Source organism: Malania oleifera, chromosome 5, assembly GCF_029873635.1.
Source record: "Malania oleifera isolate guangnan ecotype guangnan chromosome 5, ASM2987363v1, whole genome shotgun sequence".
Lineage (NCBI taxonomy): Eukaryota > Viridiplantae > Streptophyta > Magnoliopsida > Santalales > Ximeniaceae > Malania > Malania oleifera.
In genome coordinates, this window is record NC_080421.1 from 35,263,019 (window position 1) to 35,335,107 (window position 72,089).

General features: G+C 36.5%; 4 protein-coding genes across 4 annotated transcripts; 2 read left to right on the forward strand and 2 right to left on the reverse strand.

Annotated features, from left to right (window-relative positions):
* Positions 1-33,282: 33,282 nt before the first annotated feature.
* On the reverse strand, positions 33,283-38,162 carry LOC131155188 (diacylglycerol O-acyltransferase 3). The gene is made up of 3 exons (XM_058108140.1): positions 36,924-38,162; positions 34,399-35,159; positions 33,283-34,177 (listed from the first exon to the last, which is right to left on the reverse strand). Exons 2-3 carry the CDS (start codon positions 34,741-34,743, stop codon positions 33,500-33,502), a joined length of 1,023 nt encoding a protein of 340 aa, XP_057964123.1. The 5' UTR covers positions 34,744-35,159; positions 36,924-38,162; the 3' UTR covers positions 33,283-33,499.
* A 577-nt stretch (positions 38,163-38,739) lies between these two features.
* LOC131155921 (trihelix transcription factor ASR3-like) lies at positions 38,740-39,453 on the forward strand. Its single transcript, XM_058109380.1, has 2 exons — positions 38,740-38,916; positions 39,094-39,453. Exons 1-2 carry the CDS (start codon positions 38,740-38,742, stop codon positions 39,451-39,453), a joined length of 537 nt encoding a protein of 178 aa, XP_057965363.1.
* Positions 39,454-39,961: 508 nt separating this feature from the next.
* Positions 39,962-40,690, reverse strand: LOC131155922 (trihelix transcription factor ASR3-like). The gene has a single exon (XM_058109381.1). The coding sequence runs from the start codon at positions 40,688-40,690 to the stop codon at positions 39,962-39,964; it is 729 nt and encodes a 242-aa protein (XP_057965364.1).
* A 7,529-nt stretch (positions 40,691-48,219) lies between these two features.
* On the forward strand, positions 48,220-49,536 carry LOC131155351 (uncharacterized). The gene has a single exon (XM_058108416.1). The coding sequence runs from the start codon at positions 48,351-48,353 to the stop codon at positions 49,344-49,346; it is 996 nt and encodes a 331-aa protein (XP_057964399.1). The 5' UTR covers positions 48,220-48,350; the 3' UTR covers positions 49,347-49,536.
* The last annotated feature ends 22,553 nt before the right edge of the window (positions 49,537-72,089 follow it).

Below are 72,089 nucleotides of genomic sequence, written 5' to 3' on the forward strand. Positions count from 1 at the left end.
AAAACTGTCACTAATAACCTTATTTTTTTGTAGTGAAGCCTAAAGGAGCCTGTACCCTAATTGATCTATATGAAACTATAGAACCTATAGAAGATTATATTACCTTATATTGTCAGTTGTTGACTAATGACCCGATTAGCTGTGAGGAAGCTAACGAAGAAGACAAATGAAGAAAAGCGATGAATGAGGAGATTCAATCCATCGAGAAGAACAAGACTTGGGAGTTGACAAATCTCCCGAAGGGCCGCAACACTATTGGTATGAAATGGGTCTACAAGACTAAGAAGAACATTCAAGGAGAAGTCTAGAGATACAAAGCTGTCGCCAAGGGCTACAAGGGCGCAGAAAGAATGGATTGATTATGGGGAAATCTTTGCTCCAATTACGAGGCTTGAAACTATCAGATTACTAATTTCACTCTTTGCACAAAATGGATGGAAGATTTACCAGCTGGATGTAAAATCAGCATTTTTGAATGGTTTTTTGGAAGAAGGGATCTATATAGATTAGCCACCTGGATATGTGAAGAAAGGAAAAGAAATTAAAGTGTACAAGCTAAAGAAAGCACTATATGGCTTGAAGCGGGCACCTCGTGTGTGGAACATGAGGATTGATGACCCTATAGAAGTTTACATTGACAATCAATCATCGATTGCACTTGCGAAGAATCTAGTATTCCACGAAAGAAACAAACATATTGATACTCGGTATCATTTTGTCAAGGGTCATGTTAAGAAGAAAGATCGCGGAGCTGACATCTTGCAGAACGTATGATCAGATTGTTGATATTTTCACAAAGCTACTCAGGCATGATATTTTTTCAAGACTGAAGAGAATGCTCAGAATGACAAAACCAAGAGAGTTAAATTTAAGGGGTGATGTTGAATATTAAACTTGATGGTGGCAGCAAATTTTGACCGGTGGCAACTCCACCAACCCCTACCCACTGTTGTTGAATTTGCAGTGGAGAGTAGGCAGTCAACCTCACCAACTCCAATGGCCTTCACCAACCAGCCTACTTGTTTGAATTTAATCCCACTTACCATCAGATCCTTTGCTATATATATGAAGTTGTTTGTATGTGTAATATTATGTGGTGTAGAGAGGGACATTAACTAGTGAGAGAAGAAGCAATTTTGTAATTTGTGAGTTCTCTATATTTTTTCTGATTATTGAAATCAATTGAGTGTTTGTGTGTAATTCCTCAATGAGTTCAATTACAACCAGTGATTGAGTAAGTCCTCCCCACCCATCAATATAATGCTTCAAAATCCATTGTTCATGGTCAATCACACACCAACAAATGCAATGGTTGATGATGACCAAAAGTTTAAGTTGCTAGATGCAGGCCATCCATGAAAATTATTCTTTATCTTTGGGAAAAGTCATTACGGTTTAAGAGTACATTCCAATCCAAAGAAATTAGCTAGCCAATCCAAAGGGCTTCTCCCTTCACCCATTTCATCAACTTCTCAGACTCCTTTTGGAGTCTCTTCTCTTCCTTCAAAGCCAACTTTAGCTTCCTCGCATACTCTGTCTCCTCCTTTCTCTTGGCTCTTCTTGTTTTGGCGCTGTTCTGGTTAAGCTCTTTCTGGAACTGCGCCTGTTTCCTCAGGGCGTTCTTCCTCATTTTCCCGAGCTCTTTCTCCCAAGATGCGAAGTCATGATTGGGTTCAAAACTGGACTTCTCTGACGAGCAGCCAAAGCAACAGGCCATTTGGATCCGAAGTGTTGAATTGTCCAAAGAGCGTCCGTGCAATTATTAATATGCATGGAATCATATGGCATTGCAATGCTATATTATATAGTATGTACCTATGTATCTTCAATTCCTTAATTTATGTGAAGTACCATGTTCAGCTAGCATGCATGCAGAAGAGGAATATTGAAAAAATATTTGTCTTTCTTATTTTAAACCGGCTTATGACTCTCTCTCTCTCTCTCTCTCTCTCTCTCTCTCTCTCTCTCTCTCTGTATATATATATATATATATATATATATATATATATGATTCCCTTGTAATTAATTAATTAGGGGTGTATCAAATTAAGGGATTCTTTCAACCTTGACTGCATGCGTTTATGCAAACTGGCTTGGAAGTTTCCTTATTGATCATGATTGATATGAAGAAAGTAAGGAGTTTCCTTTTACAAGAAAGTGGAAATTAAGGATGAGTCTTTGACTCTGGCCTTTAAATTTTAGGAAATTCTCAAAAAATTGTCAAACATAAATTAAGAAAAAGCATATGGAATTGCTCCATTTGGTAGAAAGAGTTGTATATGAAGTAATATGTAAAATTTGATTAATTGTCTAAAATATAAATTGATTAATATTATCTAGTGTAGTCATTCTCTCAAACAGATTATTTTATGTGGATCCCAATAGTATGGCTCTTATGTTGCATTTCGAATCTTAGATTTGGGTGGATTTCAACAAATTTCAATACAGTTCTATACTATATTTTGTTCAAATTCAATACAAATCCAAATCCAAAGTATCTCCAAACATAAGGTTACATCATTTTAATGGACCAAAGATATATATATATATATATATATATATATATATAAAATACAAAATGATAGATGAACGAGAAAATATTGGGCACCTAGCAAGTACCACATCAATGTCCTAGTTGATACCTAGTAAACCAATGATCATTTGATACGTAAGAAATTTTTTCCTCCCTAAAATTTTTGAAGTTGTTTCTTTTCTTTCTAAAATTTTAGTGATGTGTAAAGTTAATTTTTGTTCATTAATGTGGTGTGTGTGTGCACGCACGCACATGTGTGTGTGTGTGTGTGTTTTTTTTTTTTTTTTCATTTTCCTAGATAACCAAACATAGAAAAAAAGATTATTTTGAATTGGCCCCCACGGCCATGGAGCGGTAGAAAGGCATCAGCACGTAAGAAGGAGCATCGAGGGTTCAATTCCGGATAGATACACTCACGGAACCAATGGTGTTTGTGGATTGTGAGAATTTACTCTGTGAGCCAGCGGAGACCGTGAATGGTGAGAATTTGCTCTGTGAGTCAGCGAAGACCGTGGATAGTGAGTGTTTTCTGTGAGCCAGCGGGGATCGTGGATGGTAATGGAGATGTGTCCCGAGGGTCGGGTTAACCGAACGTCTAACTAATGCATAGGAGTCGTGTCCGCATTTTAGACTTTACCTAATCAGCGAGACCTAGGGGGAGGACGTTGATCCGTAAGTTTGGTGTCGCACCAAGGGGTCCAAAGGGCTTGTTGGTGAGTGGAGTTCCTATTTAATAAAAAAAAAAAAAAAGATTATTTTGAGTTTTATTTTTCTTTGTTGCTATTGGATTCTCATGTTTGGCTTCTTAAAGTTTCATAAATTTAACAAAGTTTTAAAAAATTATAAAATATTTGAATTGTAAAATTAATATGATTTTCTAAGATTATCATGAATAAATTCTTATCATTTTGTGTTGCTTCATTTCCACATTAAATTTATGAATATATCATATTCATTGCTACACTTTTTTTATATTTTCAAAAATATTTAAATTTAGTAAATGATTCTTACACTAGCCTATGTAATATTGTAAGACATCCAATATATTATTCATTTTCCTCTATTCCCTAAAAATATTTTTGACAAATGGTCCTTGCACAGTAAAGGCATACAAAAACAATTAATTATATTCGAGCAAACTTTCTTCCTAATTTTCCTATTTACTTTCTTCTCTCATTCCCTTGAACAATTTTTTTTTTTTTTTTTTACAAATATAGAGAATGTAACCTAAAATCCATCAATAACAGTCCTCTAATCAAATCCATTTTTCATGTCACAAAATGACAAACTAGTTCCACAATTTGAAATATAATCTAGTTTGCAATTTTGCATTATCTATTTAAAGTTAATTGATCTAAGGGCAAAAATATAGTTAAAATTCAAGTCTCTCCAATTACTAATTTTTAATTGAAATTAAACTTTAAAGTTGAACAATAATTAAGTTGAATGGGTAAAGAGTAATGGATTGGTTATTTGAATGAATTAGTTGAGTAAAGACCTCGACACCAAGATACTATATTAAAAAATAACTAAAATATAGTGATAATTACCTTACAAACAAATAATGTAATTATTATTAAGAATATATTCTACACAATATTTTATAATATGTAATATTTAAAAATATATATTATAATATAATTAATTTAAATATTGTGTATCAATGGGTCTTCAATTTGAATCTTGTGCATAATAATGTAAATGCCCATTACGAATATATATTGACCATACATAAAATGATATAATAGTATATTCTAGTTGGTTAAATAACCTTTCTAAGTACACGCACATACACATATATGCATTAGATAAATCTATATTATTGAGAGAGAGAGAGAGAGAGAGAGAGAGAGAGAGAGAGAGAGAGAGAGAGAGAGAGAGAGAGAGAGAGAATGGGACAAACTTGAGAGAAGGGGAGGTTATAGTCAGTTGTTGCATTATCTACCACTAAGTTAGGCAGAGTACATGATAGTGACGGAGGCTTCAAAGGAGGCTATGTGATTAAAGGATTCATAACTGAACTTGGCATTGAGCAGCAAACTATTCATTTGTGTTGTGACAGTCATAGTGCTATTTCTTTAGCAATGAACCAAGTTTATCATGCTAGGACAGAGCAATTTGTTGTCAGATATCACAAGAAATAAGAGTTGATCGGTACTAATGAGATTCAGTTGGTTAAGGTGGCTAGACAAGAAAGTGCAACTGACATGTTGATGAAGGTTGTTACTAAGGTGTAGTTCTTGCATTTCTCAAACTTAGTCCATATTACTAGTTGTTGAATTAATGATGTGTAGCTTCAAGTGTAAGTATAGGTCTGAAAGCTCCAAAGGGGTGAATATTTGCTAAGGTGGAGATGGTTGAATTGTGGCTTGCTGTAAATAAGGATCGAATATAGGATGCACAGAGGAATAAAAATGCAACAAGCAAATTAAATTCAACCAGAAAATAAGAAACAACAAGCACAACAACAAGATTTACTGCAATGGCACAAGAATTTCACTAAGGAAATATCAAAGTACACAATACACTTCACAAATGATCACACTCACTGTCAATACACACCCAGAATGGCATATATATAACAATCTCTTAGAGGTTTCCCTCCAATTACCCAACCACCCCAACGCTCAAATTCAAAATTCAAAAAATTGCTCGCGGCCCAGAAACACTCATCGATGAGAACATGGGATTCGTCGACAAGACAAAGAGGACATTCGTCGACTAGTCTGGTCACTCGTCGACGATCCTTTAAATCTGCTATCGGTATCTCCAAAAATCTGAGTTTTTCTTGCTCTCGGGATCAACTCGTCGACGAGGATAGGGCACTCATCGACAAGTCCCTTCTACTGCTCTAGACCAAGAACGCATCCATATGATTATACGTCCCTTAGGAGAACCCGAAAAACATATCTAACTGGTCCACCTTGAACTTAGAATGCTCGGTTGGGTATGTCTCCCTTTTATCACTTGAAGACATGGAGTAAGTCCAAGCAATGCTTGAACTTTTTAGAAGTAATCGATTTTGTCCACATATCCGCTGCATTTTCAAAAGTGTGAACCTTCTCCAATATAAGTTCACCTGAAGTAATCAACTCTCGAACCCTATGGAACCCCACATCAATATGTTTAGTTCTAGTATGGTATACCTAATTCTTCACCAAGTGAATGGCACTTTGACTATCACAATACAACACCACTCCATCTTACTATAATCCCAACTCTTTGACCAAACTGGTAAGTCATAAGACTTCCTTTGCAGCTTTGGCAACTGTCATATATTCTACCTCAATCATGGACAATACTACTAGATATTGAACCATGGATATCCAACATATAGGTCCTCCTACAAGGGTAAATACATAACCTGTTATAGACCTTCTATCATCCATATCTCCTACATAGTCAACATCAACAAACCCAATAACTGAAGGACAACTATGTTACTTGCCGAACATAATATCATATCCCGATGTACCTCGTAAGTATCTGTGTGATGACCTGCTTAATTTCCTCATTTTTTTTTATATAATAAAATCAATATCACAAAACTCAGCAGATCATAATCATCCTGGACCTATAGGTACCAGGGATACATCAAAACATATAATGGAAGCCTAAGCAACAGGAAACATACAATCATATACATCTCCTTATACCATACATCACAATACTAGAGTTACTACAATCACTATATTTATATACACAGTACACAACCCAAAAGATATCTTAGGGCCGTCCCACAAAATACATCTGACCCTATCAAAACACTAACCCTTCTGGAAGGGCAGATCAACCGTACTAGATCAGCAAGGCTTTACCCGCTCTCCTATCAGGGGCTTCTGAAATGTTTATGAAATTCGGGGTGAGACAGTTCTCAGTAAGGGAAATAAACTAACACTAGTGTATGGCAACATGAGTATTTCTGTGGTATACATATAATTATAAACATAACCAATAAAACTGTATATATATCATTTCTAGGAAAAACATGTATAATCAAACATGGCAGAACATAATGGTTTTCATAGCATAATTCATCTCATTTAAATAAAAAAAAAAATTATGATAGGTTAGCTGGTTGTTGTCATGTATTACCCCCACATGACTGGGTTGTATGGCCCGAAGGTAAGACCTGACAATGGTTGGCCGACCACTGCCAAGTCAAGAGTATAGTCTGTAAGTCTAATGGGTCTCCCAGACCTAGTCTATACACCAAGGGCACACACTCACTTCTTAAAAACCACATTGACCATCCAATCTCACACCACTCTATACAGTGGCGTTAATACAAATATCATGATCATGATGACCATGGTCACATAGCAACGGTACTGTGCAAGTGCTAGCCTAGACCAAGCCAACTAGGTTCTGTTATCATATAACATATGCTGAAACTGTGACACATGGATATTTCATATCATTAATTATCAAATCAATCATATCATTTTGCATATATACGTATAACATGATGTTGACCTTATAGGTCACCCTTGGTTTTGATAATGACAAATACTCCTGTATTTAATAAATATCTAGTTCATGTGCAGGTTTATATTAGAAGATCATTAATGACACGTGAAAGCTCAAAGCTTGAAGACAAATTCTTGTTCTCGATTGTAATATTTTTTTTTGTAGTGAAATTTGTCTGTAATAGTAATTAGGGTATTTGGTTTGTAATAAGCACACACATCACATGCATGGTTTATTTTGTAAGTTGAAACCAGATACGAACTGAAAGTGACCATAGAAAGACCTTAGGGTTCACCCTTCGATCAATTGAAGGTCAACCGACACCGGACTTTTTCGGTGTCTTGAAATTGGACCCCAAGTGACCCTAGGTCACACACATTTACACATATATTTATTAGGCACCTAAATAGGGTTTGTATGCTTCAAAACAGGACCAAAATGCACACTTGGTGCACTTTTAGTCGACCAACCAAGTCAGTTCATTTTGACCTGGTCGACCGAAACCTCCCTGGGTCAACTGATTGACCAAGGTCCTAGTTGACCGAACCAGAATAGTTCAAAAAGCCTCGGTCGACCAAAACCCTCTCTGGTCAACATTTTGACCACCTAGTCGACCAAACCAGGTAGTTCAAGAAGCCCTGGTCGACCGAAACCCCCTGGGGTCAAAAGTTTGACCATCTAGTCGACCGAGACAGAAATGAACTCCAACTACCTGGTCGACCGAGGGTCCTTGGGAGAAATCCCAATGGTCTGGTTGACCGAAACTACCAGTTCAAAATGGCCTGGTCGACCGAATCTCAGAAAATTGAGAAATTTCCCTCTCCTAGTCGATCGAACCCTCAGTTCAAAAGTCCCCTGGTCGACCGAGCTTGTTCTGGTCGACCAGACCTCTCGGGTTGCACCTAATTTTTTACCGCAGTTAAAAATTCTAAACAGGGTTAAAATGTTTTAAACATCATTAAACTTTTCTAACAATCCCTAATAGGTCCCCAACGGTCAAAAATTTTGGTATGTCTATATATACTCTTTCATTTGGGAGAATCAAGCATCGATTAGCAAAAGGATTAAAAATTTCTCTCTTAAGAAAAAATACTCTCTTTTGATTCCTATTGCTCATACTTTCTCTACAAACACTCCAGCTGTAACGACCTTAAATTTCTTATCATTTTTCATCATTTTTTTTTTTATATCTATATACAATAAACATTCCTACGTAGCGGAAACACAAATCATAAAACCATTTATACATAAACTGTACAATACCAGATTTTAGAATATACAGACCATACAAAAATGCTACTCCAGTATCATCTATCCCAAAAACATACACAACTCTGCCAAAACAACCCGGGGTGATCTGAGCTACACTCTATTCGCGAGCCTGGTCTGCTCGCCTCACTGGCTCACCTGAAAAATGTTAGAGTAATGGGGTGAGTTGACACTTAGTAAGTGGAAATATGCTATCACTAGTGTGTGGCAATTAAGTTAAGTATGCTTTTAAAATAATAACTGATCTGTAATGCAATAACAATCTGTAAATCATATCTTTCAAACATATCATTCCTTCTCAATTTAAAGTACACTGTATCATCTATATTTTTCTACTTTTTATACTGATAATATATCATATTATACTCATCATATACTGTAAAACTATAAATATATATATATATATATATATATATATATATATATATAACTGTGCTTTTATCCCTGGGACTCTGTACGTTATGATTTGACCCCTCATGATAGGGTTGTGCGGCCCATAGACAGGACTCTATCTGGTCAGCCCTCCAAATAAGTCATCATACTCTACACTACCTCAACCCGGCCAAACTGCATCCTCTCCTAGGCTCGGGATTGGCTACTACCTCGTCAAACCGGCCCCCTCAACCCAGTGTACTAGGGAGCAGCATACTCTCTGAGCACGGCTGACGGTACCCACATACTATCTGAGATATGTGGTTGCACTCTATCTGTATCTAGCAATGGTACCGTGCTCTGTAAACTATATCTGTCTGTGAACCTTTCCTCAAGGATCTGTTACTATTTACATATATGCATATATACTCTTTTACTATTTTCATCATATTTCCAAAATTACCGTAACGCTGTCTTTATGTACTATATATATATATATATACTGTAAAACTGTATACTGCATCTGTAGCATCTTGATGCTACCTCTGTATTTCTGTCTGTATATTACGGTAATAGGAAACATGGCATAACAAATTCTGTATAAAGTTGTGGTATAAATACTGATCTGAATAATACTGTATACATGTATCTGTATATATGTATATATGTGTATATATATATATATATATATATATATATATATATATATCTGTTTCCTAAACTATTCATATAAAAACTGTGTATGCATGTACATTTCTCTGCGAATATAAATCTATCTCTATATAATCTCATATGCTGGAAAACCATATCAAATGTATATACTATCTATATCTTTGTATTTAGTATAGTATGATGTTTCATAACAACTGTATAAATTTATTCTTCACATGAAAGTCTACTTAGGCCACACCAACATTTATGCTCATTTTCTATAAAAACTGTATAATAGACTGACATAAAAATATACTTATAAAATCTCTATTAACTCTATTAAAACTCCTAGCGTGGCATATTTTCCTTACCTCAACTTTGAAAAGACCCTATAAAAATCTGGCTCTATACCTGTAGGATTCCTAGATCAACCTCCTGAAAACACAATATCTCAGAACAAAATATTATTATTTTTCCTCCCACGTCATTTCTTATAACTACCATAAAGCCAAAAACTCAATAAAAGACCTTACCCAGAATTTGGGATGAAATCCAACTTCGTTTTCTCGACGATCCACTCCGGTAAACTTGTAGGGAATTCCACCAGGAGCATCGTGGTAGCCTCGGATCGTCGATCCGGCGACTGGTGGGGCCGGAAATAAAGAGAGAAGGGAGAGAGAGTCGTAAAGAGAGAGAGGAGAGAGAGAGAGAGAGACTTCTTAAATTAAGATATTTCCCAGATTCCGCATATATATAAACTAGGGGATTTCGTCGACGAGACCCTGTATTCGTCGACAAGTCCTTCACAAATTTTGTCGACGAGGCCCTGTATTCGTCGATGAAATTCAGGCTGCCTCAGAACCCCTTTCAATATTTTCTCGTCGACGAAACCTTGTGTTCGTTGACGAAATTCTAAAGACCTTCGTCAACGAGATACTGTGTTCGTTGACGAAGCTTGGCAATTTTTCTAAAATTATATTGTCTCCAAAATGTCATCGATGAATTCTCCTACCTCTTTCTGTTTCTGTATCTATTTTCCTCTCTCTTTATTATTTGAATATCAATATTTTTTTCTAGGTCGTTACACCAGCTTTCCTTCTCAAGTTGAAAATCATTTATAAAAGCTTTGAGTGTATATTCAAAAAGGTTTTGCTCTCATTGTTTGAAGTATTTTGAATCGATTTTTCTAACGAGAGCATAACCTAAGAATTCTTAGGAGGCTTTACTAATAAGTCTACCCTAAGAAGGCTTGTGGTGAACTTCCGAGTATTGCATTCTCATTGCAAGATCTTTGGAAGTTTGTATTTTTTTGGTTTGCAAAAACATTTTCAAACTTACTCAAATATCTTGTGGAATATTTATTGAACTATTTGTGAAAAGATATTTGTGTTTGTTACATTAATCATTGTGGCAATATCCATTCAAGTCTATACCATTTGCTGAAATACAAAGATTATCTATTTTGCAATCCAAGCATATACATATTCATGTGATTGAGATATTCTACTGATTAATATTCTTGAGCTTGCTTGATATTTTGTATGAACACATTTGATTGAAATATTTTGAAATACACAGATTGTTGTTGATACTCTCACGTACTCACTACACTGATAGAAAATATTTTTGAGAGTTGAACTATTTAGACCACACTGAGCTTACATTTTAAATCATCTGTGGTGTTTCTGATTGTGCGCATTTGTGATACAAATTTGCTTTACGTGAAAGCACCCTTATACTGTACCTTTTGATTGTATATCTAAGAGATTCCAGGCGTGGCCTGAGGGGGTAGTAATCCAACCTGGTAAGGATTGGTGTAAAGGTTGAGGTCAGTCCTGTGTTAATTTGACCTGGTTTGTATAGGTACCGCTCTACCCGTTTAAGTGAGCAAGTTATTATGATAATCCTTATGCTGGTTAGCCAAGGCGGGGACATAGGCGGTTGGCTGAACCTCGATAATATATATGTGTGTCACCCTTTTCTTTACTACTTTCTATTGCTTGTGTAATTGATTAAACTGCTTTATTTAACCTCTGATATTACTTGCACTAGATTGACCATAGGGTTGTGAACATACTGATGTTAAGAGGAACACCTAGGGGATAGATTTTAAAAATACCAATTCACCCCCCCCCCTCTTGGGATCAAGGTAAAGCTAACACATGAAAATCATCGGCCTATACGCCGGTATTTCACATTTTACCATAGCTCAGCCCGTACACCGACAAATCATATCCATAGCATAGCCCATACGCTGGCAAATCATTTCCATAATTCGGCCCGTTTGCCGACAAATCATATCCATAGCACAGCCCGTATGCTGGAAAATCATTTCCATAGCTCGGCCTGTACACTGGCAAATCATATACATAGCTCAGCTTGTACGCTGGCAAATCATACACATAGCTCAGCTCGTACGAGCCCATACGCCGATTTTACTTTATAAAAATCCGTATCATTAACACATTCCCAGAAAACAGTTTTTTATTATAATTTCCACTCATGCCACACGAAATAGGTTTTTCATATTTCTAACATACCATCATTTTCAGCAATATTCCAAATATAAATCATATATAAATATATTTATTTCCTTGAAATAAAATGCTATAATATTATACATACTTTTCATAAAATATTAGCTTAGTTTATCCTCTTACTCGAGTCCTGAAAAGCCACTAAGAAAAATACTCCTTCACCCGCAGGGTTCCCCGTTCAACACCCTGAAAACAACATTCCCCAGAACTAAAGTTAAGTATTACTACGCGTACAACACTTTCTACAACTGTAAAATAACCAAATAGTGAGTAAAAAGTCTTACCCTGGATTTGGGATGGTTTCTAACTTAGCCCCACTAACGATCCGTTCTAGCAGATTTACAGAGAACTTTCCCAAGAGCGTCGTGGTGGCTTCAGATCGTCGAACCGGTGGAAATCAGACCCAAAAATTTAAAGAGAAGGAGGAGAAACAGAAGGATGAGAGAGAGAGAGAGAGAGAGAGAGAGAGAGAGAGAGAGAGAGAGAGAGAGAGAGAGATTCTGTGCAGAAAATTTCGGCCAAAAATGGATTTTAGGCCTATTTAAACTGTGCTCTTTATCAACGAGCCACGTCATCTCATCGACAAGGCCAAGAAGAAGACTCGTCGATGAACCTCAACCCTCCTCGATGAATTTCAGACTTCCAATATCCTCTCTCGGTATCTTTTCATCAACGAGACGGAACTTCGTCAATGAGATCCTAAAGAACCCTTGTCGACGAAACCCCTGTGTTCGTCGACGAGGCCTGGAAAATTTCTTGGGATTATCCCGTTCCTGTTTCCATTCCCCTTTCTTTTTATTATTTAAATACCATTATTCTTCCGGTCGTTACAATATGAATATACATTTGACGGCTTCCCAATGCTGTCTCCCTGGATTAGAGAGAAACTTACTCACCACACTCACAGCATGTGCCAAATTTGGCCTTATATACACCATGACATACATTAAACTCCACACTGCACTAGTGTAGGGGACCTTTGAGATGTCTCAGATTTCCTCATTCAAACTTGGGAAATCTACAGTAAATAGCTTAAAATGACTCGCTAAAGGTGTACACACCTATTTTGCATCAGCCATGCTAAACCTCTCCAACACCTTCTATATATAACTACCCTAAGATAACCATAACCTCCTTGGAGTTTTATCCCGGCGAATCTCCATCCCAAGTTTTTTATTAGCTGAACCAAGATCCTTCATGTCAAACTCCTCGTGCAATAGTTCTTTTAACTAATTCACCTCGGTTAAATCTTTTGTAGCTATCAACATGTCATCGATGTACAATAACAAGAAAATGAAAGAACCATCATCAAGTTTGTTCACATAAATGCAGTAGTCATAATCACACCTTTTGCAGCCAATCTTGATCATGTAGGAATCAAATCTTTTATACCATTGCCTTAGATACTGTTTCAACCTGTAGAGAGATTTCTTCAACTTACAAACTAGGTTTTCTTTCCTTGGTTCATTGAATCCCTCCAGCTGTATCATATAAATTTGTTCCTCCAAGTCACCGTGTAGAAACGCCGTCTTCACATCCATTTGTTTCAAATGAAGATCATAATGAACTATCAACCCCAACACAATCCTAATAGAAGTATGTCGAGCCACACGTGAAAAGATCACATCATAGTCTATCCCCTTCTTTTGTGAGTATCCTTTTGCCACCAATATTGCCTTGAATTTTTTACCTTCCTTTTCTAAAATTGCCTTCTTCTTTCTATATACCCATTTCCAACCTATCGGTCTCTTCCCATCTGGAAGCTCCACCAAATCCAAAGTTTGATTTTTATGTAGTGATTCCATCTCCTCAATCATAGCTCCCACCCACCTACCTTTCTCCTAGTCGTGCACTGCCTCTTGAAATATAGTTGGATCATTGCAACTGACAAGAAAAGCATAAGATACTAACTCTTCAAACCCATACCTTGGCGAATGCCTGATAGTGCGTCTGGATCTCCGTATAGGAAGATCGCCAACTAACTGGTTTCCTGAGCTAGAGCTCCCTGCAACCATAGGACCATGATCATTCCTGTTGCCATAAGCTTCCAACTCCTCTTGCACAACATGTTTATCACTATCTCAGTTTTCTGAATCTTGTTTCTGTTCATCACTATCTTGAGTACGCTTCACCTTAGCCTTCTCATCAAAGACTACATCCCTGCTGATCACCACCTTGTATGCCTTTGGGTCCCATTGCTTGTACCCCTTTGCACCTTTCGTGTATCCCAAAAAAAAATGCAACGATGAGACTTCGAGTCAAGCTTAGACCTTTCCTCACTAGACACGTGAACATAGGCTAGACACCCAAATTCTTTCAATCCGGAGTAGTCTACTACATTTCCCATCCATACCTCTTCTGCCACTTTACCCTCTAGTGATACCCTTGGTGATCGATTTATCATAAAACAAGTCATACTAGTTGTCTCAACCCATAAGTTCTTTGGTAGCCCTGCATTAAGCCTGAGACACCGAACTCTCTCAACCAAAGTCTGGTTCATCCTTTCCACCACACCATTTTGCTAAGGTTTCTGGTGAACTGTAAAGTGTCTATTAATGCCCTGCTGCTCACAAAACTCCATAAACCAAGAATCAGCATACTCGGTCCCATTATCCGACCCCAAGCATTTGATTCTCCTCCTTGTCTAGTTTTCCACATCAGCCTTCCAAATTTTTAACTAGGAAAACGTATCAGACTTATGCCGCATGAAGTATACCCAGACTATCCATGACAAATCATCAATAAAACTCACATAATACATATGTCCATCCTTTGATGAAACTCTAACTGGGCCCCAAACTTCGAAATGCACATAATCAAGAATACCTTTCATCTTGTGAATAGCTGACTTGAATTTTTCCTTGTTTTGTTTTCCAAACACACAAATCTTGCAAAAGTCCAGCTGACATGATTTCAAACCTTTCAAAAATTTCCAGTTTTTTAATTCTTTCATACCATGTTCCCCCATTTTCCCAAGACGTATATGCCACAATACGGTCTCATCAGATTCAGCATTTACGGCTGCAGCTCCACCTACAACAATAGTTCCCTGCAATGTGTCGATATTCCCATCAAACTTTTGCCCTTTCATCACTGTCAGATTTCCTTTCCATGCTTTCATAACTCCACCTTCGGACTTGTAATTGAAACCATTATAATCCAAAGTGTCAATGATATCAAACTCTTCCTCAACTCTGGTATATGTCTTACATTGCTCAAGATTCTCACAGCACCATCAAACATTTTTATCGTAACACTTCCTATGCCAATGATTTTATAAGAAACATCATACCCATAAGAACTAAACCTAAATTCACTAACTTGTAAGTGTTGACCACACCTTGTTTGGGGTCATGTGGTTAGAACATGCCGAATCAAGTATCTATGAGTCCGTAAGATTATCTAACCCCGATGAAACTGAAAGAACATCACCATCGTTGCAAACTAAACCTCCTTCTGGAACCACATTCGCTGACTTCGAAATCCCTTTATGCCTTTTAGCATTTCCCTTCTTTCAATCCTGACACTCCGGTCTAACATGCCCCTTTTTTTTGCATTTATGACACCAGATTTCCTTTTTCTTCTTGGATTGATTATGAGATTTCTAACTTGACTCACTTTTAAACTTTCCTTTGCCATCCTTATTATTACCTTTCATCACAAGTCCTTCTCCTTGATCACCTTTTTTTCAGCCTTTGATGAAAATTCAGCAAGGCACTTATTATCTCTTATAAATCAAGAGTCTCTTTTCCCCACATAAGAGTGGTAACCAGATTTTCATAGGTATGAGTCAATGGCAAGGATTTTAGCAACATCGATGCCTTATCATTTTCATCAAACTTAACATCAACACTCATCATGTAATGCCTTGAACTTGCCAAGTGGGGCCCAGTGGTTACATGTTTCATTTGTCTATTTCTAATACCATATACCACAATCTTGCAGTGAAATATATATATATATATAACCTCAATTTAAATAGCAGAGTCTATCTATATATAACCCATAAAAAACTGCCACTATATGTTTATATTACATGCCAGTATTTAAAAACATAACTTAAACTATACATCAGTCGTTTTTATAACCCCAAAATTACCAAAACAATACCCTATCGACGCCGCAAGTTCGATCTCCTAATGGACCTGAAAATATAATCATCCACTAGGGTGAGACACATCTCAATAAGGAAGAACAAATCATAGCAGTGTGTGGCAGAGAGTTTAAATAATACAGAACATATATTCATTTGTATTCACCATCAACAGCATCTGAGAAAATGCATCATTAACATCAACACTGACCTCTGATTTCATACTCACATTCATAATTATTTTTAATGATAATACCCGAGAATAGGGAAGATTACCCGCCTATACAAATAGCTTCCCTCTGCTCTAATACTAATATTAGGGCACAAATCTTACTCAATAAGCCCTTGGGCTATGTATATAGGAAAAGTCTTTAAGAATAGGGAAGATTACCCGCTCATACAAGTAGTTTCCCTCTGCTCTAGTACCAAACTAAAAATACCAGGGTACTCACCTTTCTCAACAAGCTCTTGGCAAAAAGTTCTACCTTGCTATAGATATACATCTTCACAGAATACACGGTCCACACAGGACTAACATCTTCACAGAATACATGGTCCACACAGGACTGGTCCACATATGACTAACATCACATGGAAATACATGGTCCACACAGGACAAATATCTTCACAGAATTATATTGTGGCCCACACAGGCACCACTAACCACCGGTACCAATCCCCATGACCTACCCATAGTATATCAGTAGAACAACCTCCTCAAGTCTTCCAATGCTCTATCCCAATATATAATGACAATATATGAACTCCTCAGGCCTGCCAACATAAATCGTGATTACATTTAAGCAATATAATGAACTCCTCAGGCTTGCGAACGTTATATTGTGATACACACAAATAACCACACAAAAAGACCCATATACACACATCGCATTATTTGTCATGTAACAATCTCAAGCAACCAGTATTCACAAACAATCATTATTCACCAATAAACTGTACTCACATCTAACTAATGTTCACAATCCAACATTATATTTCATCGTTCTGTACTCACATCAACCAATTAAAATTATGAAAGTTGTATTCCTACCACACAATTTCTTTTCCATATATATAAACTATATCAAAGGTCAATGTTTTTCCAAATGTCCACTGTTCAAATAAATCATACCTAAATATATATATTTTTTGTATACCCAAATTAACCGGTTTAAATTTTAATAAAAATATCTTATAATTAATTCCCCTTACCTGTTTTCTTAGATTATACCAGCGGAAACCCCGAAACGTCGCCTGCGACACTCACCCTGCAGACTCTAATTCAAAAACTCGAGTTTATCAACCCAAACTTATATAAAATGCTATTTTTATCATTCCCTAGGCCCTATATACTCCATATTAAGAATAAATATTAAAAATACCCTACTCACCTTGATTTTGGAATGGTGCCCCAAAACCTCAAACTGAAAATTTGCTCCGCGTAGGTTGAAAAGAACCTTCTCAGGAACCCCGTGGTGGTTTCTGATCATTAAAACAGCGAGAATCGAATATGGAAGGGTGGGTGACCATAGGGTTTTGGAGAGGAAAAAGAGAGAATTTGATTTTTCTTTGAAAACTACTCGCAAGACTTTCCTTATAATCACCTCTCTATAGAAAACCGTTGCCAATTTTCTCAAACCTCCAAAAAACCGTCGCTAGTTTCTTATTTAACCAGCCCATTTTTCACCATTTACCCATTACCATTCCACGGTAACACCAAACTATCGCTGATTTTTTGTCTCCTCCAAAAAACCGTCCCTAGTTTTCTCCTTAACTGGCCCATGATCTTCTTTTTCACATTTATTTTATTATTTTATTTTTTCAGATCTTTACACATTAAATCACTTATGATTTGATTAAAGAAATTAATATGCCGATCTAAGTTCGATCCTTCAACCATCTTAAGCTAATAAAGACGTTGCTTAAGAAAAAGTTTATTATTGAGTGATTTGGACATGTATCGGCTTTCTAACTTTTTTCATATAGCCGCTGGAGAATCCTTCTCCATCACAAGATAAAGAACTTCGTCAGCCAAACACAAGCAGATTGTAGAAGTGGCCTTTACTTACAAATCGCCCCATGTTGCCTCATCCATTCCTTCCAATTGAACGTTTAGTAAAGCCTTAACCATTCCTTGTTGCACAAGAATATCCTTGATTCTCCTCTACCACAAACAAAAATTTCCTATTCCATTGAATTTGATAGTGTCAAATCTTGCAGAATATAATCCCAATGCCATAACAACAACCTCGCTCTGATACCAAATTGTTGTAAATAAGGATTGGATATAGGATGCACAGCAGAATAAAAATGCAACAAGCAAATTAAATTCAACCAAAAAAAAAAAACAATAAGCACAACAACAAGATTTCGTGGTTCGACAAAGCCTACATCCACCAAAGCAATGACACTAGAATTGCACTAAGGAAATATCAAAGTAGACAATACACTTCACAAATGATCACACTCACTGTCAATGCACACTCAGAATGACATATATAACAGTCCCTCAGAGGTTTCCTTCCAATTACCTAGCTACCTCAACGTTCAAATTCAAAATTCCAAAAACTGCTCGCAGCCCAGAAACACTCGCAGACGTGAATAGGGGATTCGTTGACGAGACAAAGAAAGAGACTTGTCGACTAACCAGGTCACTCGTCGATGATCCTTTCAATTTGCTCTCAATATCTCAGATACTCTGAGTTTTTCTTGCTCTCGTGATCTACTCATTGACGAGGACAGGGCACTCGTCAACGAGTCCCTTCAACTGCTTTGCACCAAGAACACATCTATATGTTTTTCTTCCCTTTGTTTATAAACCCATAAAGTATAATAGCCACACCATAAACAACATGGCTCATATTCAGAGGGTATACACTTAAAGGCTATTATAAATTGGAGGGCTTCTCCTCCATGCATGAGACCACCATATTTGCTTAAACCAATTAAGTGGGGTTGCGTTTATTGGGTGTCGCATCCCCCCGTGGTACGATATAGTATGTTTGAGTTAGGGTGCAATGTAACTATATATCAAAAGGGGGTATTTTGTGGTTTTCATATGCGGCTATATATATTGTAGCTAAGGGTTGAAACCCTAAGACAGTTTTTCATTGATAGTGGAAATTACGCAGGGACTTTGTAGACGTAGACATATTGTCGAACCACATAAATTCATGCTTTTCTTTGCCATTTGGTTTTTTCTCTAATTTTTCTATTTTCTATGTGTGTGCACACATAATCTTAGGCATAATTTCATAATAACTTTTGTGAGCTTTAGAAGAAATCTCATTGGAGTATATCATGTTTTAACTTAAAATAAATAAATATCATTTTTAATTTTTGAATAATCGATTCATGATCTATCGAATTTTAAAATGGTCTTTTTATTCAAGTGGCATTTAAGTAAAATAATGCTTCATTATTCTAAGAAAGATGAGGATCAAGAATAATTTGTTTTATTGGTTTCATTTAATTGTCTTCTCTCTTTTTTTCCCTCTCCCCTCCCTTCCATTTCTCAGGTTTGGACTTTCTTTCTAGTCATTAGGTAGTATGATTCTATAGGTAGTTACTTCATTAATTACCATCGCATGAAGATTCTAATTAATATTATCATATAATAATTTAAAACATGTGTTTTCCAGAGAGAGCAATTGGACGAGAAATTGGAGAGGGGGGCATGCATTAGTAATAGATAATATCGAATGGGAATTTGTTTTTTTTTTCCTTCAATAATATCGAATGGGAATTTGTCTTTTTTTCCTTCAATCTTAATGTAAATAGCTAGATGTTGATTGTTTTTCTTAAAAGTATTAATTGTATAACTTGAAAGAAATTTTGAAAATTTAAAATATACATGCAGATGTAAATGCATATATAAGGAGCTTGAGAGGGACAGAAATCAGTTAATATTAACAATTAATGAAACACATACACACACACACACACAAAGACATACAGACACTGTAAAAGTGTATGTATATGAAAAGACAGACAGTTGTACATAAAATAAGAAAACAATGTGTTTTAATATATGGCTCATATTAATTTTGAGTGGAACAAATGTACAAAGAAAACATGGTGGAAAAACAGAGAAGTTGATTTGCAAAAGAAACTGTCTACGGTTTTGCTGAGTTGCATCGTCAATTTGGTCTCAAAAAGAAACTTGCAATAGTTTTTCTAAAATTGTCAATAGTTTTATTTGATGGTTGTAGGTTCAGCAAGAAAACGTTGACGATTTGGCAGAGACCATAATCGGTTACATCAACGGTTTATTCTTGAGAATAAACCATCGACCATTTGTCTAAAATAGTCGATGGTTTGACTTTCTTACTCAACACTATTTTTAAAATTTTGAATTGGGAAGTTGAATAGGTTAAGCTTTGGGGAGGAAACCTCTGAGGGGTTGAAGAGGGTTAGCATATATACAATGTTTTATGTTGTAACTCATAGTCTTTTGACACATGGTAGTAAAAATTACAGTCATTTGCTCTCATAGACGTAGGCATTACCAAACCACATAAATCCATTGTGTCATTATTTTATTGCTTTCATATAATTTTTGTGATTGTTTTTCTATTATGTTCATCTTTGATTGCTGCATTGTGTGACTCGGTTTTCTACTGCACATTGATTCGCACAACAAATTGGTATCAGAGCAATTGGTAATTACAATGGTTGGGATTTCTTCTACAAATTTTGATATTGTCAAGTTCGACGGATCTGGAAATTTTGGACTATGGCAGATGAGGGTTAAGGATTTGTAAGTGCAGTAGGGTATGGTGAAGGCATTATACGGAAGTCAACTGGAAGGCATGGATGAAAAATGTTGGAGGGAATTGGAAGTGAAGGCTGTGGCGACTATCAGGCTCTATCTAGCTAATGATGTGTTATATCACATCATGTATAAGGAATATCTAGAGGTAGTTTGGTAGAAACTAGAAAGTCAGTATATGTCAAAGTCTTTAACGAACAGGTTGTATCTTAAGTAGAAATTGTATTGGCTTAAGATGGCATAGGGTTTGGATTTGAACCAACACATCGGTGTATTCAATCAGATTATCAGCGATTTGATGTGGGTTGATGTGAAGTTCGAGGAATAATACAAGGCATTGATGCTACCAAATTCCTTACCTCACCACAAAATATAAGGTTATTAGTGATGGATTAAAACTGTCACTAATAATCAAAAGTCGTCACTAATAAAGTTACGGTTTGATTAGTATTAGTGATAGTTTTAAATCAGTCACCATATCTACGGCGACAAGTACTTATTAGTGACAAATTATACAAGTCATCACTAATAGTCGAGTATTAGTAACGAAAAAAAAAAGTCACTAAAAGTCTAAGACCGCTACTATAAAATCTACATGTGAGAGGCTCAAAATCGTCATTAAAGCCCAAGTAGTAGTGGCATTTTAATAACCATCACTAATGTGACACTAATAGTGATGGTCAATAAACTGTCACTAATGTTATGCTTTTAGTGACGGTTATTAAAATCATCACTAATAATATTCTATTAGTAACGGTTATAAAACCGTTACTAATATTTGGCTTTTAGTGACAAATTTAACCCGAGAAAATATTGATTCTATAATGACGGCGTTAGTCTTTTATTGACGGTTTAAAAACAGTCACTAATACTTCATCCTGTTATTATTAGTAACGGTTTTTCAAACTGTCACTAATACTTTGAAATAATTTTTTTTTTCTTTTTGAAAATTCCTAAAAAAACCTGTAATTACATTTTAGCTTAAATAAAATTAAACCAGAATTACTGAAACATTCATAAATTATTAAAATTGAAAATACAAATTGTTCAAAATTCGAATACATACAAATGCAAATTCAAATTGAAATATACAAATTAATTCTATTCGGATAATAAGAAATACAGGAAAAGTCAAAAGAACCGTAATGTCTGGCATCGTCATAGTGTTCTAACGGTTGCAAACCCCACACAATAATAAATATACAAGAAATTAGCTATTATACAATGTTTTAGCATAATTAAAAATGATTTGATAACAAAATGAACTAAGTTTATTAAGTTTGTTTTTATTCTAACTTTACTTCTAATTGGGTAAAAAAGCTTGCGAGGAGGAGTTTTTAGGCACCGTCAGCTTTGGTATGTCCAAATCAATGTGATGGATGTGTTGGGACTAATCCCATTTAGTTTGGACCTCATATGCCTAAATTGGACACCTGAGTGCTTAAAATGAACAAAGTTTACTATGTTTGTATTCTAACTTTACTTCTAAGTGGAGAAAAAGCTCCTAGGGAGGATTTTTTAGGTACTGTCAACTCTGGCACATCCCGGTCAATGTGATGGATGTGTCAAAACTAACCCCACTTAGTTTGGACCTTGTATGCCCAAATTGAACACTTGGGTGCTTAAAATGAACTAATTTTACTATGTTTGCATTTAATCGCATAATTTTAAATCGGGAAGCAGTTTTTGGGCACCGTCAGCTCCGACACATCCAACTCAATGTGGCAAACATGTCAGGATAGACCCCACTTGGTTTGGACCTTGTATGCCTGAATTGGACACCTGAGTGCTTAAAATGAACTAAGTTTACTATGTTTGCATTCTAACTTTGTTGCTTAGTGAGAAAAAAGCTCCCGGGGAGGAGTTTTGGGTACCTTTAGCTCTAGCACGTCCAGGTCAATGTGACGGATGTGTTGGGACTAACATCATTTAGTTTGGACCTCGTATGTTCGAATAAGATATCTGGGTGCTTAAAATGAACTAAGTTTACTAAGTTCGCCTTTGAGCGCATAATTTTCAATCAGGGAGGAGTTTTTGGGCACCGTCAACTCCAACACGTCTAGCTCAATCAGGACGTGTTGGGATAGGCCCTACCCATTTTGGACCTCGTATCTAATTAGACACCTAAGTGCTTAAAATGAACTAAATTTACAATGTTTGAATTGTACCTTTGCTTCTAAGTCGGGAAAAAGTTCCCAGGGAGGAGTTTTTGGGCAGTGTCAGCTCCAGCACGCCCAAGTAAATGTGATGGACGTGTCAGGACTGAACCTACTCAGTTTGGACCTCGTATGTCTAAATTGGACACTTGGGTGCAAAACCATGAAATAAGGTTACTATGTTTGTATTCTGACTTTGCTTCTAAGTGGGGAAAAAGCTCTCGGGGAGGAGTTTTTGTACACCATCATATGTATAAAAATTTGGTTACAACTTTGATGTGGGGAAAGGAAACCCTAAATTTGGAGGAGGTCACAAGTGCCCTATTAGGTTTTCATCAAATGAAGAAAGCCAGCAGCTAGATTTCACAACATGAATTAGGGCTTGTGGTGAAAGGTAACTAGAAACGTGGGAGAAGCAAGTTCCAGAGCGGATCGGGTAATAATAATTCTCAGTTGCAATCTAGGAAAAAAAAAAAAAGGAAATACAGTGTTTTAAGTGTGAGAAAAAAGGGCTCATAAAACTGGCTTGTCAAAAAAAAGGGAAGTGGAATGCAAAAATCAAGAGGGTTCATCAAAATTAGCGAATGTAGTGGAAGAAGAAGACTCAGAGAGCACTGATGGTGATATACTTTCTGTTTCATTGGGTTCAGATTGCCTCACAAATTCTTATTGGATCCTAGATTTGGCGTGCTTTTATCACATAACACCAAATAAAGATTGGTTCAACACCTACAGACCAATAAATTCTGGTTCTACTCTAATGGGAAATGATGCTTCATGCAAAATTGTTGGAATAGAGAATATCACAATTAAAATGTATGACGGTGTTGTGAGAACATTATGTGATGTTAGGCATATACTGGATCTAAAGAAGAATTTGATTTCGTTGGGGACTTTAGATTGTAACGGGTTAGTTACAAGTCTGAAAGTGGGGTAATGAAGGTAGGTAAAGGCATCTTAATGGTGGTGAAGGGACATAAACTAGCAAGAAATATCTATGCGTCATTGGGTACCACAATTGTAAGTGGAGCTGTAGCTGCATATTTTGAGTCAAATAATACTGTCCTGTGGCATATGCTGTTAGGGCATATGGATGAGCATGGAATGATGAAGCTTTATAAGAGAATTCTTTTGAAGGATGTCAAGACATGCAGGCTGAATTTCTACGAGTATTATGTTCTCAGGAAACTTAATAAGGTGCAGTTCAAAACAACCACACACAAGACGAAGGGGATTCTTGACTATATTCATTGATAAGTTTGGGGGCCAATAAGGGTAGCATCACAAGAGGGACATATGTACTTCGTGAGTTTTATCGATGATTACTCACGAAAGGTCTAAGTGTACTTCATGAGGCATAAGTTAAAGACGTTTGCTAGGTTTAAATTGTGGGAATCAAAGGTGGAAAACTAGATTGAGAAAAAGATTAAATATCTAAGGTTAGACAATGGAACTGACTACACTGATTTGAGGTTTATGGATTTGTGCAATCACTATGACATAAGGAGACACCTTACAGTATGCAAGACACCGTAATAGAATGGTGTGGCAGAAAGGATAAATGAAACTCTAGTTAAAAGGGAAGAGTGTCTCAGGTTAAATGCAGGGCTTGTAAAGAAATTTTGGGTAGAGGCAGTGAATATAGCGTGTTTCTTAGTTAATTGATCACTAAGGGCATCACTAGATGGGAAAGTTGCAGAGGAGCTGTGGACAAGCAGTGCGGTATACTACTCCGATTTGAGTGTTTGGATGTCTAGCCTATGTACACATTTCTAGTGAGAAAGGATCTAAGCTTGATGCAAAGTCTAGATGATGTGTCTTTCTAGGGTATCAAAAAGGTGTGGAAGGGTTCAAGTTATGGGATCCAAAGGCAAACAAGGTGGTGATCAGTAGAGATATGGTTTTTGATGAGAAAACCATATTACAGCGTACTCAAGAATAAGAAGAAGAGAAACAGGTGCCAGAAAATTGTAGAAGCAATAAATATGTGGTGCAGGTGGAGTTAAAGATTCAACACAGAGATGACAATATTCAAAATGCAGGGAGTTATAGCTCAGAAGACCAACAACATCATAGTATAGCTATACAAAGACCCAAGTGCACTATCCGATCACTGCCCAAGTATGGATTTGATAATTTGGTGTCTTATGCACTCATTACTAGTATCAAGGATCCTACTACTTTTCAAGAGATGGTACACAGTCTAGAGAAAATTAGATGGATAGGTGTTATGGTGGAGGAGATGGAATATTTGCATAAGAACTAGACGTGGGAGTTGGTGGTGCTTCCAAAAGAGAAGAAAGTGATAAGATGCAAATGGGTGTATAAGAAGAAATATGTAGTGTCAGAAAAAAGAATAAGGGAATTTCAAGGCTCGGTTAGTAGTAAAGGGTTACTCACAGAGGAAAAGAGTTGATTATGATGAGATCTTCTCCCATGTGGTCAGACAAACTTTCATTAGGTAGTGTTGGGATTGGTGGCGCATTTTGATATGTATTTGGAGCAGATGGATGTAAAGACAACATTTCTCCATGGTGATTTAGAGGAGCGGATTTACATGGTACAACAAGAAGGGTTTAGTCAACCTGAACAAGAGCACTTTTTTTGTAAACTAAGGAAATCACTTTACAGGCTGAAGCCGTCTTTGCAGCAGTGGTACAAATGTTTTGACTCCTATATGATCCAAATTGTCTACAGGAGGTGTGAGTATGATTGTTGCGTTTTTGTGAAGAGTCTTGATGATTGTTCACTTATTTTTCTGTTGCTTTATGTGGATGAAATGTTGATTGCTGCGAAAAGTATGACTTAGGTTAATCAGTTGAAAACTCTATCGAGTAGAGCGTTTGACATGACAGATTTCGGTGTGGCTAAGAAGATTCTTGAGATGGAGATTCGCGGGGATAGAGTTGCAAGGATATTGTGGTTATCTCAGGATAACTATGTTCAGGAGGTGTTTGAGAGGTTTAGCATGGGTAATGCAAAATCGATAAGTACACTGTTGGAGAATCATTTTAGATTGTCTACCGCCTAGTGTCCAAAGACAGATGATGCTTTTCGTGACATGTCAAAGGTCTCATATGTCAATGCAGTAGGGTGCTAAGTGTATTCTATGGTATGTATAATACCAGATCTAGCACAAGTTGTCCGTGTGGTGAGTAAGTTTCTGTCAAATCTGGGTCGACAGCATTAGGATGTAGTCAAGTAGATTTTCAGATACTTGAGGGGTACTACTACAACAGGGTATGTGTTCACCCTTGTGGGAGAGCCTATTTGTTGGAGGTCCACAGAACACTCTCTAGTTGCACTATCTCAATTGAGTCAGAGTATATGGTAGTAGATGAAACTACTAAGGAATGGCTTAAAGGATTGGTCAAGGAGCTAGGTATTCAGTAAGATGGAGTTCAATTGCATTATGAAAGGTAGAATGTCTTTTATTTTACGAAGAACTAGGTGTATCATGCAAGGACCAAGCACAAATATATATATATATATATATATATATATATATATATATATGAGATTTCATGAGATTCAAGAATTGGTTTCTTCTAATGAACTCTTGCTTGTGAAAGTTCACACCTTTGAAAATGCAGCAGACATGTTGACAAAGTCTGTTACCATGGATAAGTTCAAGCATTACTTGGAATTTATCAACATCTCTAGTTGCTAGATGGGAGGCATCCCAACCTATTGTCCCAGGTGGAGTTGTGGGTTATGTTTTTGGTTTTCTCCTAAGAGGTGTATATTCACCAAGGTGAAGATTGTTGTAATATATGGCTCATATTTTGAGTGGAACACATGTATAAATAAAAAATGGTGAAAAAATAGATAAGTTGGTTTACAGAAGAAATTGTCAACAGTTTTGTAGAGTTGCATCGATAGTTTGGTCTCACAAAGAAACTCGTGACTATTTGTCTAAAATTGTTGACGGTTTTGTTCAATGGTTTCAGGTTAAGGAAGAAACCGCCGACGGTTTGGCAGAGACCATCGACTGTCACATTGACTGTTTGATCTTGGGAATAAACCATTGATAGTTTGTCTGAAATAATCGACGATTTGGCTCGGTTACTCGGCGCTACTTTTCGAGTTTTGAATTGGGAAGTTGAATAGGTTGGGTTTCAAGGAAAAAATTTCTAGGGGGCGTAGCATATATACAATGTATTTATTATGTTTGAATTATTCTATACTCTTTTGGAGTATATGACAAGATCGTAGGTGGTGTAGTACCAATTTTATTTTACTTTTTTTTTTTGGGTAAACATATACCTATATACCAACTATATATACAAGGCTTTTGAGACCTTTTGGATACTCAACTAATCCACTAGAATAATGAGTCAATCACTCTGTCCTTTTCCACTTAAATATCAAGTCCATTTAAATATCAAGGTATTATCTCAAATGGAACGTAAGTCTCATGACTCAAACCCTGACCATTTAACCAAGAGAACCTTGAGTTTGTCACCTGAGCCACCCTTTGAGGATAACTTTATATTCTTTCACAATCTACTTATATGCCAATTATATACATTTTCAAGTAAATATATAGTCTCAATTCTAGATTTATTTTACTAGGTAGCTTAATTTATTTTCTTTTCCCTTTCTTCAGGTAAATAAGCTCATGTTCTATCTTGAACTTAATTTTTTTTTTTCTACTTCCTAGTGCTATTTTTCTTTTAAAAATGTATAAATATAAATGGTATAAAAGGGAAAATGATATATTTAATCTCCTAAAAAAGAAATTAAGGAGACAGAGATTTATTTTGGAAAAGAATAATTAATTAGGATTTGCTTATGTGGTCTATTCAGGGAAAAATTTATCACTATTTAATTAGATTAGTTTATAAATGATGTGATAGATCCAATATACTCAATGATTTCTCATTAGTGAGGCATACACAAGTGCAAGTTTGTGAGATCTACAATTTCTAGGCGTGGCAATTTCCAAGAAGTGAAACTAACCATCGAGTTTTGAGTTATTTTTTGTGTTTAATTGTTTTGTCGCTCATTTACTAAAATTGCTTTTGTTGAGGGTATTTTTTATTAAAAATAAATTTGCCTACAATTATCTTGTCTTTTGTAGATGGAAAACCAAATATGGGTAGAATAGTTTTTATAGCCAGTTTAGTCCAATTTAGTTTAATCCAATACATTTTGGTCAACCGTAGTTATCAAAATAAACACACCCTAAATGAAAGTATTTCATACAAATTTTTATTAGTTATACAAAATGGAAGGTAGCCATCTCCCATCTCTAATCACTTTTCATTCTTCCAAAGATTCAAACTTGCCTCCTCATGAATGTCCTAATTTTTAGCCATTAAAATGTCCATTCATCACTCTAATCTTGTCATATTTAGAATCAATTTTATTAATGCACTTTTATTACTTTTGAAAGTATGTTATTTTACTTTTAAAAGATAAAGAGACTTTAATTAATTGATAAAATTAAGTATTCACACTATTCCCCCTATGTAGTATATTAAGAATTTGAATTAAACCTTCCTCGACTATGACCACCATAATGTTTAGCTCTGCTCAAAACAACTAGAAAGAAAAATACTTGAAAGGAAGAATTTCTCCATGTAAAATTTATAACCCACCAATCAAATTATGTTATATTATATTACATTAATTTTTGGCCCACTAAAATACTGTGAGAGGTACACGGTCACGATCCAGGCTAAATAATACCTCTCACATGTATGAGAGAAATTATTAAGTTAGACATTTTAATGAGGTTATAGGGTTATTTAATTATAATATTTTGGAAGTTTCCTAAAATTTGATACACTCCTAAATCAATTAATTACAAGGGAATCGTATATATATATATATATATATATATATATATATATATATAGAGAGAGAGAGAGAGAGAGAGAGTCACAAGCCCGTTTTAAATGGAAAGACGAATATTTGTTCAACGTTCCTCTTCTGCAAGCATGCTAGCTGAATATGGTAGTTGACATAAATTAAGGAATTGTAGATACACACGTACATACTATATAATAAAGCATGGCAATGCTATATGATTCCATGCATATTAATTATTGCTGGGACGCTCTTTCGAAAATTCAAGGCTTTGGATCGAAATGGCCTGTTGCTTTGGCTTCTCGTCAAAGAAGTCCAGTTCTGAGCCCAATCACGACTACGCATCTTGGGAAAAAAAGCAGAAGATCCTCAGTGACCATGCGCAGTTCCAGAAAGAGCTTAAGCAGAAGAGCGCCGACTTCCACCGACAGTTGAAGCAAAGAAGACCCAAGAGAAGGGGGGTGATGGAGCATGAGAGGAAGCTAAATGGGTGGGGAAGAAGCCCTTAGTCTTGCCTAGCTACTTTCTTTTTAGTTTTGCTACTGTTAAGATCCAAACTCACTATTGGAGTGTTCCCCTTGGCCTTTACAGTAATGCCTTTTTCCCTAGTTGTTCTCTTATATCTGTTTCCTACAAGGTCGTGCTCTGTTTGCCGCATAATAAGAGGTTGGAAAAAAATATAATAATTTTTTTATGAAAAGTATGACCTTATCGAGTATGAAATTAAATTTCATTCCCTCAAGTTGTATTCCAAATAACCTATACTAAATAGGTAAAAAAAATATTAGTGGATAATATGTATGGCTGACTCGCATCTAGCAAAGCAACTTAAGCTTTTTGGTCATGGTCTGTTTGTATGTGATTGGCCATAGATGATAGATTTTGAAGCATTATAAAAAAGTAGCATTAGAATCAACGGTTGTGATTTGAGATGTGACAACTAATTTTCTTTGGAATGCTATAATCGATAAAGAGCAAGATCAAGACCAGTTAATAAGCTAGAATATTTATTCTGATTATACGCATTTGAATGAGTTCAAAACAGGTGGGAAGCCATAGAGATTTGTTGCACAAAATACAATTCGATGCATGGAAATTAAGTAATACAGTTTTAGAAATTATTATAGTCATAGTTATTATAACAATTTGGGAAGTCGTAACTTGAAATAATATGTAATATTTTAAATTGCGGAATCTATTACGGGTAAAATATTGGATATCAAGCTGGTTGACACCCAATAAATTAATGATCACATGAATATATATATATATATTTATTGCTTAGGAAAGAGATGACTTCCAAAATTTTAAGGAACTAAGAAGTCCACAATATATGTGTCTGGTGGAATCTATTATGGGAAAAATATTGGGTATAAAGCTTGTTGACACCCAATAAATCAATGATCACGCTACACATATATTGGTCGAACTCCGATAACATATTTGGTATCAATTTATTTTCTACACTTTATTTTCTGCACCTGTATGTTAAATATCTGTTTGGACTTGAAATTGCTTAGACTACCTCTAGATTACGTAATACTGATTATTGGATTAGATAAACCTATGACAAAATTTTAAATCTCCAATTCATCCCCCCTCTTGGGATTGCACTAAGGCTAACACAATGGCACAAGAATTTCACTAAAGAAATCTCAAAGTATACAATACACTTCTCAAAAGGATCACACACACTCAATACATGCCCAGAATGACATATATAACAGTGTTTCGGAGGTTTCTCTCCAATTACCCAACCACCCCAATATTCAAATTCAAAATTCAAAAAACTACTCGCAACCCAAGCACACTCGTCGATGAGTACAGGGGATTCGTCGACGATCCAGAGAAGGGAACCTGTCAACGAGAAAAGGGCATTCGTAGACGAGCCCATTTTTCTGCTCTCGGTATCTCCAAAACTCCGAGATTTTTCTACTCTCAGGATATACTCGTCGACGAGCATAAGGCACTCGTCCACAAGTCCCTGTTGTGTTGCCCCTTTATGTTTTTCTTCCTTCTTTGTTTATGAAATCCAAAGTATAAGAGTCACACCATAAACAACATGTGTATAATATATTCTTAATTAATAGTAACTATATTATCTGTTCGAAAGGTGATTATGATTTTATTATGGTCATTTTTTTATATAATATATTGGTGTCCAAGATCTTTCAAGTACTCAATTAATTCATTTAAGTAATTAGTTCATTACTCTCCACTGTTCAACTTAATTAATTATTAATTATTAAAGTTTAGTTTTAACATAAAATTTTTAATTGGAGGGATTTGAATCTTAACTATATTTTTATTCTTAGATCGACCAACTTTAAATAAATCGTGTAGAATGCAAACGGGATTATAATTCAGACTATGAAACTAGTTTATTTTTGAAAATTTCTTTTTGATTGTAAGATGAAAAATAAATATGATGATAACCATATTGTTGATGAATTTTAGGGTGCATTCTCCTTCTTCGTAAAAAATAATAATAATAATAATAATAATAATAATAATAATAATAATTATTATTATTATTATTATTATTATTATTATTATTATGTTTAAGGGTATGGGAGAAGAGCCCTGTCCCCCACTCAATTTCTCTTTGTCACTCTCTTTGACTTTGTCCATATGAGACATCTAACCCTCCCCATTCTGATCAATCAATTTCTAACCAATTGAAAGTGATTGGCAATTGAGAATAACTGGCATGATTGATTTTTTTCTTAATTTCATCCATTAACACATTATTCCACCACTAACTGACCCTCTCCTTTGAGACTGATCTACTGGAATCGCTAGGGCTTTAAGCTTTTTTTTTTTTTATAATTTTTTTTTTTATTAATTGTACTAATGAAAACATATTGTAAAACAATTTACTATGTACATGAACCGGGTGATGAGAATGAGCGAAATGAAAGACCCGCATCTAGGGGAAGACCCTAGAGAATATTAAAATTAAAACAAAAATAATTTTAAAAAAAATCTAAAATTTTTCTATATAAAGTCTAGGATAAAATGCAGTATCTACGGGATTCAATGACTTTTCCATCACGCTTTTTTTTTTTCTCTCTCTCTCTCTTCTTGTTTGACGTCTTTTTTATTTTTTCTCCTTCTTTACTTTTTTTTTTCTAAAGTTTAATTTCAATATCATAATTTTTTTTTTTTTACCCTTTAAAGGATTTATAAATTTTGTATGTCTCCTAGTCAAATTACATGTCCCGAAATTAACTATTTTGATTTGAAATTGAATGCATAAATTTTAATTTTTTTTTTAATTCACTTCACAATGACAACATATCTTTTTAATACTTTTAAGCTTTTAAATCCTGTATGACAATTTTATAGGTTAGGAATAAATATTTTGTGAATAAATGTAATTGAAAAAATATTATTATTCTTTTTCTCTAAATACTGAGTGCTTGGAGTCCAGTAATTAAGGCATAGAAAAAAAGCTAAATGTAAATTGGCTATAAATATCTTAATATCTATATGAGACGTCATTGCATGATTTCATGCATATTGATTATCACTCGAACAGGTTCAGGCGATCGAAGTCAAAGTTTGGGCAACCGAAAGGCTATTGCCTATTTGAAATTCATATCTTGTACTTAGTTTGGGCGACCAAAGTTTGCAATTTAAGTTGCGAACATCGCAATTTCTTTCCATTTAAAGAAAATATTTTCTAAACTTTGGGCAAACGGTAAAATTTCAAACCCATCTATTTAAGGGTAACCCTAATCATGTTAGGGCAATCCAATCGCACAAAATTCTCATTGATTTCAACCTTCATACACTGTTGTGCGCCATTCTTCGAAGCTGAAATTTTTTTCTAGTTTTTTACTCTTGATTTCTCATCTTTTAATCTACAAAAAGTAGAAAACTTGTTGAGCTTCATAACAACTCATCTTTGAGAGTATATTAGTGATTTTAATCTGTACAAATCCGCTCTTTTGAGAAAGTTTCTTATTGTACGAAAAATCGGCTGCTGTTTGAGTTGTAAAGTGACAATTCGAGTGTGAATCGTTGCCTAATAAAAGGGGCGTTCTTTCTAGAGAAGTGCTCCACCTACTGAAAGGAGAGAGGTACTCCACCTATTGAATGGAGATCCTGACAATTAGTTGCTTGAGGTAAGGACGTGGGCACATCATCGAGTCTTGTAAAAAAATCAAGATATTCAATCTTCAATCTTATAAAAAATCACGATGTTCTTCTTTCCGCCTATCTTTTTCTTTTTAATTCATTTGATATTCATATGCTGTTAATAATATATTGTGAGTAGAATGGTATGAATGCTTAGTATGATTTGTGAATGTTTTGAATGATTTAAATATGCTTTGTAAACAAATGCGGTTGTAAGTTGAAAATTCAAATTTGGTTTAATTTGGTGGGTCACTTGATTTTGATTGATTAATTGTTTAAATACAAAATTAATATTTGTATGGTTAAATATTTTGTCACTTGTATTAATCTGCTGGAAATATAGTAAGTCATATTTTGCTGATTAGATTTTCGTCATGATTGAAATGGTTAGAACACATGATAAATAAATTTTAAAATTAATCAAACTTCCGGCCTAAATACCCATTCACCCCGTCTTTATATTACAATATCACTTTCAAAAACACAATAAAAATTGCAACTCATATTCACAATAGCAAATATAAAACAAATAGAACATGAGAAGTGAGAACAATGAAATCTAAAGCGTAAATTATTTACATTTTGATCAACACATAAATTCTGATGAAGTGGGATTTTTTTTTTATTTTTCTTTTAATCATCAATCTCCCCCGTCCATGAATATTATGACTTCACTTCCTAGCCCTGTGATTAAATCGGCGGGCACGCAAGCACGGCTGGACTCCGTTCATCACCAAATAAATTGGAGACGATGACACCCACATCCTCCAATCCAACCCCTATGCACAGAGGATTAATGGCTGCTGTTGTTGATGAACTACTTGAAACCCTGACATTAGGACCAACCCTGCACTTGCCCATGCATTTGCACCCGACCACAGCCCCTTCTTCCCCAACAGCCCTCTCGAATTCCGCCATCAACGCCGCCGCTCCTGATTTCCTGCACTTCCCCCCCATGCATACCTCTATCCTCTTCTCTTCCTTCTTCTTCGACCCACCAATTTCACAGCAACCACTGCAATCCTTTTCAAGAAAATCAATTAGTGAGGCTTGAGCATCAACAAAACCATTCTTCCTCTGCTGAATTGAGCCCCCTGCTGCTTCCGGATCACGGAGCACTACAGCCGGCGGTTGCGCCGGGGCTGCTTCGCTTCTCAGGCGGCTCAAGACGACCTCCTCCCCGCGTTCCTCGTCGCTTGATTCGGAGCAGGAAGAGCCAGAGGAATCTTCAAAATTATCGACTACGGGTGTATTGTGATGTTTCGGATTGAGATTGGCGACCTTCGCTTGTAGCTTTCTCCTCCTCTTGGATTCCTTCTCCGCTGCCCTTACCTGTTCCAATTGTATCCGCAGAACCTCCGCCGCTTCCTGCAAATTTGCGGCACCCGTTAAGATGTACAATTTAACTACGAAATTTGGAGAAGAGCTAAAAAAAAAAAATATTGTGTTAAGATGATTTTTCTTTTTGGGGGTGGAGAGGGGTTACCCTGTTCTGGGTTCTCACAAGAATCCATCAAATAATACAGAAGAGTAGATTAAAATCATGGGCATAATTTCACAATAGAATGGATGAAAATAAAACTAATTACCGAAATCATCTTGGCCTTGACTTCGTCCACCAAGCCATTGCCAGGATCTAAGCCAAAACCCATATCGGAAAATGCGGACAAGTCCCTCCTCAATCCCTTCACCAATTTCATCTTCTTCTTAGATGTGAGCGCACCCGATCTCTTCCCCTGTTCCCTCTGATTCCCCCCGCCGCCACAGCGGGGCGGCGCGTAATGATTTTGTGAATGGCCCTGATCGGAAAACCCACAACAACCGGAACTACACCCACACAACAGCTTCCGGCTAGCCTCCAGAGAAAAAATTTCAGATTGCCGCCGATAACCACACGAAACGGATGGCCGGAGAACGGCGCCGGAAGCTTCCATTATTGATCGCTCCAGGAATGTCCCACCAACCGAAATCTGGGAATTAGGTGAATTAGAAGCGAAGCAATTACGGAGACACAGAACTGATTCGATTTGGGAAAGAATTTATAATGCCAAAGTACCAACTGGGATTAGGATTCCTGCCTTCGGGGAAACGGGTCCACGGTGGCCTCTTGATTGTACTGGGTGGACACGTGTCTCGTTTTGATGAGGGTCTATCCGACGTGTCAGGTGGCGCCTGGTGTCTTGCGATCGGTTTCAGCTGGGCACACGCTTCCCGGAGATGGGCATGCGCAATTAGCGCGTCTCTGCCGTCGGATATATGTGGAGATACTGCGCGGTTCAGATTTGGCCATGTGGTGCCATGTAGGCTGCCAACTGGGCTGATTTCACCTTTGGCCGATTCATTGATAAGCCTAATGCACGAGTAATTGATAAATTTATTTGAAAATTATCTTTATCTCTACTAAACGATTTTGATTTTTTTATTTAACTATCTTTTTTAAAAATGTTCTTAATTTACAAATAATTTTAATTAATTAAAATCTTTGGTGTATAAATAGTTAATAAATCAAAATTTTATTTAAAATTTTAAAAAAATTTAAAATATGAATCATCTTCTAAATAGGTACATCCACATTTCTAAGAATTTCTTAAGAAATATGGTCAACATATTCTTACCTCTCAATATAAATAAGTTTTAGGAAAATCTTACTTTTTGGATCAATTTTTGGAGTATTTTAAATTTTAGACATTGAAATTTGAAATTAGCATAAAGATTAATTATTTTAATTAGAAGATATATAAGAAATGTTAATTAAAGATATTGCAAATAAATTTTGAATTATTTTTCAAATTAATTTTTAACTAAAAATATTAAAATGACAGTTAAAAATATTTTAATGTAAATATTAATAATTTTCTAATTAGAAATATTCATAAAAAATCAATTTTTAATAAAATAATATTTTAAATATTAATTAAAAGTATTAATATTTATGCTAATTAATATTTTGAGATCTAATCTTATATTATACCTCATTTTTTTTTTCCCCAATTTTGTTTCTGCTTCTCACTGCCCTCTCCTCACATCTGTCTCGAGATAAATCCTAAACTAATAAAATAATCTAATATCAAAATTGTACGAAAACATAAAATAAAAATTACATTTAAATATAAAACAAACAAAACATAAGAACGATGAAATTTAAAGTACCTATGTCTCATTTTTTGTCAAAGTGTGACTGACATGTTAGGTAGCATCACACGCTTCCTAAAGATTTACCTTTGGCAAATTCAATTATAAGCATAAGGGATGAGTAATGAATAAATTTAATTTGAAAACTATTTTATCTATTCTATTCATTTAATAAAGAGACCTAAATAAATTTCAATCATTTTTTATTCAACCATTTTTTTTAAAAAAAAAATATCCTTAGTTTACAAATTATTTTTAATTAAAATATTTAAATTAATAAGTGCATAAATAATTTAATAAATTAAATTTTAATTTAAAATTTTAAAAATCTTTGTAACTTTTATAATTTTTTTGGCTCTTTATGTCCATTGATACTTTCTTCTTCAATCATTTTTTTTTTATAAAACTCATTAAATGTTTCTCAAATTTTATAATTTTTTGTCTAAAGATAAGTGCACAATATTATATTTACCAAATGATTTTAAAAATTCAAATAATCCATCCATAAATTTTCGTGTTTAAAGTTTTATGGTCCTTTGAAATCAAAATTTACCATTAAATTCAAATTTAATCATGAAATAACCAACTCAATTAAAAAAAATTTGAAATTGAAATCTAAATGATGAAAATTTTTCAATAAATTAACATAGTGAAAATCTTCCTAGGAAAAAAAAAATACAAGAGTTATGCTGTTATGGCATTCTGATTACAGACTTGGAAAATTTTAAACATGTAAAATAGATGATTAATACCCGTTTAATAAACGGGTATTAAAGAGGTCCATTTAAAAAATATAATATATTAACTTTAAAAAGTTTTAAACATTTTATAATATATTTTTTAAAAATCAAGACAAGCACGCTCTCCCTGACCCGAGTCAACACGCTCAAAACCTAATCTATGCCCCCAATATGCCCTCCCTGACCCTGTTGAAAAAATAAAAGGAAGATTAGAAATTGGAGGATGAAAATAACCATAGCACCTCTGAACCTTTGTAAATCGCTCGTGGTGGTGTTCTTCAAGGCAACGACAAAGGCCGGCAGTAGCAGAGAACTCAGCGGCGGTGAAGTCAGGGTTAATCGAGTGTAGAATCGAATCTGAGTCGCCTAAAATTGGACTCAGATCCTCCAAAGCTTCGATCTTTGCCTTCTTTTTTACTTTGGATTTGGAGAGGGAGAGTGCATGGATGGTCAATTCATTAGCATATTTACCACATTTCTAGATCTTCACTTGCCCTTGGCTCTTCTGTAGCTCTACGTGCTTCCGCGGCTGCGAGTGGATGATCAGGATTCAAGAAGCCTTCACATTGACCACAAAAAACCACCGAAACAACCACCATCGTGACGGCGTGGGGCGTGCTGGGCAAACAGGCAAGGGCACAAGAGCAAGGCAGTGGAGAGTGTGGAGACTAGAGTGCAGCTATGCAGGAGTGGAATATAAATTAGGGTTTTATGTGTTATGTTTATATAGTAGATTAGTAGTCAAATAAATCGGTCACCTGGACCCAACCCAAATTCGAATTCATCCGTTTATAAACAGGTCCCTAGTATAAAACCTAAACCGATTTAAATGAACAGGTCACGATCACCAGTTTTGACCTTTTGCCACCCCTGTCCACCACCGGCTCTATCCTTTACATCTCAAAACCCCTTTTCCTGTCAATGATTCTTCATGAACCATGTTAGACTGTCGTGCCCACCAACATTGTCAACACCTGCCGCGGGTAGCTCTCTAGGGAGTCCTCCATTAAATACAGTAGCGATAGGTGCTTGGTTTGATTCATGTGGAGTTGACTTCCTCAACACCACGCACAATGGCTCCAAAAGCAACTTCTCTAGCTTCTTCAACGCAACTTCTTGTCCTTTGGCACGAATCTCAGGAGTCACCGCCTCTACATCGTTGATCTTGTCGAATCAGCGTCGTCAGTCTTCCTTATGGTGATGACAATGGACTCAAATAGCAGGAGGTAGACGAATGTGTGAATTTTTCGCCGTCAGGAATTGAGCTCTACCGCTTGGAATTTGGATCATAAACCAAATCCAGCTACTCCCTGCTAGGCTGCTCAGCATCCAATTGTAAATTTTGGGGATGGATCAAGTTAGTTCAAAATGATTGGGTATAATGTATTGTCCCATTCTTGGAAACTTATAATACCACCTATAATTTGGTAATCCAAATTGTGAGCAAATCATATAAAATGGGAATGTTAGATGTTTGGAATATTTCATTTTTGTTGTGAACCAAACATGGGTATGTTTTCATATTAATATTATATTACTCAAACTCACATTCCGGAAACAAAACACCCCCTTAGTGTGTCTACCTTTATCAAAGGGGAGTATCTCCAAGCAAGCAGGCACAGAGCCCACCTCAATCTTGATCCGTGGAGGGACAATAGCAGATTAAGGCTAATGGAGAATTTCAAAAATAGTGGTGGCAGTTGATGGGAGACAACGGTGGGATTCTCTAGCAAAAGAGGATGCCCTAACAACTAGGATCCATGGCTACAACAAGAACCATGTACAAATAGATCCCTATATCTATATCTATAGTGATTCCCCTATTTGTGTCAAAATATTATCTATATCTATATTATTAATATACATGCATGCAGCCCAAGGAATATAAGGCTTGGTCCAACTAACCCTTGGTAAAGAAGAGCGGAGAGAAAGATTAGACTCTGAAGTCTGATCCATGCCTGCCTTTATCATGAAACAGAGGAATTGGTATTGAACCAAGATACTGGTCAGCAACTTCAACCAACTATACTGATCTGGGATACCAAAGCTCCAGTGTGAATGGCGCAAAAGGCGAAGGATGCGCAGGAAAATGCTTATTCCATCTCTGATGGAGTTGAGAGACAGCAAGTGCCCGGTGAAAGCACTGATGATAGAAATAAAGCACTGAGACACCCTCGATGGACTAGACAAGAAATGTTTGTGTTAATACAGGGGAAGAAGGTTATCGAGAATGGGGTTTGAAGGGGGCGTAGATCTGCTTCAGCCTTGGGGTCAAACCAGCTAGAACCCAAGTGGGATTCAGTCTCATCATATTGCAAACAAAATGGAGTCAACAGAGGCCCAGTTCAGTGTAGGAATAGATGAAGTAATCTCATTGGAGGCTTCAATAAGATTAGAACATGGGAATCATAGGTAAAAGGGGAGGCTGAATCATTCTGGCCAATGAGGAACGATTTGAGGAAAGAGAGGAAACTGCTGGGGTTCTTCAATAGGGAAGTCTATGATGCTTTGGATGGAAAGACATTCAATGTGGCAGCAATTCCTCTAACACTAGTTAAAGTAGTTGCGAATGCGAATAATGAGAATGAAATAGAGATTGTAGAAGAGGAGGAGGAGGATGAGACTGAGACAACTTTTGATAGCAGCCGAAATGCTGCTATAGATGACAGTATGTTTTCAAATTTTGAACATGCTGGGCAGGAGGACGTTGGTGGGATCCCTGAGGAGGAAAACATGGGAACAGAAAGTCCCACAAAGACAGACCCCACATAGTTGCCCATTTTAGGTAATTCAAGTCATGTCAAATTTTCTATTCTTGCAATAACCAATTTTCGGAATCTTGGGGCTTTGGATTTGCGCCAGAGATGTTTCCATTGTGCATAGAAACATGTTTTAGCACTGCAAATGGCCAAGAATATGCTCATGATTAACATGTGCTGGCTGGATTTGCTTGAATATTTATTTTCTTCTTTCTAACAGTCCATAATTGATCCTCAACATGAACCATATTCTCCAAGTGACAACGGATCTTGCCCTTGGAAATTCATTTAAGTAATTTCCTTTATTAATCCTAGAAACCAAGGCAAAGTTAGGATTGTTAGAAAGAAGAAAATAAATATTCGAGCAAGCACATGTTAATCATTAGCATATGCTTGGCCATTTGTAGTGCTAAAACATGTCTCTATGCACAATGGAAACATCTTTGGCGCAAATCCAAAGCCCCAAGATTCCAAAAATTGGTTATTGCAAAAATAGGAAATTTGACATGACTTGTATTACCTTAAATGGGCAACTTTGTGGGGACTGTCTTTGTGAGACTTTCCGTCCCCATGTTTTCCTCCTTAGAGATCCCACCAACGTCCTCCTGCCCAACATGTTCAAAATTTGAAAACATACTGTCGTCTACAGCAGCATTTCGGCTGCTATCGAAAGCTATCTCAATCTCCTCCTCCTCTTCCTCTTCTTCTACAGTCTCTGTTTCATTCTCATTCTTCGCATTCGCAACTACCATAACTAGTGTAAGAGGAATTGCTGCAACATTGAATGCCTTTCCATCCAAAGCATCATAAACTTCCTTATCGAAGAATCCCAACAGTTTCCTCTCTTTCCTCAAATCGTTCCTCATTAACCAGAATGATTTAGCCTCCCCTTTTATCTGTGATTCCCATGTTCTAATCTTCTTGAAGCCTCCAATGAGATTACTCCATCTATTCCTGCACTGAACTGGGCCTCTGTTGACTCCATTTTGTTTGCAATATGATGAGACTGAATCCCACTTGGGTTCCAGCTGGTTTGACCCCAAGGCTGAAGCAGATCTATGCCCCCTTCGAACCCTATTCTCAATAACCTTCTTCCCTTGTATTAACACAAACATTTCTTGCCTAGTCCATTGAGGGTGTCTCAGTGCTTTATTTCTATCATCGGTGCTTTCACCGGGCACTTGCTGTCTCTCAACTCCATCAGAGGTGGAATAAGCATTTTCCAGCGCATCCTTCGCCTTTTGCGCCATTCACACTGGAGCTTTGGTATCCCAGATTAGTACAGTTGGTTGAAGTTGTTGACCAGTATCTTGGTTCAATACCAATTCCTCTGTTTCATGACAAAGGCAGGCATGGATCAAACATTAAAGTCTAATCTTTCTCTCTGCTCTTCTTTCCCAAGGGTCAGTTGGGCCAGGCCTTATATTCCTTGGAGTGCATGCATGTATATTAATAATATAGATATAGATAATATTTTGACACAAATAGGGGAATCATTATAGATATAGATATAGGGTGTGGCACCTGATGATCCTAGGACACCTGACATAATAAAAAAAAAAAAAGAATGGTTGTGCACAGTAAGAAAAGAGGGTGAGTTATAAGGCTTTAAGTGTCCTTCCGATAGATAGTCACTGGCAAAAGCAGCGGCAAGAGAGATTATGATCAGCAATAAGGCAAATGGTAGCAAGAGGTCTTGGTAACATAAGCAACAACAATGGTGACGCTGAATATGAAGATGCATAGTGTGTTAGGGTGTGGCTCATACTGGAGTAGGCAGCCGCCAAACACTAACCCACCTCCACCTACCGCCCACCCTATTTGACTCCCATCACCACCTACCCCCCTTCCCACCTACCATTAATGGCTATATAAGTGTGTGTGTGTGTGTGTGTGTGTGTGTGTGAGTAGTGTATTGTGTGGTAAGACAAGCAAGGGTGAAGAGAGTCGTGAAGAGTACAACAAGTGTGGTTGCAAGTGTGAGGCAAATCTTGTGTGAGAGAGGGTGTTTTGGGCTAAGGTTGTGCTAGTCATTGTTGTAATCTAATTTTTATTTGCTATTAGTGGATGAATGAGTGTATGCATTCCATGGATGTAGGCTATTGATGTGTCGAACCACGTTAAATCTTGTTGTCTCATTTGTGATTGCTTTTCCTTTGTTTGGTGCATGTATTGTTTGAACTGGGCCGATCCCCAACAATTGGTATCAAAGCGAGGTTGGTGCTCGGCCTATATTGGTTCAATCGCCATCTATGCCCGGAGCTTGTGCTTCCTGTCATTGTTATCCTGAGCAGGAAGAGATCATGTTGGTGAAAGTTGAAGAAGCACTATTTCAGCTCGCTAAATTGACTCACTAGGGTTGACGGAGTTTGACTGAAGTTTCTATTTATAATTGCAAGCGGTCCCGGGAGTTTCTTGTAATTACAAAAGGGTCCTCGAAATTTGTAATTACATTTTTAGTTCCTATATTTTTCTAGATATTGCAATTTAGTCCCTAGATTTTGGAACTTTGTAATTTCTACCTACGGAGGCCTCAAAAATTAAACCTCAAGTCATTTTTTCAGCATTCCGGAGCCATTGGTGGTTTTTGTTTTGTGAAATTCGAAGCAGAATGGCGGGTGTCAGCATTTTAAAATTTGAGGTGGAGAAGTGTGATGGGTGGAACAATTTCAGCTTGTGGCAGAGCACAGTGAAGAATATTTTAATTTGGTTCAACGAGGCTTGATCAAGCCATTGATCGAGAAGAAGCCGAAGAGTATGGCTGCTGAAGTTTGGACCAAATTGGAGATAAATATAGTTAGCACAAACCAATTGAATTTGGCAAATGAAGTCAAATATTTGGTGTTAGACGAAACTTCACCGATGGAGCTCTGGAAGAAATTAGAGCATAGGTATATGCTGAAGTCCCTTTGTAATGACCCGACCCTTTATACGGACCCAGGTGTCACTCACTCATACAAAATACCTGCACCTATTCAATATACATAGACAACCCGCCCTAAACAGGGACATACAGGTGTAACTCATACATAACAGTAATATAAATGTTGCGAAAAAACATAAACATTCATCGGAATTTCTAATAGACATATACTAGAATTTACTGTTATATCCTCAAATACATTTATACAGACTTGGAACATATCCTAATAATACAGCCCCAAAAGAGATATTCCAACTAAGATCAATATACACATAAACCACTTACATATGCTACAACCCAAAATACAATCTTCCCAGTCCCTTTAGCTACTAGGACCGACGTGCTGATGGACCTGAAAACAAAGGTTGTATAATAGGGTGAGACACCTCTCAGTAAGGAAGAAAGTGTCACAACAATGTGTGACTGCATATATGCACATTTTCATGCAAACTCATACGTTTGAAACATTTGTTTATAATACTGTAACATATAACATTTATCTGCATATCAAGTATCTAAATCATGCATATGATTATTAGAACACCTCCAGCTTGATATGACAATTTGCCTGTTTACCTTGTGGCACAGGTTGCGTACTGATTGCCTCTGATAGTGTCCTATTCGTGCAGACAAAGCCGAGCATCTTTTATAGTCCAACCTCCCCCTGGTTTATTTTTACCAGTAGCTTACTAACTCCTCGCAAGTCGACCATCTAATGTACCTATACTGATTTTTCATGTATGGTTGCACTGTATTGCCAGCATCGGTACTTAGCCCTAGGAGTTTATTTCAACTCTCGAATTGGAGTATCTTTCAACCCCTTTTTCTGAAGTTTCTTTCAACTTCTTTTGGTCACAAGCTGTGGTTCTAGTATCATATATACAATTTATAGCAAAATATAATAACCTGTGCAATTCCAGTATTTTCACAATTTCAGATAATCACATTGAGTTCAAACCGGTGCCTATCCACCCAGTTTATCCGTATTTTCACAATTTCAAATAATCACATTGGGTTCAAACCGGTGCCTATCCACTTAGTTTACCCCTTTTTGTTTACTGATACATTTCAGTGTATCACCGAGCTCTGTTTTCCACATTCTCAGTATAACACATTGGAACTTCGTTCCCATAATCTATATCAATAGTATAGAAAATTCATACATTTCCCTTTCAATATATATCACACGAGTTTAGTCCAAAAATCCGCTAAATGATATAAATCCAGTAAACATCATTTAAAAGGAAAAGTAAAGGATTCAAGCATCTCCTATTACAATATAAATGCAAATAAGTGATTTTCGTAAGATTTGGAGATCATACGCCAAAATCCCTGTTTTTATCAAAAATCGAAAAATCCTAAAACCGGCATTTCTACTCCGTAGAATTAAGCAAATAAGCAGTTAAATCATACATATAAGTATAAACTAGCTTTTTAGCAGTTTAGTTTTCCAAAAATGTTGTTGTAATCAAATTCCCCTTATCTTAAATTCGAAACGAAACTTCATACGAAACTGATCCAAATCGACAACCCGGGATCCTCAAAACCTAAAAACCATAGAATATAATATTACTATATTTTCTACTACTATCCAAATATTCAATCGAAATTGAAATTAGATCCTTACCTCGATTTTTGGGAAAACCCAAAAATCTTCAAAATAACGATCCGATCTGCTAAAGTTGTAGAACTTTTCCTCTGATCCCCGCAGGATCTTCTGTTTTTAGAAACGGGCGTTTGATAGCAAAGAATCCTAGAGAAAGAGAGAGTTTCCGCTGGTTTAGAGAGAGAGAGAGAGAGAGAGAGCTTTGAGAAGAAACTTAGCTTCTAAGCAACCAAATTGGATATTTATATGGTCTTTGACCAAGTCCAACTCGTCGACAAGGTGGTGTCTTCATCGACGAATCTGTCACACAGCTTGTCAACGAGGCCATCCCTTCATTGCCGAGCCCAGTCCGAATATTTTTTACTGACCCACCCGGTATTTCCTCGTCAATGAGGCTCTGAAATTCATCGACGAGACTCTGAATGACTTCATCGACGAACATGACTCCTTCGTTGACGAACCCAACTTATTACGGTTTGGGTCTTTACACCTTTACTAATAAGTTGTTTCTGAAGAAGAAACTTTATCAACTTCGAATGAACAAGAGAAGTAGTCTTTTTTATCACACAAATGATTTCAACAAGATTTTGACCCAGTTATTGAGTCTCATCGTGAAAATTGATGAAGAGGATAAGACGCTTCTACTTTTGTCGTCTCTACCAGCTCCATTTGATGGTTTGGTAACTGCATTGCTTGTGGGGAAGGATCCTTTGAAGTTGGATGATGTGATGACATCACTTCAAGATTCTAAGACGCTAAAAAAGTCGGTTGTGACTTCTCATGAGCAGGCTTTGGTGGCTAATAGTGAGAGACAAGGAAGAAGCAAAGACTGAAAGCTCGGAGGTAAACAATGGCATTCAAAATCAAGAGGACGAGATATGAGCAAGGTTGTATGTTATTGGAGTGATAAAAAGGGTTACTTCAAGAGGGACTGTGAATATCGAAAACAGTATGAAGAAGAAAAGAAGACACTAGATGGTGTCAATGTATTAGAGCATGCCACATGGCATGATAATGATGAGGTCCTTGTAACGACAAGCAACTTACATCGAAAAATCAATCGAAATGATGTGCAGTGTTGATATTGCAAGAAGTATGATCATATGAAGAGGGAGTGCCATAAATTGATCGGAAAGAGTATGAATGCTCGCAGAAGTCCAAACAATGATGGATGGGTTTTGGATTCTTGGAGTTCAATTCATGTTTGTTTTAAAAAAGAATTTTTCCATTTTTTCAAAGAAGTTCGCAATGTGGTATCACTTGGTGATGGGTCTTTATGCGATGTTAGAGAGATTGGATCTGTGAAGTAGAAAACGCATGTTGGAGTGGTCCGTATTTTGGATGGCGTAAACTTCATTCCAAAGATGTGATGAAATTTGATCTCCCTTAATTGGTTGTCTTCTAAGGGTTGCCAAATCTCTATTACAGGTGGAGCTATGGAGGTGACTCGATGTGACTCAATGGTTATTGCTAGGAAGGAGTCTCGTGGGTTGTATCAATTGATGGGAACCACAGTGGTTGATTGTTGACCTCGAATGATGACAGCTACACGTCGTTAGGAATAGAAAGACAAGTTTGGTTTGCTGATGAAGAAGGTGGCGCTCCTTGCATGGTTTAGACGTTTGAACCAAATTATGAAGATTTGCCTCGATCGAACTCGTATTAAAGTGGAGTTATGGACTTGGGAGTTGATACTCGCCAAAGTGGAGATTGTTAGGGTGTGGCTCGTAATGGAGTAGGCAGCCACCATACACCAACTTACCTCCACCTACTGCCCACCCTATTTGATTCCCATCACCACCTACCCCCCTTCCCACCTACCATTGATGGCTATATAAGTGTGTGTGTGTGCGTGCGTGTGTGCGCGCGTGTTCGTTTGTGTGTGTGAGTAGTGTATTGTATGGTAAGACAAGCAAGGGTGAAGAGAGTTGTGTAGAGTGCAAAAAGTGTCGTTGCAAGTGTGAGGCAAATCTTGTGTGAGAGAGGGTGTTTTGAGATAGGGTTGTGCTAGTCATTGTTGTAATCCAATTTGTATTTTCCTTAGTGGATGAGTGTATGCATTCTGTGGGTGTAGGCTATTGACGTGGCAAATCACGTTAAATGTTGTTGTCTCATTTGTGATTGCTCTCCCTTTGTTTGGTGCTTGTGTTGTATGAACCGGGCCAATCCCCAACATTGTGCATCTACAAGGCAACCCCACCCCCACGCTATGGGTATGGCATGCACATTACAATTAAGTGTATTTTTTTTTTAATTATGTTTTGAGTTTTATTTTAATTGATTTAATGGGGGTTTAGATTGATATATAATTATAAAAATACAAAAGAAAACTTTTAAAATATATATAAAACTATTTTATTATTGCCCTTTTAGTGAATTTTTTTAGCCCTATGTTATTATTATAATTATCATCATCGTCATTATTTTTATTAGCCTAAATAATTGGTGATAAAATATAAAAAAATCAAAATAATTTATTGTCTTATTTTAAAACTATTATTATTATTATTATTATTATTATTATTATTATTATTATTATTATTTTGACACTTAAAAATTGAAATGGAAAAATTCCAAAAAAAAATGATTATTCAAATACTATTTTAATAACTAACACTAAGTTGTTGTTGTTTTTGATATAGCTATTATCATCATTATTATTATAATTATTATATTATCCCATTTTAATTCCCTTTTAGTGAATACGAAAGTCCAAAAATATTCAAAAATATAGAAAAGTTAGAGAAGCTTCATAATATGACTATTTATGGATTAGGTTGGGTCAATTTAAGTCTAGATTTCCTACCAGATCGTTTAGGCCGGTTTGAGAAAAAATACAACCTAAGTTGAACCATATGAGATGTAGTTTGGATCATATTGATATTCGAGTGGTTTGAATTAGGTTGGCGGTTTAGTTTTATTTTTTTCAAAAAGCAAATAACATATAAAAAGTATTAATGAAAATTAGAATTTTTTTAAAAATATGCAAGTGATTTAAGTTTCTAATGGCTCAAAACATATAGATTAAATTGAAGAAAATTTCTCTAAAAGCCTTAACCTTAAAGCAACACCCACAATATACAACATTGACCTTCTCTTCTTTTATTGTTTTTTTTTGCCATGGTCAGATGGTTTGCATCTTCAATCTATCATCTGACCCACATGTTTAGTCTGTATGGGATTACAATCTACAACCCAACCCAAATATTGTCCAAAAGAATTCTTTATAGGCAATTTAGATTAGGAAGGGTCAAGTTAGTTGGTTTTATGAACACCCCTACTTTTTAGGTTTCTTTCTAGCACTCTACAGTTTTCTTTTATTTGCTTTCATGGATTAGGGTTTTCCAAATTTATCAAAAATAGTGAAAAAAATAAAAATAAAAATTGAAAAATCATTATGCCTTCTTATACAAAAATAACTCTAGCATGCAAAATATGACTATCGAATCTTTGACCCTAAGTTAGATTAGAGGCAAATTAATTTATAGCAATTAGGTAATCTAACTATACTTAGCTTAGTTGACAATTCCGTAAAACCTAAACATCATTAAAAGTCACAAGAAATACTTTGAGGTCCCTGTCTTGATCGAGACATCTAATTCTTGGTCATGTTGACACCTTTCTTTCGATATTTCTCAAATATTTTTTTGGAAATATGGAAAGGAATTTTACAACAATGATAATATTTGCTTAAACCCTAACATTTAACAAATTAATCAATTGTTCGTTGTCAATTGTACTATATCGAATATTGAAATTTATCGCCTTTCTTAAACTTCTCATTAGTATGACTTTTTTTAAACAAATTTTATTTTATTTTATTCTGCTTTGATATATTTTTTAATTTTGCACAAAAACTTTATAACTATATTAATTTAATTGAAATAATTGACGTCATATATATAAGGAACGTAAAATAATAATGGTGAATAAGTTGTTGCTAATTATGTGAAAAAAAAAATAATATTTGCTACATATAAAATATATATAAATTTTATACTGAAACTAGAGATTCATACTTATACTCTTAACATTGAAAGTATTTATATATTAATAAAATGATTGAAATAGTTTTTTATTAATTTAATTTTTTTTCCATTAATAAATCATAACTTTTATAAAAATCCAAAAAGGTGATTGTGATTGAATGCTTAAATTATTAGTAAGATTTTGAATTTGTTTTTTTTAGACTATGCGAGTGGGTTCCACAAAGGAAACTAGGTTCCCCCAGTTGCGAAAATGGGGACAAAATGCCAAAAGGTTAATTCATGAGCTAGCCGTTACACACGCAGAGCGGAGCGTTGGCCGTCGGCGCGCCACACTCTACAAAGTACAAAGTCCTCTCTCTCTCTCTCTCTCTCTCTCTACGCCTGGGTACTGAATGGACGGCCACTCCTTCCTCTCCGATACCGACGAATCAACCGTTGAAGAGCTCATTAGCCAAGCTACTGATCTTTGCGTTCTCGAGCAAGTCGCTGCTATCAACTGCTCGGGCATCACCGATTCCGATCTCCCCGCGGATCTCGAGAACCGCTTTCGCAAGTTGAAGACTTTCCCACAGAACTCAAAACACAAATTCAAACCCGAATCCTCACCTCCTCGCTCATGTGCCGGCCAATCTGCCTTCGATACAAGGAACAAGTTGAGCGGTTCCGTCCGGGCACGAACAGCGTCGGACTTCCTCTCCGATGGTGAAGAAAGTTTCAAAATTTTCTCGTCTTCCAAACGAAGCCCACATGAGAAAGGGGGTTCCAAACAAAAATCAGGATGTGCGTCTGTTTCTTCGCCGGTCGATTCTCCAAATTCGATGATGGAAAGTGCGGGTTCCTCGCCATCGAAATTAGGAAGCCCAGACGAGAACAGGGGCTCGAAACTGAAATCGAAATCGAAATCGAAATCAAAATCAAAATCAAAGTCTGGGTCTGTTTCTTCCGCTCCGCATTATTCGAAATCACCTGTCGATGATGTGATTTTCTCACATTTGCCCGAAAATCTGGATGGGAAAATGGGGATGAAGCCAAAATCGCGGTCGGTATCGCGATCTTCGCCTTCGGATTCATCGGGGGACTCCTCGCCTCAGCATCAAAAGATGATCGGTTGTTTCTGGTGTTCCCCCAGGAAGCCTTCCAGCAAGAAGAGCAAGGAAAATCGAGCTCCTGAAATTGCACTTGATTGGGACAGAGAAGAAGACATCCTATCGGATTTGGGTACCTTCTCCGTAAAAGAACAGAAGAAGATACTGAAGAAGGCCATGGAAGAGCAAAAAAGGGTTAGTCGAGAGGCAGAGAAAATTGTGAAGTGGGCAAAGCAGGCGTCTGCAAGGATGAACGTTTCTGACATTGAAGACGACCTGAGTGATGACAGCTTCATAAGATGAGACACACCTTACGATTTTTGCTTTATTTGATGCTCAGACAGACAGCATAAGTTTTTTTTGCAGTTGTTCTATCTAATATATAATTTTAGGTTTTGTTTGGATTGAGGTTTTGGAAAGAAAGGAAAAGAAATGAGTCTCTATTTGTAATTTAATAATCAATCAGCATAATGCTATTTTCAGTCTGCTAATATACAAAGATATGTATGGAACTTGGAAGTTCGTGGCAGTGTGGTTGGCTGGTTGCTCCCTGAGTTGGTGCTTGCGGGGAACTCTTCTTCTTCTTCTTTGCTTATTTAGTTAGTGAAAATATGGAATTTAGATGTTAGATTTAGAATTAAGTATATTTAAATAAAATATAATATAAAATTATACAAAATTTTCTATTAAATCTTCACGTTGAAATAGGCTGCACCCTAACAATAGGCTTGAAGTGCTAGCTTATGGTAAGGGAGAATAATATATATGAGGTTATTATGTTAAGTTATGAGTTTTTATATCAGGTTATTTGTTATGAATGGTATGACATGTTCGCGGTAGTGTGGTTGGCTGGTTGCACCCTAAGTTGGTCCTTGCGGGGGGAACTCCTCCTCCTCTTCTTCTTCTTCACTTATTTAGTTAGTGAAAATATGAAATTTTGATGTTAGATTTAGAATTAAGTATATTTAAATAAATTTAATATAAAATTATACAAATTTTCTATTAAATCTTTGCATTGAAATTTGTATAAGAGCCTGTGTCCTAATATCAGGGTTTCTCAGGAGGAGAAAAATGATATTATGATCAGCAGAAGAAACAGAGAACAAGGGTCATTTTTTCATCAAAAGGCTTCAATAAAATCAAATATAAGATTTTATGAGAATTTAATAGATGAAGTTTGGAGAGAGAAATACTTCAAACTAGTTTCTTCTAAAGCCAATTTTGAATCCGATCTTATTGTGATAGATCTAAAAAGAGTTAAGAAAGGTCTAAAATCACAACTAATAGAGATTGAAAGATAGATTAGTCTCTATCAATCTAAAATTAGGCAGTGTGAGTGGCAGTTAGAACAACTGCATAGGACTCTAGGATCAGAATCAGACGCCCAAGATCTCATAAATCTTCAAAGATGAAGGAAAATAAGTCCGTCACAAACAAGATTAAAGAGATAATGAAAAGTTATGAGGACAAAATACAATCTCTCAGTAGGGGAGAAGAACCTCAATCATCTCAAGTCAGAAGCAATATATCAGAAAGATATGTTGCTAAAGACTATGAAGATGCACAGGAACAGGAAGTTCAGAGTGCTCTTCGAGACATTGATGAAACAAAAGTTTTGTCAGACATAAGTGAAGATATCCAGAATGCTCAGGACGAGTGTTGGGGGATAAACCTGGAGCAATAATCACACATGAAGAAAAATTCAAGTACATTCACAATGGAACACCGGATTTACGTGGTTCTGTCCAAACTGACCTACGTCCACGGGAGCATAGATCATTACACTATAAACTGGAGAATAAATACAACGAGGAGGAGTCACACTGCTCAACTCTACTCTCTCTCTCTATCACACCTCAACTCTCTGCTGTCTGCACACAGCACACAGCACAGCACTCTCACACTGCTCTCTGCAACACACTTCACACCTCTCACAACTCACTGCTACACACAGCTACACTACTGCACAATTGCACTAAACTAGCACACAAAGCTCTCCACACACACACGTATATATATACAAGAGGGAGCGCAGAGTTCAAAGAGGGTGGCTGCAGATTTCAACAAAATCTGCAGCGTAGGTGGCCGCCGGTCTTCAGTGTCAAAGGTGGTGGCTGGATTGGTGTGGCTGTCAGCGGTTCCACACCTGCAAATTCAACAATCTCCCACTTGGAGGCGGAGACAGCATCTCAACCAGTGTATATGCAAATGTTGTACTCATGCTGTCTTCAATCATGAAGACCAACTGAAATTGAGCATAACTTCAGTTTCTCTGTAGTTACCACCTTTGTCAACATGTCAGCTGGATTTCTGCTGCCTCGAATCTTTTCAAGTGTCAGTACTCCATCCTCAAATAGAGATCTGATGAAGTAATAATGCAATCCAATATGTTTGGTTCTGGAATGAAATGCAGAGTTCTTTGCCAGATGTATCGCACTCTAACTGTCGCTGTACAAAACATTCCTCTCCTGCTTTAACCCAAGCTCTGTCAACAAACCTTGAAGCCAAATCATTTCTTTGCTGGCTTCTGTCACTGCTACATACTCGGCTTCTATAGTGGATAGGGCTACAATCTTTTGTATCTACGACATCCAACTAACAGCTATTGTGCCAACAATGAATACGTATCCGGTGGTGCTCTTGCGGTGATCAATTTCACCAGCAAAATCGGCATCTACATACCCTTTGACTTTCAATTCTCCTTTGCCGAAACATAAGCACTTATCAGTAGTGCCTCCGAGGTACCTGAAGATCCACTTCATTGCTTCCCAGTGAGTCTTTCTTGGATTAGACATGAATCTACTGACTACTCCCACTGCTTGGCCAATATCCGGTCTGGTACAAACCATAGCGTACATGAGACTTCCAATGGCCGAGGCGTAAAGTACCTTAGCCATGAAGTCCTTCTCTTCATCTGTTTGGGGAACCTGATCCTTGGAGAGGCCAAAGTGTCCTGCCAAAGGTGTATTTACTGCTTTGGCGTTGCTCATGTAGAACACGGCTAATGTACTCCGACTAAGATAGCTGCAATATTCCTCATCGCTTATCTCTGGAGATCTGCATCCCAAGTATCTGCTTCGCTGAGCCTAAGTCCTTCATGTCAAATTCCATTGACAATTGCTGCTTCAAATTTCCTGATCTCTTCTATATCTGGTCCTGCGATCAACATGTCATCCACATATAACAACAGAATGATATAACTATATCGATACCTCTTGAAGTAGCAACAGTGGTCGACATTACACTTTAGAAAATCATTCATGTGCATAAAGCCGTCAAATTTTCGGTACCATTATCTGGGAGCTTGTTTGAGACCGTACAAGCTCTTCTTTAACTTGCACACCAAATTCTCTTTACCTTTCTCTGAGAATCCTTCTAGTTGATGCATGTAGATTTCTTCATCAAGTTCACCGTGAAGAAACGCCGTCTTCATATTTAACTGCTCAAGATGTAAACCCTCTGAGGCAACAATACTCAGAATAGATCTGATGGTTGTCAATTTCACAATTGGTGCAAAAATATCGGTGTAGTTTATTCCTTCCTTCTGCTCGAAGCCTTTAACTACCAACCGAGCCTTGTATCTCCTGGAGCCGTCATGCTCCACTTTGATTCTGTACACCCACTTGTTGTGAAGGGCCTTCTTACCTTTAGGCAACTCAGCTAGTTCCCACATTCTGTTGGAGGTGAGGGACTTTATCTCGTCCTTCATCGCAAGCTCCCACTTGCTCGCATCTCCTGCCTGACATGCTTCATCATAGCATTCGAGCTCTCATCCATCTGTAAGAAGTAAATAATCTATATACCTTCTGTTTGGTACATGGGGCCGAGTAGATCTCCTAAGCTCCGGAGCTGGAGTAGGAGACAGTGATGTGACGATCTCCTCCACTGGTTCCTCCACTTGAGGATTCTCGATATTTTGCTGTTGTGTCCCGGCACACTCTGGGACATCATCCATATCTACACAGGTTGATTCTCTATGAACTGGTTCGATGGATTCAACTGTGTGCCTATCTTTGTACATCACCTTTTCATCAAAAATCACATCTCTGCTTCTGATCACCTTTTTGTTTTCATCATCCCAAATGCGGTATCCAAATTCATCTCCACCATAACCGATGAAAGTGCATTTCCAAGATTTCAGATCCAGCTTATCCCTAACATGATCATTGATATGTACATATGCAACACAACCAAAAACTTTCAAATGTGAAAGTCTTACCTCTTTGTTACTCCAAACTTCTTCTGGTAGGCAATAGTCCAATGGTACTGAAGGACTTCTATTAATCAAATAAGCTGCTGTGTTGACTGCATGTGCCCAAAACATCTTTGGCAAGTTTGACTGCATACGCATGCTTCTGGCTTTTTCTGTCAACGTTCTGTTCATCCGCTTAGCTACACCGTTGTGTTGAGGCATACCTAGCACAGTCCTTTCCATTCTGATATCATGCTCATAGCAGAATTTCTTGAACTCGATGTCAACATACTCTCCATCGTTATCAGTTCTCAGCCTTTTGATTTTCAAACCAGTTTCATTTTCTACCATCGCTTTCCAATTTTTAAAAGCATAAAAAACATCAGATTTATACTTGAGGAAGTAAACTCATACCTTCCGTGAATGATCATCGATAAACGTGACGAAGTAATGCTTTCCTCCTGTAGACGAAATGGTTGTTGGTCCCCATACATCTGAATGGACTAACTCAAGTCTCTCCTTCTTCGAGGTACTGAGGTTTGTCTAGAAACTGACTCTCTTCTGTTTTCCAAATATGCAATCCTCACATGTGTTGATCTTCACTGACTGTAAATCACTCAACTTACCCTTTGAGTGCATCACCCTGAGTCCTTTCTCACTCAGGTGTCCGAGTCGTTGATGCCATAGGTTGCTATCATCATTTCCTGTAGCAACTGTAATAGACATACATGTATTAGGAGTTACATAAAGAGTACTACTTTTCTTACCTCGAGCAATTGTTAATGCACCCATCGAAATCTTCCATTCATCACCAATGAAAGATGTGTTATAACCTTCATCTACCAATTGACCGACTGAGATCAAATTCTTCCTCAGGTCTGGAATATGTCTAACATCCTTCAGCTTCCATACTGACCCATTCATTTTGATCTTCACTGTCCCCTTACTGGCAATGTTGCAAGGTTGATCATTGCCCAAATATACTTTACCAAAATTACCTGATGTATACTCCTCCAGGCAACTTTTGCTGCAAGTGGCATGGAATGAAGCTCCAGAGTCTAACACCCAGGACTCCTTTTTGTTCTCCAAAGAGCAAATCAACAAATCATCAATTTCGGAAGCAAAATTTGCTTCTGTCTTTGCCCTCATCTCTTTCTTTTGACTTCTACACTAGTTCTTGTAATGACCAGTCTTTTCACAGTTCCAGCACTCAATAACTTTTCTGCTCTGAGAACCTGCGTCCTGAGTACCTCTGGAATCTCTGGATTTAGACCGTCTGGTCCTGGATCTACCACGATTGTTAGATCATCCATGCCCGCTTCCCTTTCCTCGGTTTTCCACATTCAAAGCTGAACTTGAAGTGGAGTCATTGTTCGACTGCATTTTGATCTCCTCTGTCAAAATCATGCTGATAACCTCGTCGTATTTCAGCTTCGATTTTCCTGCAGAGCTACTGATCACAGTGACAATACCTTTCTAACTCTCAGGAAGCTGATTGAGAATTAATAGGGCACGGATCTCATTGTCAAAGGTAATCCCGACCGAGGTGAGTTGGTCTGACAACTCTTTGAAATTATTTAAGTGTTTTCTGAAGCTTTCACCTGCATACATGCTCATGGTAAACAATCTCTTCATTAGATGTACCTTATTTGTGGCTGATGGCTGCTCGTACATGTTAGATAGTGCATCCATAAGGGCCTTGGTGGTTGTCAAGTGCTTGATGTTGAAGGCACTAGACTTTGCCAACGTCATCCTCACGGCTCCGAGGGCTTTTCGGTCAAGCAACTCCCACTCGCTCTCCTTCATGGATTCTGGCTTCTCCATCAGTGGTAAGTGCAACTCCTTACCAAACAAGAAGTCCTCGATCTGCATTTTCTAGAAACTGAAGTTCGTGCCGTCAAACATCTCGATGTGAGAGCTCTTTTCGTTTGACATCTCGATTTGCTAATCTAGAGATGGAATTAGCTCAATCAGACAGTACAATTGGATCCGAAACTGCCGAAAACCCTAGAAATGGCTTAAGTTGCTTGAAAAACGGACCCGAAATGGCTTCGAAAAGCCAAGTCAAACTTTTGGTCAAACCTGGTCAAAATCAGTCAACCCTGCTGATGTGGCACGTGGGCCCACGCTGACGTGGCACTGGGGGCCACTTGATGATGTGGCACTGTCGTGGCGTGGGTCCGGGGCTGACGTGGCGGCTGACTCTGCCGCTGACGTGCGCGATGACGTGTCACCAGTCTCCTACTGACGCGGCGCTGACACAGCGCTGACTCACCCTCTTACTTGGCTCCACGTGGCGCTGACACAGCATGCTGACGGGGCGGGTCTCTACTGCGGGTCAGATTCGGTTCTCGTGGACCGGGTTGCAGGTTAACCCGTTATGACTGAGTATCCGGATCAGGTCGGGTTCCAAACGAGTCGGGCTGAGTCTGTCCGGGTGAGGAAGACGTGTGGGTGTGCGTGTGGTGCATGATGGGTAGGCACTGGTGCGTTATCTGCACGTGCAGAGGCATCTTTCTCCGGCTTGACGCGTGGTGGCGCGTGCTGGGTCTATTGAGCTCTGTTCAAGCTCCGGTTACCTGTGTTAGCTTCGTCTCTTCGAGAGGAGCTCGATGGTAGCCTCAAAATCAAATTTCGAGCTACTGGACAGAGGGTCAAAATCTGGAATTTTTCTGGATCTGGCGATTTTACTCCAACCAAACTCTGATACCAATTGTTAGGGGATAAACCTGGAGCAATAATCACACACGAAGAAAAATTCAAGCACATCCACAATGGAACACCGGATTTACGTGGTTCGATCCAAACTGACCTACATCCACGGGAGCACACACCACTGCACTATAAACTGGAGAATAAACACAACGAGGAGGAGCCACATTGCTCAACTCTACTCTCTCTCTCTATCACACCTCAACTCTCTGTTGTCTGCACACAGCACACAACACAGTTCTCTCACACTGCTCTCTGCAACACACTTCACACCTCTCACAACTCACTGCTACACACAGCTACACTACTGCACAACTGCACTACACTAGCACACAAAGCTCTCCACACACACACACACACGTATATATATACAAGAGGGAGCAGAGAGTTCAAAAAGGGTGGCTGCAGATTTTCAAAAAAATCTGCAACGTAGGTGGCCGCCGGTCTTCAGTGTCAAAGGTGGTGGCTGGGTTGGTGCGGCTGTCGGCGGCTCCACACCTGCAAATTCAACAACGAGTTGGATAAGCTTTTTCATCATGAAAAGTGGATAGAGAATAAAGTCTCAGAGATTCAAAAGAGAATCAATAAAAGGCTAAATGAGGTAGAATATCTCAAGGCTAAGATGCTAGCCAGTGCCGAAAAAAGTGCTTGCAAGAACCAGTAAGGGTTTAGTAAGGGATGGATTTGCAGGAGCAGGACCATCAGGTTATCGGGAAACTGCACAAGTAAGTTTTCTAGAAGTTTCATCTTGGGATGCAAAGCCAGTATGGTAGCCCCTAAGAATGGAACCATGACCATAGGAGCGAAAGAAGTTATCTTTCAAGGAAATGCTCCAATCTACAGCAAAACAGCAGGAGTCTGTTTTAAATTATCCAGGAAGAATTCAGGAAGAATTCAAACCAAAAAGAAGTGTTCTAGAGGGAGTACCCCAAAATGGAACAATCCTTAGGCTCAATTGCGAAAAGGATCCCGCAATTGCGATTGATGATTGAGGTATGGATATTAGATATCATATCCTTAGTAGAGGAATCAAATCTTGATCAGTGGAGCAAGCATATAAATTTGCAGTAGCCACACTAAGAGGAAATGCTGGAGATTTTTGGGAGATACTTTAGAGGAACTCAGACGTGTGTACCATTATCATAAACACTATCAAAACTCCAGACGAAATAATTGTTGTCATAGCATATTTCCTCAAATAGGAGTTTGTAGGATATTCGCTAGTTGATAGAGGTGACAAGCTTGTTGAAAAAGCCAGGATGAATCTCACAAAGATACAGATCTATGACATGTGTTACTTTGAAGAGTTTCTTTTGAATTCCAGTATTGGTACTATAAGCTCGGACCATAAGATCAAGCATATGCAAAAAAGGTCTTTATCAACAAATTACCAGGTAATTGGCCAGAAGTAGTAAAACAATCTGTTAAGCAGAGACTTGAGAGAGATACAGAAGTATCAGATACTCTCGGAGCCAGAGCAGAAATAGTAAGACAGATGATAAGACTTTACTGTATGTAGAGGCATATGTTTCAAGATGTAAGAAACATGCCTTATATGAATCCAGAGTGTTGTCCAAGATAAGTGGGGTAGTAGGAAGATATGGCTATAACCAGAGACCAACTAGAAACTCAGAATGAGTAGAAACTAGTTGTGCTGGAGGAGTATGCCATAAGAGGATAAAATCATCCAAAGTCAAAGGAAAGACTTGGAGGAAATTTGGAAAAAGGAAGAGCTCTAGAAAAGGGCAGAAAAACCTAGAGAAGAGATATCTTAGACCCAATAGGGTTAGAGAAGATGTCAAGGAATCGTTCAAGAAGAAATATGGATGGTATCTTAAGTGTCCGCAAGGAAAATCTTTAGAAAATTGTGATTGCTGTTGGTTTTGTGGCAAGAAGGGCCATAAAGCTAATAATTGTTTAGAAGAAGAAAAAAGGAAGGATCGCCTCAAGAGTATCTTGATGGAGAACTCTTCAAAACTTCTGTACGAGCCAATTTGGGGAGAGGAAATAGACTCATATGATGAGAGTATTTATTTTATTTTCTCAGAATACTCCGAATTTGAAGATGAAGGAGAAGATTCAGAAGATGAATCTCCCTATAATCTTAAGCTAAGTCAGTTAAGACTAGCTATGATGAGAGCAGTAGACAAAGTACCAGAACTAGTCTCTCTAGCAAGAGAAGAAGAAGATCTAGTGCAGACTGCAGAAACTGAAATTCCTTCAGAAAGTAGGGATTGTCAGGAATGGAGGGTGCCTCGAGCCATTTGGGCTAAAGCATACCAAACCTCATGGATACCTTACAAAGAGACAGTAAAGGTAATCGAAAAAGAGGTAACGATAGAAGTATCTAGTACGGATGCTGGGACATTTATTATTCCATTACTCACCACACAAGAAGTCTAGAAAGCAATGGACAAGAAGGCAAGATATGTAAACTATGGAATCATCCAGGTTGTGATAGATCCATTAGTTAGAAAAAGGTATGATCTTCCTATCCTTATTGCAGTTATGGTTGGGAGCGTTGGTAATTTTGGTAGGTCCTTACTAAGAGGAGCAAGGGCTAACTTACATTCAGGAGCGACCTATATAAAAGTCATACCATATTTACATGTGGGTCTTCAAGACAAAAGTGTGGAGAAGACTCTACAAATTAGAGTTAATATGAGAGACTGGCAGAATATGTTAAAATGCAACCCAGATAGGAGGTGCATTAGACTCATTGCCACGTTATATTTAAAGTTCTATAATACAGGAAAACCAACCCTTAGAAGGGGAGTTAGTATATTTACTCAAATTTTCGAGACAAATCTAACCGACTCAGTCAGAGGATACAACAACTAGAGGTCGTAAATCCAAGAGCACTAAGTTGGCCACAGATTTGGGTAATCCCAAGAATAGAAGAAAGGTTGAAAAATCTTTTGCCAGAGTCAGTAAGACAAGAAGTAAATAGATTAATTATAATAGAACCTCTAAGTGATTATACTCCTAGTAGAGCGAGTGTATCAAGAGAGGAAGATATTAAGCCAGAAACTAGGTCAAAAGGATCTAGACCATCTGAATTAAAACCATCAAGTAGCAGAAGGGTAGTTGGTCAAAGAACCATAAGGATCCCTATCAATGCAAATGAGGAAGAAGACCAATCCCATATAGTACATATGAGAGCATCCATTTTAAGTGCCAAAATTGAAGAAAGAGAAATTTTGGTAAACATTTCTATCAATAAGATAGAATGTACAACTTTTATCGATACTGGATGTACGTGGTATTGTACAAGAATTAGGTTTCCATAAGTAACTTGGGAATCAGAAATTCTTCAAGTTATAATTGGCAACAGTGCATTACTCCGGATGGGAGAGATTGCCAAAAATGTGAAGATTATGATGAACGACAAAGATTATGAGGAACAAATTCTTTGCTTAGTTCTAGAATTACTAGACAATTTTATTTTGGGAGTTAAGTTCCTTAGAAAATATCGGCCATTTATGATATTTTCATAAGGGATTATCCTAGATAACCATTTTATTCCTAAGTCCTCAGGAACTAATATAAGGAATTATATATTAGTCGAGGAAAGAAGCTCTGATTATTAGGAGAAACTTGATAATTGGAAAGAACTGGTATCAGGAAGCATCCTAAAGATAAATCAGTCAGAAGAAGAAAGTAATCTTGAAGAAATCAAGAAAATGCTTTTAGAAAATTGGTCAGAGAATCCGTAGGCATTATGGCAGAAGGCCATGCCAAAAGCTGATATTGTACTTAAGAATCCCGATATGATTATTAAGACTAAAGAGATTAGTTACCCAAATGAAATGATAAGGGAATTTGAGAAACAAATTCTAGAATTGGCAATGGATTCTACAACGGTCAATGTTCTTTTGTTATACACCCTATAGACTTTACTATCTAAAGCATGACCTAGAAAGATACCTTCACCAAATTTGGCATCAAATTTTCCTAGGTTTTCATTATCTTTAGGAACAAAATGGTTGTTAGCCTTGGTGTATTCCCAAAAAGGGGGGGGGGGGGGTGAATTGGAATTTTAAAAATTTCTCCTCTAGGTTCAACTAGTTTAGCAACAATATATTCACAATCTAGGGTTTGTCTATATAATTCCAAATGCGCAAATAAATAAAATGTGCGGAAATTAAATCATGCGCAACATTCACAATATATCATACACGTGCGCTAAATAAATTACAAAAAAATAAAATAAAATGCACACATAATATGTTATCGGGGTTCGGCCAATACTGCATACATCCCCGTTTCTAGCTCGCAAGCACAAGGATTCCACTAATACTCATTTAAAGGGTGGAGCGGCACCAGTTACAATCAGGTCAATTCACAGGGCTGACCTCAACCTACAACCGCACCTTACCAGGATGGTGCACCTAACTTTCCTAACCGGGTCTAAGTCAATCTGAGACTATTCAATAGGGCTAGTTTCCCTCTTCAGGCCCACGCCTGAAATACAAAAAATGTATGAAAATTTATGTACACGGAAATGCTTCTTACACAAGCGAATATGTACCACTAAGCACAATTACAAATCAATGCATATCAAACATGTAAGAACGATAAGATCCATGGTGTATATGTGCAATCTACACTTAATACAATGATAATCTCAAGTATGCACAAAAGTGTTCAAACAAGCTAATCTTTGAAAGCAAAGTATATCAAATCTCAATATCATATTAGTGTTTTAAAGATGCTAGCAATAATATTCAAATGAACTCAAAAATATTTTTTCAAATTGTATCAAGCGCAATAGTTGTTTGAAATCAAGATTTGTAAAATATTTTGCACAAAAGAATTATTACTTAAGGAATCTTGCAATGACAGTGCAAAGATCCTCAAGCTAATGAGTTTTTCCAACACTAGATTTATTAATTAAATATGTGGGAAGAACCCTAGCCAAACTCTCAATACAAAAATCAAACAATACAAATTTCAATGAGAGTATAGAGCTATTTAGAATGAAACACTAATAATCTAAACACTCTCTCTAAGCTTGGATGATCAAAGAAAATGAAGTAGGAGAGTAATTGAGAAATATACGCTTTGGAAATTTTCATAAGATTTTTTACTAATCACTTTGCTAAGTTCTCACTAATCCTTGCAAATAAATCCTTATATATAGAAATGGTAAAAATTATAATCGTTGGGGACATGTAAGGAATTATTAAATTTGTTTTAAAACTGTTTAGTAAATATAACCTTGTTTAACCATCTTAACTGTGGTAAAAATATAAAACAACTCGAGAGTTTCAGGTGGCTGACCCATGATTCAGTCGCCCGAACAGACTCAATGAAAAAAGCATTTTTTCAAAGATCGGGGTGCCTGAGTCAAGGTTTGGTTGACTGGACAAATGTGATTTCCACATTGTCCATGGTTCGGGTGTTCAGTCACCCAAGGCTTTTTTGAACATGAAGTTTGGGCCACCGAGTTGTTGGGAAATGTCAGATCAGCAGTTCGGTCACCTGAGGACACTACTTTCAAAATGGTTCGGTCACCCGAAACCAAGTCAACCTTTTGACTGGTCAAGGGTTTGATCGCCTAAATCCTCACAACTTTTGCTTATAAGTCCAATTTTTCTCTAATTAAATCCCTTGATAATATAAGTGATTATGGGGATTATTTTATGTGTATGTGCAAGAACCTAAGGTCTTTCTAATGTCTTTGAGTTAGTCCTAAAAACCTAGCGTCGGTCGACCATTCCTAAGGTCTTTCTAAGGTCTTGAGCTTATCTGTTCCTATCATGCATGATGTGCATATTATTACATACCATTTCCTATATTACTATTACCAACCCAAATTAAACATAATATAAAGTACAATAAAGAGTAAGCTTCTGGGTCTTTAGACTTTGAATCTTCATGTGCCATCAAGTGATCTGCTCATATGGACTTGCATACAAACTTGATAGCCATCAAATACCTGAATATTTGTCATTATCAAAACCGGGTATGACCTATAAGGTCAACAACAGTTGCAGCCAAATACATGGAAATAAGAAATATTCGGTCTATGACCATTCCATAATTCGTAGGGAGTTTTATTTAGAGTGGGTCTAATCAAAACTCTATTCAATACATAGCGAGTAGGGTTCACTGCTTCAGTCCAGAAATACTTAGGTAACTTATGTTTGTTAAGCATAGTTCTAGCCATTTCCTATAAAGATCTATTCTTTCTCTTAACTACCCCGTTTTTTTGAAGTGTCCTAGGTGCCGAAAAGTTATGAGAGATTCCTAGTGAGTTATAGTATTCTTCCATACCTTTGTTTTGAAATTCTCTACCTCTATCACTTCGTATGTGTGTGATCATATAGCCTTTTTCTTTCTGAATTCTTCTACACAATTTAATAAAATTTTCACATGCTTCATCTTTATATACAAGAAACAATACCCATGTGAATCTAGAATAGTCGTCAACAATGACAAAAGCATATAATTTACAACCTAGACTTTGAGTTGGATTAGGACCAAATAGATCTAAGTGCAACATTTGAAGTGGCCTAGTGGTGGAGATAACTTTTTTCTTCTTAAAGCTAGATTTTATTTGTTTTCCTAGTTGACATGCATCACATATTTTATCTTTCGCAAATTTTATCTTAGGTAATCGCTTAAATAATTCTCCTTTAACTAGTTTAGATAATAAGTCCATGTTTGCATGTCCTAATCTCCTATGCCAAAGCCAACTAACTTCATTTATAGCAAAAAAGTAAGTTACATGTTGAGAAGCAATATTATCAAAGCTAGTGGTGTAGACATTTTCATGACGATCAACAGTAAACAATATTTTATTTTCAAATTTATTCTCTATAGTGCATTTGTTCTGTTCAAACGAAACCCTATAACCTTTATCACACAATTGACTTATACTTAACAGGTTATGTTTTAGACCATCTACTAATAACACATTGTCAATAACATGGGAAGGTTCCTTACCAACCTTACCTACTCCAATGATTCAACCTTACCTCACAAATCCTCTATTTTTTAGATGTGATGGATGCAAATTTTGATTTATCTTCGGTCATGTGTCAAGAGAGTCCACTATCCATATACTATTTATCCTTTGAAGAGGATGATCTCAAGCACACCTGCAATGGTCAATCAATTGACTAATTTTGGTACCCATATTTTCTTGAGTCCATTGGGGTTAGTGGTAGATTATCCTTTGACTTTCCATACCTTCTTAATTTTAACATCTTTGTTTCTAAAAGGACAATCAAATTTTATGTGACCCAACTTCTTACATTTAAAACATGTGGTATATCTATAAGATTCTTTAGATGGAACAACAAATTTTGAATCTCTCACAAAATGACCCATATAAAGATGTTTCTATTTGAGGTTTTCCTTTCCCTTAAAAATGTTGAATTTTTGAGTCTGATCCCTGGTTTTGATAATGAAAAACCGCATGTTACTAATGTGTGTGCCTAAGTACTTGAATAGGTTAATCATTCAGAACACACACATGTAAATAAAGTGGAAGCCAGAAAGGACTTAAAGCACATAATCCTAGCTGATTCCATGAAGAGTCAAGAGTAAAAGAAGAAGACATTTGTTTTTATTGTAAATACATTTTGTTTCATTATTTGGTCTGTAATATTTTGGTCTATAATATTTTGGTCTGTAATAATTGTATCTCATGCATGATAGGTTTTTTCTCAAATGTCATAGTCTAACCATAGGGAACTCAATGACCATAGAAAAGACTTCGGTTAACCAGCGCTAGGTTTTTAGGCTAAATTTAAAAGCCTAGACCATAGATTGACTGGAGGTCCCTATGCACAAAATGAAAAATCCCTAAAATATTAAATATCACACTTACAACTATAGAGACAAAATTTATGAGGCCAATCAGGACTTAGCTTGTGTTTTGAAAGGGCTTCGGGCGACCAAACTTATAAGGTTAAAAATGGTTCGAGCGACTGAATATGGAAAAGGTCAACAGTGGGCGACCAAACCTAATTTGAACTGAATGTCCACGGTCAATTGAGCATATGGGCTGTCACTTTTTACCTTCCTCAAGCGCCCAAACTCTAAGTTCAATTATACACTAGGCGACAAAAGTATGAAGTTCGGCAGACCGAACTGAACACCGAGTGACCAAACCTTGAGCGTTTGGAAAATCACCTTGACCCAGCCACCCAAACCTTCACTCAGGCACTCGAAGTCAGAAAGTGAACTTTTTGAACTGAGTCTGTTCGGGCAACCATCCTTAAGCACCAGGAGACTGAAACTCTCAGGTTGCCTTATTTTTACCATGATTAATTAAGGGTAATTGGGGTTAATTTATAATTAAACTTTTTCAAAATCCGTAGTAGGTCCCTAACGGTCAAAATTTGAGGGATATCTATATATTCCCCCTCATTTGCCTTGATTAGTGGGAGATCAGCAATTTGATTAAAGCAAAATTCTCTTGAAGATTTTTATATTCTTATTGCTTTCATACTCTCAAATTTCAAGCATATTTTACATACTCTCATTCATTTGTGTTTGCTTGATTATTTTAAAAAGAGAGCATCATCTTCACTCTCTTTAATTTGCAAATCAATTGCAACTTGAAGGGAGTTTTGATATTCATTATTGGGCATATTCATATATCATCTCTTGGCATATACTCTCACATAAACATACACATTTGAAAAACCTTCTTGAGAGTTTGCTATTGTGATTGTTCCTATATTATTTGATATAGATAAATATTGATTGGGAAAATCTCATCCTTGATTCTGATTCTTAACATCTTTATTGCAAGAGTCAAAAGCTTGCATATTATTCTTTTGACAAAATCTTTTGCAAGCTTAAACCCTAAGATCTATTGTGCTTTATACTTGAAAAATATTTTTGAGATATTTGCTTAGGGTTTCTGAAGGTCCTTTGATTATTCATTTTTGAATATATTGTATTGAATCAAAGGTATCACTCTCATGTATATACAAATGTATATATATATATATATACACACGCATTGGTTGAGAGTTGACATATAGTTTGATCTAATCTCACTTGAGCATAAATCCTATCATTTGTGAGTGCATGGATTACATTGTGTTTATTGTAGTGCATATCTTCTTATGAAGAAACAATTTAATTATACAAAATTATTGATATTTGTTGTATTCTCGACGGGTAATCGAAAGAAGGAGACTAGCCCTGTGAATAGTCCGGATTGGCTTTGACCCGGTTAGGAAAGGTAGGTGCACCATTCTGGTAAGGTGTTGTAAATGATGCCGCTCCACCCATTAAGTGAGCATTAGTGGAATCCTTGGACTTATGAGCTAAAGGCGGGGACGTAGGCAGTATTGGCAGAACCCCGATAACATATCGTGTCTGCACTTTTTTATATTTTCGCAGATTATATTTATCTGTGCATTTGGAATTTGCTTAGAACGACCCTAGGTTGTGAAATACTTCTATTTATATAAATTGGCCTAGGAAAGTTTAAATTTCTAATTCACCCCCTTCTTAGAAATACACCAATTTCAACAATTGGTATCAAAGCCTCGTTGCACTAGACTTAAACTTTTTTGAAAAAGATCGCAATGCCTCATATTGGTCTATTCCCATTCGGAGAGGGACGATCACCTTCCAGCCCTCCATTATTTTATGATGTTGACTTCACCATCTAGAAAATGAGAATGAGCGTTTTTGTAAAATCTATAAATTGGAGGGTCTGGCAGGTGATTGATAAGGGAACTTGTATGCAATCGAATGAAAATGATACTACTTTAGTGCATACAAATTCATATGACATAGAGATTTTATATTGTGCTTTAGAATCTAACATTTTTCATGAGATCATAGCTTGCACGAGTGCAAAGGAAATCTGGGATGAACTCGAAGGAAAAAATGGAAAATCCTAGGAGAATGAGACCATCACTCAAGAAGTGATAAATAATAGGGCAATTGCATTAATAGACAGAGAGGTATATGATACTATCTCAGCCTCTATAGATGATTCTATTGCTGAATTCTGTGATATATTATATGCTGAATCTTCTATTGAATATAATGATAGTTTTGTTAATGATGCATGCAATGCTTCTAGTGAAAAATATTTCTATATATCATATGATGAATCATCTATTGTTTCGGATAATAATACTACATGCATTGATTCATATGATTGTCATAATGATAAATCTTATTTAAATCATGCAATGAGTTTAATGATAAAATCATGGCATTGAATAGAAAACTAGCATTTAAAATACATAAGTTTGTAGTTAGGATGTCTAAGCTGAAAACACGTTTGAAAAATGAAAGCAATTGGGTGGCAAAACTTTTAAATGATCTAAAGAATTATCATGTCACATTTGAAAAGAAAAGGTTAATAAGATATTGAAAATCACTTGCTTGGAAAGAACAATGAAATATTATACTGATATAATATCAAAGGTTGCAAGTGAAAAGAATAAAACAAATGAATTCTTTGGAGCTAAAAGAATAGTTCTTTCAAAAGGGTTCATCGCGTGAATCTCACAATCATGCCTCTTTATGCAAACATAAAATTAGAAAGCATACTCTGTCACGCACATACATAACTTGCTTACACTACAAAAGAAAAGGGCACACTAAATATAATTGTTCATCTGGAGGTGCCTGAGGCTTGGATAAGAAAATGATATGGCTTTTTATGAAGGCAATCCCCTTAAGACCAAAGGAAGATTGGACTCAAATAGAAATTACATAATTATCAAATTCTTCCTTAGTGCATAAATTTAGCTATAGGGGGTAATGATGACTGTAGGCTTGGGAAGTGGTTGATGCTTAAAATGAAAATTCTTAGTAGATGCATTCACCATACTCTATATTGAATACTAAGAATCTTAGATAATTAAGTCAACATGAGTATTCAAGTAATATATCCAACCTGAACTTAATACGTATATATATCATAATGGCTGGATAAAATGTGAAAATTGGCTAAAGCATAATCTAGAAAATCCACTTCTAATTGGACAAGGCATCTTTGCTAGGTATATATTTTTAAATGCCTAACTCATACTTAAATGTGAAAATCTAATGTTAAGCATACTATGTTCATTGCGTAAGACTAAGCTTTAGGAAATAAATAATGCATTAAGTATCATCTAATCCTAAACTCATCTTGGAGCCTCAAAAAGCCTAATAAAATTCTTAGTCATCTCTCAAAGTTTATGCACTGTTGATCATAACTCCTTATTCTATCTAGTGCTAATAAAAAGTCATCCTCCTTGTAATCAAAATTAGAGGCATCCATTAGGGGATTGATTCCTTTGAGTTCAAAATACAATTCCTCTAATCTTGGTTCACCCATCTCCTCCATAGGAACTCCTTGCTAAACCACAAGCACATTTGGTAAAGTTCCATCCATCCATTGGCTAGTATCCTTGCTCCTCTGTATGATCATATCTAAAGGATATTTTCCATTCTCTAAACATCATTGTTCACAATATTCATATACTCCTAAATCCTTTTTGATAAGATGTCACTTGCACGAAAATATTTGAACATTGTCTTGCTTCTCCTGAATACTCCTCTGAACTTGAAGAAAATTTAATTGTTAAGAGTATTTATTCAAACTCAGCTTCATAAGCTCTCAAATAAAAATCAAATCTTGTAGAGGTTCATATTTTTAGTGATGTTGAATGGCTAAAGTGGTTGCACTAGGTTTCAAATCTAGATGATGAAATGAAATTTGAAAGAGACCTATGCACATGTAGTTAAAATTCAAAGTCATTCGATCTTGTACTTCTCACAAGTATTCAGATTCATGAGAAAAGAGGTAGACATAGGCTTATCACCTTAACAATTATTCATTGTGACTTTTTGGTCTGATAAGCCTAAAACATTCATGCCAAGTTTAAATCATTAAAAATCCTAGAACACTTGGTTAAAGAACTTGAGAAATTGAAAAAATAAAATAAAGGCATAAAATGAATAAGTGCATAACTCAGAGGGAGCATTTATCTTCTATGATTATAAATTGAGATGTTCTCTTGATCTTATATCATATTATATGCTCATATGCCTTATGGGAACTGAATTGTACACTGCTATCCATAGTGCACTGATTGATAAAAACTATTGGATAGTTTTATTTTACATGATTTGTATTTGTGCTACCTAATTACATGCTTGTGTTGAATGCCTCCTGCATGGCAGATATAGTGGATATGAACTGCATCAAGATAGTGATTTTTAGGTTGTTGCATGATCCATATGAATTTTTTGTTAAGAACAACCATCTACTAGGTATCGATTTTATGGAAAAATGTCCAATTTACAGGCGACATGCTGTCGAAATTTTGACATAAATTTTTCCAAAATAAAACCTTGTACAAAGATGATTATAATAAAACAAATGTTAAAATATATTTTGAAATGATGAGTGAAAACTAATTGAATATCAAACTTTATCCTAACATAATCATCAAATGTGTAGAGGAGCTAAGCTCCATTCCCTAGAAAAATAGCGTAAAGGACTCACATGCATCATGTCATGCTTTTTGAATATTGAGGCTCTTCTTGAAACCCGAACATCCTATCTAGCTCCTAAAGGTTCATAATTTGATATGGATTGTTCTTAGGTTTTTAAGCACGAGTGTATGCCTTGATATCTCTTTTCTGATGCATTTGTGAAATATAGGGATACTTATACTAGTTGCATAAATAAAGTGAATTAATCTTGATCTAGTATATAAGTTTTTAAGAGATTCAAAAATGATTGCCTATACTACTTGGCCTACTCAGTGCAATTAATCTATGACTAGTATAAGCAATTCATTGTATTTAAGTTAGGATTCAAATCGATAGAGGGAGCATCCAAAATTAAATGTCTATCATATTATGCTCACCAATTTTTGCTTAGATCAGTTCTTGAATTCATTGTGGTTTGTGTGTAAAAGTGATGTTTTTCTTATTAAAAATCATAATAAAAAATCTTTTTCCTTGCCACAAGTTGTTTGTTTTAGCCGTATGATCCTCTCTTTAGATTGGCTGATATCTTTAGAATCTTTATGGTTGATTTTTCTGGTCATATTTTGTGTATGCTTAAATAAGATACTAGAAAAAAGTTTCTTGCATGATTTATATATATTTAAAAAAAAAAATTTTTTGGCAAGAAACTGATTTTACATGCGACATATCTTGTTTTCTTGCATATGTGCTTAAATGCTATATTTTTGTTAAACAACATCTATATGCCCATATACTATAGGATAAAGGAGGATAATTTTTCTGTGCTTAAACGTTAAAAGAGGGAATTTAAAAAAAAAAAAAATAGGAAAGTTCTCTGAAGCTAAGTCTGTTTTAAAATCTCCAAATTTCTTTCACTTAGCCTAGCCCTTTTTGCTGATGCCAAAAGGGGGAGAGTTTTGTTGAGTAAAATGCATGTGTGACCGTGCTTCAATGCTGAAACTAAATGCATAATCATTTGTAATGTCTTCTTTATTAATATGCTTGTACTGTATTGTCTTTATATTAAATTATGCATATTCTTAGGGGGAGCCTTTTTAGGGTAAATTCCATTTTGCTCTGGTGCATTTGTCATTATAAAAAAGGGGGAGATTGTTGACTTTTTGAGTCCGATCCCTGGTTTCGATAATGATAAACTACATGTTACTAATGTGTGTGCCTAAATACTTGAACATGTTAATCATTCAAAACACATACATGTAAGTAAAGTGGAAGTCAGAAAGGAGTTAAAGCACATAATCCTGGCCAATTCCATGAAGAGTCAAGAGCAAAAGAAGAAGACATTCATTTTTATTGTAAATGCATTTTGTTTTATTATTTGGTCTGTAATATTGTGGTCTATAATAATTGCAACTCATGCATGATAGGTTTTTGCTCAAAGGCCATAGTCTGACCATAGGGAACTCAATGACCATAGAAAAGACTTCGGTCGACTGACGCTAGGTTTTTAGGCTAAATTTAAAAGCCTGGACCGTAGACTGACCAGAGGTCCCCATGCACATAATGAAAAATCCTTAAAATATTAAATATCACAGTTATAATTGTAGGGACAAAACTTATGAGGCCAATCAGGACCTTGCTTGTGTTTTGAAAGGGCTTTGGGTGACCGAACTTATAAGGTTAAAAATGGTTTGAGCGACCGAATATGGAAAGGTTCAACAGTTGACCACAACTCGGGCGACTGAACCTAATTTGAATTGAATGTCCACGATTGACCCAACATATAAGTTTTCACTTTTTACCTTCCTCGGGCACCCGAACTCTATGTTCAAATATACACCGGGCGACTGAAGTATGAAGTTCGGCAGACCGAACTGACCACCAGGCGACCGAACCTCGAGCATTTGGAAAATCACCTTGGCCTTGCCACCCAAACTTTCACTTGGGCACCCAAAGTCAGAAAGTGAACTTTTCTGACTGAGTTTGTTTGGGTGACCGTCCTTAAGGACCGAACAACCGAAACCCTCAGGTTGCCTTAATTTTACCATGGTTAATTAAGGGTAATTGGGGTTAATTTTTAATTAAACTTTTTCAAAATCCCCAATAGGTTCCTAACGGTCAAAATTTAAGGGATATCTATGTATAACCCCTCATTTGCCTTGATTAGTGGGAGATTAGTGTTAGCTTTGGTGTATTCCCAAGAGGGGGGGGGGGTGAATTGGGTATTTAAAAATTCCACCTAGGTTTTGTCTAAAATTACACAATCAGTATTTCAAAAACCTAGGGTTTTTCTATATATTCATTAACCCAATCAATCTCAATAGTAAAACATAAAAATTCAAGTGCTTGAATTTAAAATGAGGAAATGAAGAGTAGGCACAAGAAATGTTATCAGGGTTCGACCAACTGTGCCTATGTTCCCTCCTCTAGTTCGCAAGCCTGAGGATTCCAATAATACTCACTTAATAGGTGGAGCGGCACCTAATACAACCAGATCAATTAGTACATGACTGACCTCAACCTTTACAAATTCTCTTTGTGGGGCAGAGAAGGTCCTAATAATCCTTATGGGCTGGATTACCGCCCCTTCAGGCCACGTCTAGAATACAATAGTATTTTCTCAATAAGACTAGTATAGTGATTATACTTTCATGTAAAGCATATATGTACCTAGTACGCGCAATCACATACACATCAACAATATAGGTAATGTAAGTTCAGTGATGTGATTTTGTGCAAGCAACACTCAACAAGGTATTATCACTAATATGCTCAAGAGTGTTCTAATCAAGTTATTTCTTTGAAACAATAAATATCAAATCTCAATAATGAATCAGAGTTTCAAAGATGCTACAAATATTTAGAACAACTCAAAAATATTTTTTTCAATGAAATATGCTCAAGAGTTGTTTGAAAGAATAATATAGCTCGTAGAAAAATATTTTGCACAACAAAATCAAAGCTATAGAAATCTTGTAATGACAATGCAAAGATCCTTAAGTTTGTTAGTTTATCCCAACACAAGATTTATGATGTTCAAATCTGTGGGATAAACTTAACGAAACTCCCCAAAAAAAGAATCAAACAATCAACCAAACAAATGGGAGTATTAACACTATCTAATAAACACAAGGAAAATCAATAAACTCTCATAATATCAAAATGTATCAAGAGAATAAATATTTGAGAGTATTTTGGGAAAAAAAGAGTTTTTGGAAAAGAGAGGATTTTGCACTAATGATATTTGCTAATTGTTGCTAATCCACACAAATGAACTCATATTTATAGGCTAGGGTAAAATTATAACTGTTTGGGACTTGTTGGGAATTCTTAGAAAAGTTTCAAAATGTTTAAACATCATTAACCCATTTTAACCGTCTTTACCTTAGTTAAATAATTTTTTAACCCGGCGAGGTTTGGGTGGCTGAATCGTGGTTCGGTCGTCCGAACAGACACAATAATAAAAGCCTTTAAAATCAGTTCAGTAGCCCAAGTTACAGTTTGGTGGCCCGAATTGGTGAGGGGTCCTTTTTCAGTGGTTTGGGCACCCATGGAAGGTATGCACAAATTTGCTCAGTCACCCGACAGCCTAAGTCAACTGTTGACTTCTCAACAGTTCGGGCACTCGAGGAGTTTTGAACTCTTGGGGTTCGGTCGCCCGAGCTCTCTTAAATTCCCTAATAATATTCAATTTAATACATTTTTAACACTCCTTAATTTTTGTATGA

Bases quoted from the DNA above. Each gene is read 5' to 3' on its own strand.
- LOC131155921 (XM_058109380.1), top strand. From the start codon at position 38,740: ATGGCGCAAAAGGCGAAGGATGCGCAGGAAAATGCTTATTCCATCTCT. The intron at 38,917-39,093 runs GTTTGAAGGGGG...TGGGAATCATAG, and splicing joins AGAAGGTTATCGAGAATGGG to GTAAAAGGGGAGGCTGAATC.
- LOC131155351 (XM_058108416.1), top strand. From the start codon at position 48,351: ATGGACGGCCACTCCTTCCTCTCCGATACCGACGAATCAACCGTTGAA.
- LOC131155188 (XM_058108140.1), bottom strand. From the start codon at position 34,743: ATGGAAGCTTCCGGCGCCGTTCTCCGGCCATCCGTTTCGTGTGGTTAT. The intron at 34,178-34,398 runs GTAATTAGTTTT...GCAAATTTGCAG, and splicing joins TCAAGGCCAAGATGATTTCG to GAAGCGGCGGAGGTTCTGCG.
- LOC131155922 (XM_058109381.1), bottom strand. From the start codon at position 40,690: ATGGCGCAAAAGGCGAAGGATGCGCTGGAAAATGCTTATTCCACCTCT.